We start from the raw sequence: 72089 nt of genomic DNA, 5'->3' as shown, positions 1-72089 counted from the left end.
CAACACCTAGGGAAGTTTCAAAGACGTTGTGATATTGGTTTTCTTGTTGGTTACTCATCAAAGTTCAAAGCATATAGAGTATTTAATCATGCCACCGGCTTGGTTGAAGAAACATATGATGTGGAATTTGATGAATCAAACGGCTCCCAAGGAGCACATGGGAATCTTGATGATGTAGGTGATGAACCATTGAGGGAGGCTATGAAGAATATTCCGGTTGGAGACATCAAGCCTAATGATGATGAAGATGATGTGCAAGTGATCAATCCACCCTCTTCATCAAGTGTGTCACAAGATGGTGAAAAAGATGGGAGAGTAGAAAATGAAGACACTCATGTCTCCCATGAGCAAATGGTGGTACAAGCACAAGATGTTGATGCTCCACAATCTCCCCCTCAAGTGGTTGATAGAAGAAATTCACCTCTACTTCAAGCTCATCCACAAGATCTCATCATAGGGAGTCCATCAAAGGGAGTAATGACTCGCTCATAAAAACTTGATCATTTATTGAACATCACTCTTTTGTCTCTTGTTTTGAGCCTACCAAGGTAAAAGAAGCTCTTCAAGATCCGGATTGGATCAATGCCATGCATGAAGAGTTGAACAACTTCACCCGCAATGAAGTTTAGACTCTTGAAGAGCGACCAAAAGGTGCAAGAGTCATTAGAACAAAGTGGGTGTTCCACAACAAGCAAGATGATCAAGGCATTGTTGTGAGGAACAAGGCAAGACTAGTTGCAAAGGGGTTCTCTCAAGTTGAAGGTTTGAATTTTGGAGAGACCTTTACACCGGTTGTAAGACTAGAAGCCATCTGTATCCTTCTTGCATATGCATCACATCATGACATGAAACTATATTAAATGGATATGAAAAGTGTATTTTTAAATGGTTTTATTAATGAACTAGTCTATGTTGATCAACCTCCTGGATTTGAAGACCCTAGATATCCTAATCATGTTTATAGGTTGTCCAAGGCGTTATATGGGCTTAAGCAAGCCCCATGAGCTTGGTATGAGCGCCTTCAAGACTTCCTCATTCAGAAGGGCTTCACCATTGGGAAGGTCAACACCACACTATTCACCAAGAAGCTTGATGGACATATCTTCATTTGCCAAGTGTATGTTGATGATATCATCTTTGGATCATCAAATGAAGATTCTTGCAAAGAGTTTGGTGAATTAATGTCGAAGGAGTTCGAGATGTCAATGATTGGAGAGCTTACATTCTTTCTTGGTTTTCAAGTCAAGCAAATGAAAGAAGGGATTTTTATTTCTCAAGAGAAATATACAAATGATCTTCTCAAGAGATTCAAGATGGATGAATGTAAGCCAATCAAGACACCAATGTCAACTAATGGACATCTCGACCTAGATGAGGGAGGTAACATGGTTGATCAAACTCTCTACCGCTCTATGATTGGTAGCTTGTTATATTTAACCGCATCTAGGTCCGACATCATGTTTAGTGTGTGTATGTGTGCTAGATTTCAAGCTAATCCTAAAGAAACTCATTTGATTGCCGTTAAAAGAATCCTTAGGTATCTTAAGCATACACCAAGCATTGGCCTTTGGTATCCCAAAGGAGCTATATTTGAATTAGTTGGCTATTCCGATTTGGATTATGCCGGTTGCAAAGTGGATAGAAAAAGCACATCCGGAGGGTGCCATTTGCTTGGTAGATCACTTGTGTCTTAGTCCTCCAAGAAACAAAATAGTGTGGCTTTGTCCACCGCCAAAGCAGAATACATTGCCGTGGGTGCTTGTTGTGCACAAATACTTTATATAAAACAAACTTTGCTAGACTATGGTGTAGTTCTAGAAAAAGTACCTCTTTTGTGCGACAATGAAAGTGCGGTAAAACTTGCAAATAATCCAGTTCAACACTCTCGCACAAAGCACATAGATATTCGCCATCACTTTCTTAGAGATCATGTTGCAAAGAATGATATTTTATTAGAAGGTGTAAGAACCGAGGATCAATTGGTGGATATCTTCACTAAACCGTTAGATGAGGCGACTTTTTGTCGATTGCGGAATGAGCTCAATGTGCTTGATTTTTGTAACTTCACTAAAAAATGAGTGTGTGTTGTCCCTTGCATTGCATTGTAATATACAACATGTTTACTTTTTGGTAATGCATATAAGGCTTGTCTAACATGGTTAAGATAACCACCGAAAAGCGAGTGAAGAAGCTTAACCTTGGATCAAACTTGACAAGCAACTAGATTTACTTTCAAGTATTGCATTGCATATGCATGAATGTTGCTTTGTCGTTTATCTTCAATTGCCCTCTTATTGCCTATTTTCTTAAAAAGAATTATAGCCTAAGGCAAAATATTTTGAAAATTTTCAGGGTTTAAGAGAGGTCACTCACATCAGTCCCAATTGGTGTTTATTTGGATCTTATTGAAGTTGGGACTTGATTGAGAACAGGCAGCATGTAGGACTTTGAAGATTTGTTGGAAAAAGAGTGACCGAACGCTGCATGAATGTTCCAACACACAAGTAATATCCTATAAGTGGTACTCATAAAGATAGCAAATGTTCAAGAAATGGTCTTTATTGATAAATCAAACAAGTGGTTCCATACTAGAAGATTCTTTCAAATGGTATTCACTTCCTACAAGTGGTATCTATACATAGTAGACGATGGTTCCACAAGTGATCCTCAATTTTAAGTGATCATCAAATGAAGAATGCATCCCTCACCTACAAGAGCTTAAGTGCATAAAATGGATGACCCATGCATAGAATGATAAGATACATGTAATACAAGTTACAAGTTCAAAATGGTATCTACATGTAGTGTCATTCCAATAATCAAGTAATGTCCATCAAAAATGCACGATTCAAGTCTCAACCATCTACCCCAAAGTGCATACCTTTGCATCAATAAGAAGCACACCTTTTATGAAAATTGATGACAAAGGGGGAGAAATTGTACAAAGATATGAAAGCTTGATTGAATGGAGGAGAGATTGTACAATGGGGGAGAGATAAGATATGAAAGCTTAGGAGGTTGGACATGGACATGGACAAAGAGGGAGCAACATTGGAGAAAAGAGATGGATCAAAATTCTTGGACAAGAGAAGCACATAAGTAGGGGAGCAAGCTCATGAACTTTGATTGATTGCATTTGATATGTGCATAATCATGTGCTTGCTTGCATTGCATAAGTTTTCAAATTCAATATGCATGCTTGTGTGGTGTATGCTAGTTATAGAACTTAGATGATGATTTGATAACTAGCATGCATAGGATGATAGCTAGACACTTGGTATGCTTTTCAAGTAATGCTAGTACCTTGCTTTTAATGTTGATCTCACAAGGTATCTAGTGTTTTATTATCAAGTGATATCTAGCTAACCATGGTGCTAAGGATGAACTTAAAGGTGCAACTCCGATTGGTACACGCTTTAAAGGTTTATTCTATACACCTTAGCATCATTTTGTAGTATTTACTCTCTCATAATTTCAATCTATGCATATGTGCAAGCTTCAAATTAAATACTTTAGCACATATATAGGGGGAGCTAATACTACCATTTCGGGTTTGTGGTACTTGTCCAAAATCATTTTCACATGGTAAAATTGCTTGGGCAAGCAACATGAATCCAAAAGAGCTTAATTTATATATCTTTGTAGAGTTGTCATCAATTACCAAAAAGGGGGAGATTGAAAGGTCCTTGTTTGGTTTTGGTAATTGAGTGACAACTTAGGTGGACTAATTGTGTTTATGTGAGATACATAGGTGATTAGTCCACAGGTACATGTGTGTGAGCAACATATGCCATGAAGGTGAAAATGGCTTGGAGATGTTGCAAAGCTCACACATGTGATGATGAAGGAGCTTAAATACACATGAGACATGACATTGAGTCATGTGATCAAGGTGGAGAAGATCAAGACAAGACTTGGCTTGATGGACCGGTTGCAAGCATGAAGGGCAAGTCGAAGGCTTTGGAGTGATGGACCGCGTGGCGGTGAAGCTTGAGCAAGACTTGGCGCCGATGGACGATGGCAACGGTGAAGAGCAAGTAAAGTCAAGATCGATGAACCAATATGATCATGTGATGATATGAAGTGGATCATATCATTGTTGATCGTGTTGGTGCATGTATTGCATCGACATTGGAAGAGATGGAATAGAATACGCAAGGCAAAGGTATAACCTAGGGCATTTCATTTCACCGGTCATAGGTGTGTAGAGAAGTTTATGACCGGGTTTAGGATAGATGGCCGTACTATCAAGAGGGGCAAACTTGTTTGCATATCGGTCATCTAGTGCCACTTGAGTGATCTAACTTTGCATTGTCGCTAGGATCGAGTGGCGTGGCAAGTTGAGTGGCTAACATCCTTTGGGAAATGATTGTGAAAATGCTAACACACATACACATGGTGGTGTTGGCACATTTACAAAGGAGGTGGTGTTTGCAGGGATGAGATGGGTTTGGGTCCCTCTCTCCCTCCCGCCGGCGGGATTCGGCGCTTTCGGGAAAGTGGAATGCCTATTTTCTATTGCGCCGGATGCAAATTCTTGTGGTTAGCACACTTGAGCAAGGGTGAAGAGAATGGAGGAGATGCCAGCATCGGTCAAGTGACTGGACACTGGATCCAAAAGCACCGGACGCTGCCTGCCTGCGTCCGGTCATGCTGATGTGGAGTGTAGCAGTAGCTGGAGAGTGACCGGACGCTGGTGCTGCATCCGATCGTGTTCGACCGGACGTGTCCGGTCATGCTCGGGAGCTTACTGGAAACGACCGGACGCTGAGGGTCCAGCGTCCGGTCAGTTGAAGCTGCTGTGTCCGGTCAGGTCAAGTGACCGTTGGAACCAGGACATGTGGCCGTCTGTGGGCGACCGAACGCTGAGGTCCAACATCCGGTCAACACGACCGGAGCGTTCGGTCGGCCCGACCGTTGCCCAGTGAAGGGGTAACGGCTAGTTTAGCCCTTGGGGCTATAAATAGAAGTGGCCTTCGGCCATGGCTGGTGTGGAGCACCTCAAGGGACTTAGTGTCCATGCTTGTGAGTGCTTGGGAGCCCTCCATCACACATATACTTGATAGTGATCATTCGATTGTGTGAGTGAGCGATTCTAGTGCGATTGCATCGTGAGGTTGCATCGAGTGGCACTAGGTGATCGAGTTGCAAGCCGGTGGTGCTTGTTACTCTTGGAGGTTGCCACCTCCTAGACGGCTTGGTGGTGGTCTCCGTCGAAGCGCGCAAGAAGCTTGTGCGGCGCTCCGGAGAAGTGCTTGTGAGGGGCATTGTGCTCGCCCCGCAGGAGCCACGAAGAGCAACTCTAGTAAAGCGTGTCATTGAGCTACCCTCACTCAAGGGGTAGGTTCTTGCGGCGCCCGACGTGCGGACTTAGCGGGTGATGCTAAGTAGCCGCCGAACCACCAAGTGAGTGGTCAACACAACGGGGACTAGCGTGTTGGCAAACACGTGAACCTCGGGAGAAAAATTATCGTGTCAACCTTATTCTTCCCGTTGGTTTGCATCCCCATTACACAAGCTTGCACTTACTTTTATACATATTAAGCTTGTGTAGTTGCTCTTGTAATTAGATAGCTTGTGTAGCTTGCTAATTACCTTCTTGCTTGTGTAGCATAGAAGTAGCTCCCTTGCGTGGCTAATTTGGTTTTAGTAACCTCGTTAGTCACATTGCTTAGTTTGTGTAGCTAAGTATTTGCGCTCTCTAATTAGGCATTGGTTGCCTTGTTATTGAGCATTTCTAGTGAGCATCGTTAGCTTTGTGCTTTTGCTTACTAGCATGTGTAGGAGCTCCCTTGTTGCTTAAAGTACTAGTGGCATAGGTTTGTGTAACCTTGCTCCTAGAATTGTTTAGGAGAGCTCTAACTAGCCCGGCACCTTTGTTGCATAATTGTTATCTTTGCAAGGTGCTAGTGAACATATATAGTGGGGTATAGTCTTGGCTAGACCGATAGTTTTAATTCCGCATTTGTATCGGTTAGCCGACGCGATTAGGTTTTAGAAAAGACTATTCACCCCCCCTCTAGTCGCCATCTCGACCCTTCAAGTGGTATCAGAGCCCGGTCTCTCATTTGTGGTCTTCACCGACCCGAGAGGATGGCGTCTAATGGGCTAGATGTTTGTGAGGCACACATTTTTGATGGCACAAACTTTGCACTTTGGAAAAATCACATGCTTGATCATTTTCGTGCAAAGGGACCTAAATTTTGGTGGGTTGTCACTAGTGGTCTCACCCATGTCTTGGATCATAGAACTCTAACCAAAGCTCAAAGAGTCCTCTATGAATTTGATGCACATGCTTGTTGTTTTCTATTGGATGCTTTACATTTTGATTTGATGAAGCAAGTAAACAACAAGGGGACCGCTCGTGAGATATGGGAGTCCATCAAGGAAACCTTCGGTGATTCCTCCACATGGGATGATGGCAAATTCAAGAAGGAGGATGAGCCCAAGAAGGAGGTGCATGAGGGTGTCGAGCATGATCACAATTTGGTGATTGTGAAAGATTGCTCCACCTCACGGTCAAGTGATGATGATGATGATCGATCAACTACAAGTTCACTTGACAAGGTTGATGATGATGCCACAAGTGTTGCAAGTGATGATGCTACCCCATGCACACTTGATGGCAATGATGGTTCATGCTCAAGCCATGATGAAGATGCTACTACATGCTCTCCAACCACACCACATTGTCTCATGTCATAAGGTGACACTAAGGTATCAAATGATAATGTGGTTGATCATGTTGATTCATATGATGAGCTTGTTAGTAGACTTGCTAGCATGACCATGTCTTTAGAAAATGAGAAAGCTAAAACATTAAAATTAGAAAATGAAAGCTCATTTCTAAAGAACTCTTGTGAAGAACATAAGAAATTACTTAATACTTATAAATCTTCACTTGATGAGCTTAAATTGAATCATGAGACACTACTTGCATCTCATGATGAATTATTAGAAAAACAAGCTTCTCTCATTAAAATATTTACAAAGAAACTTAAAAATAATGAGAGCTCATCACATGGATCAAATGATAAATTGCAAAATGTTGCTAACCCTTGTGATGTAGGCAAGAAGCATGTATCCACCTCTTGTGATGATTTATTAGATATGCCATGCTCTTCACATATAGATGCTTGCTCTACTTCCATGTCTTGTGAGACTAACATTTTAAAGGAGAACATTGAGCTCAAAAGTGAAGTGAAGAAATTGAGCAATAAGTTAGAGAGGTGCTACAACTCTCAAGTCACCTTTGAGCATATGTTGAAAACTCAAAGAAACCTTGGTGACAAGAGTGGAGTTGGCTTCAAGACTAGCAAAGTCAATCATCAAGAAAGCTGCAATGACACAAGTGGCATTAGCTTCAACAAGAGCAAGATCAAGGGCAAAAGATGGGGCAAGAGAATATATGAAAGAGAGATGAAGAAGCAAGAACAAGAGAAGCTCTCTCATTTCATGTGCTTCAAGTGCCATGAAGTGGGACATCTTGCAAATGGTTGCCCCAATGAAGAAAAGCTCAAGTTGAAGAAAGAAGAAGAGAGGCTAAGGCATATGAAGTGCTTCAAGTGCCGCACTTGGGGTCATCTTACCTCAACGTGCCCAACCAAGCAATTGGTGAAGCAACAAGTGAAGCCTCAACCAAAGCCACAAGTTGAGCAAAACAAGACACCCCAAATTCAAATCAAGATCAACCATGAAGATGGTAGTGATTTGATGATAAATAAGAAGAAAACAAGAAGGGGTGGGAAGGCAAGGCATCCAATGCAAATTCAAGATGCCAAGATGATGAGCAAGAATGACAATGAGAAGAAAGTCTATGCTCACATCAAGTGCTTCAAGTGTGAAAGTATGGGACACTTTGCCTCTAAGTGTCCTAACAAGCTTGAGAAGAAGGCTCAAGCAATGCATAAGAGGCAAGGCAATGAGAAGCACCACATGAGCAAGGAAGAGAAGGCTCAATCAAAAAGAAAGTGCTACTCATGCCGGGAAAGGGGACACATGGCACATTCATGTCCCCTAGGTAAAATTTCTAAGCCTATTTCAATTGATGATCATGATATGCTTAGAAAGGATGGTAATGGTACCTCTATGGTTGCTATTGCAAAACATCCCGCTACTCATACTAAGGCATTGCCTAAGTATGTTGCTCCTAACTTGAGCGGACCCAAACTTGTTTGGGTACCATCAAAAAGTGGATGAATGTGTGTAGGTACCATTGGCATTGGAGGCTTGATTCAATTGTCTTCATAGTGATCATCATATGTTGAATCAAGATATGAAGCTTAGTGCACATCCAATCCCAATGCCATGACAAATTAAATGAAGTCCAAATATGCTACAACATACAAGTGTAAATTTCAAGTTGTTGGTGATTCATTGGATATATTTGATGGCTTGCAAATAATTGAGATAAAGCTTGCTAATTGGATGATCATGAGCTAACTAAGGTATATCTCATGTTGATCATTTCATTTGGGTGCATATGAGTTGATTGAATTGGATAAATATGCAAAGTTGCTTGCTATAAGATGATTGAATGGATAATTGCTTAGTAATCAAGTTTGGATTGATTTGTGTTGGATAAATTCATAAGATGACATTTAGTAAGTGATTTGAATGGATATATGTCTTATGGAAGTATTCAAACAAGTTAGTATCAAGTTTGATTCATATTTGATGAAGCATAGCTCAATTGCTTGAAATCTGTCCTATATTCAAAATCTGAGCTAGCTGTGATCATAGCCATGTTTGAGTGAACAAACCTTATTGGATTGGCTTTAAAATTGGTGTACATACTCTAGATTTATGGTATGAGATGCTGTAGAAATTTCATGGAAATTGGATAAGAAATGCTTCGGTTTTGGAGTGGTTCTTGTCAGCTATAGTGCAGCAGTTTTCAGCATATAGCAGTGGTGGAAGAATTAAAATTTTGGCAGTCATATAAGATCAAATGAAGCTAAAATTTTTATGGCTGCTAGATAACTTAGTGAAGCACATCTCCACCAAATTTCGTGGTATTTGGATTTGTACTTTGGGCTATATGCTTATTTCTTTGAAGGGTACAAAATCTGTCAGAAAAGTGACAAATATTGGATTAATCAAGAGTCACTTTGATTGAAAGGTCCTCAAGTTGGAAACATGTTTACAGGTGTTTGAGGTACCTAAGTTTGGTTTTTGAGATGATCTAGAAGCATGACAAGATATGAGTACAAGGTCATTTGATTGAGGAGTGTACTTTGCACACTTTTGGTACTCAAATTAGAAGATCAAGATCAAACTCAAGATGAAAATGAAGTTTAAGTTCTAGTTGTGATTGGAGATCATTTGGTAGAAAGAAAAGGACTTAAACAAGTAGAAAGAAAAGGCCTTAAAAAAGGGAATCAAGGTTACTCATCATGTTAAGTCCATCACTTGGATCAACCAATCAAGTCATTTCAAGTGAGTATCAAGAATGGTTCTTGGAGAGAGGTCACTTCTCCCTAGTGTAGGGGCTTGCCGCCTATGTGTAGGTAAACTAAGTGTGGTACTTGGAAGGCTAACATGGAAGTGGTGATCCGAGGAACATTTGAGATGCTTAGTTGAAGCAATCAAAAGGATTGATCAAGAAAAGCAAGCAACACCCAAAAGAAAGCTAGTCATGATATTTCAAGTGGTATTCTCAAATTGATGCTCTTATGCAAGCAAAGATCAAAAGATAAAGCAAGTCAACCACAACAAGAAAGTGCACTTGATCATAAGTGGTATTCATCTCATATGGGTGAAGAATGTAATTCAAATTGGTATCTATTGGTCTTCACCAAGCTTTTAATTGGACTTCACATTGCTTTTGGAGTAATGAATTGGAATCTACGTGACTATCCTCTACTCCAACATAGCAAAGGTATCATTGTGATGTGCATGATCATTTCATCCCTTACTAGTATGCGGTTAGTGCATATAGTACATGCTTCATAGGATCATGCATTACAAATGAAATGTTTGAAATTCATAGCCTACCACTATTGTTTGAATGATTACTTGATCTAGTGGTTAGTACATGAATTTGTTCATGAGCTAGTGAACCCAAGTATTTGACTTAATTTGGATTGCTAACAAGTGACAAGTACAATATTGGCAAGATAACCCTTGCAAGAGGTGTGAAGAAGCTTGTCATTGGTTCAAACCGGACTTGAAAGCTTAGGCAAATCAATTTAGTTCAAGTCAATCATAGAAGCTCATGATAGTGATAAGAGTACAAGCACAAGACAACAATGCAAATGGATATCTAGTTTGTATGTTTCAACACACAAGAAATATCCTATAAGTGGTACTCATAAAGATAGCAAATGTTCAAGAAATGGTCTTTATTGATAAATCAAATAAGCGGTTCCATACTAGAAGATTCTTTCAAATGGTATTCACTTCCTACAAGTGGTATCTATACATAGTAGACGATGGTTCCACAAGTGATCCTCAATTTTAAGTGATCATCAAATGAAGAATGCATCCCTCACCTACAAGAGCTTAAGTGCATAAAATGGATGACCCATGCATAGAATGATAAGATACATGTAATACAAGTTACAAGTTCAAAATGGTATCTACATGTAGTGTCATTCCAATAATCAAGTAATGTCCATCAAAAATGCACGATTCAAGTCTCAACCATCTACCCCAAAGTGCATACCTTTGCATCAATAAGAAGCACACCTTTTATGAAAATTGATGACAAAGGGGGAGAAATTGTACAAAGATATGAAAGCTCGATTGAATGGAGGAGAGATTGTACAATGGGGGAGAGATAAGATATGAAAGCTTAGGAGGTTGGACATGGACATGGACAAAGAGGGAGCAACATTGGAGAAAAGAGATGGATCAAAATTCTTGGACAAGAGAAGCACACAAGTAGGGGAGCAAGCTCATGAACTTTGATTGATTGCATTTGATATGTGCATAATCATGTGCTTGCTTGCATTGCATAAGTTTTCAAATTCAATATGCATGCTTGTGTGGTGTATGCTAGTTATAGAACTTGGATGATGATTTGATAACTAGCATGCATAGGATGATAGCTAGACACTTGGTATGCTTTTCAAGTAATGCTAGTACCTTGCTTTTAATGTTGATCTCACAAGGTATCTAGTGTTTTATTATCAAGTGATATCTAGCTAACCATGGTGCTAAGGATGAACTTAAAGGTGCAACTCCGATTGGTACACGCTTCAAAGGTTTATTCTATACACCTTAGCATCATTTTGTAGTATTTACTCTCTCATAATTTCAATCTATGCATATGTGCAAGCTTCAAATTAAATACTTTAGCACATATATAGGGGGAGCTAATACTACCATTTCGGGTTTGTGGTACTTGTCCAAAATCATTTTCACATGGTAAAATTGCTTGGGCAAGCAACATGAATCCAAAAGAGCTTAATTTATATATCTTTGTAGAGTTGTCATCAATTACCAAAAAGGGGGAGATTGAAAGGTCCTTGTTTGGTTTTGGTAATTGAGTGACAACTTAGGTGGACTAATTGTGTTTATGTGAGATACACAGGTGATTAGTCCACAGGTACATGTGTGTGAGCAACATATGCCATGAAGGTGAAAATGGCTTGGAGATGTTGCAAAGCTCACACATGTGATGATGAAGGAGCTTAAATACACATGAGACATGACATTGAGTCATGTGATCAAGGTGGAGAAGATCAAGACAAGACTTGGCTTGATGGACCGGTTGCAAGCATGAAGGGCAAGTCGAAGGCTTTGGAGTGATGGACCGCGTGGCGGTGAAGCTTGAGCAAGACTTGGCGCCGATGGACGATGGCAACGGTGAAGAGCAAGTAAAGTCAAGATCGATGAACCAATATGATCATGTGATGATATGAAGTGGATCATATCATTGTTGATCGTGTTGGTGCATGTGTTGCATCGACATTGGAAGAGATGGAATAGAATGCGCAAGGCAAAGGTATAACCTAGGGCATTTCATTTCACCGGTCATAGGTGTGTAGAGAAGTTTATGACCGGGTTTAGGATAGATGGCCGTACTATCAAGAGGGGCAAACTTGTTTGCATATCGGTCATCTAGTGCCACTCGAGTGATCTAACTTTGCATTGTCGCTAGGATCGAGTGGCGTGGCAAGTTGAGTGGCTAACATCCTTTGGGAAATGATTGTGAAAATGCTAACACACATACACATGGTGGTGTTGGCACATTTACAAAGGAGGTGGTGTTTGCAGGGATGAGATGGGTTTGGGTCCCTCTCTCCCTCCCGCCGGCGGGATTCGGCGCTTTCGGGAAAGTGGAATGCCTATTTTCTATTGCGCCGGATGCAAATTCTTGTGGTTAGCACACTTGAGCAAGGGTGAAGAGAATGGAGGAGATGCCAGCATCGGTCAAGTGACTGGACACTGGATCCAAAAGCACCGGACGCTGCCTGCCTGCGTCCGGTCATGCTGATGTGGAGTGTAGCAGTAGCTGGAGAGTGACCGGACGCTGGTGCTGCATCCGATCGTGTTCGACCGGACGTGTCCGGTCATGCTCGGGAGCTTACTGGAAACGACCGGACGCTGAGGGTCCAGCGTCCGGTCAGTTGAAGCTACTGTGTCCGGTCAGGTCAAGTGACCGTTGGAACCAGGACACGTGGCCGTCTATGGGCGACCGAACGCTGAGGTCCAGCATCCGGTCAACACGACCGGAGCGTTCGGTCGGCCCGACCGTTGCCCAGTGAAGGGGTAACGGCTAGTTTAGCCCTTAGGGCTATAAATAGAAGTGGCCTTCGGCCATGGCTGGTGTGGAGCACCTCAAGGGACTTAGTGTCCATGCTTGTGAGTGCTTGGGAGCCCTCCATCACACATATACTTGATAGTGATCATTCGATTGTGTGAGTGAGCGATTCTAGTGCGATTGCATCGTGAGGTTGCATCGAGTGGCACTAGGTGATCGAGTTGCAAGCCGGTGGTGCTTGTTACTCTTGGAGGTTGCCACCTCCTAGACGGCTTGGTGGTGGTCTCCGTCGAAGCGCGCAAGAAGCTTGTGCGGCGCTCCGGAGAAGTGCTTGTGAGGGGCATTGTGCTCGCCCCGCAGGAGCCGCGAAGAGCAACTCTAGTAAAGCGTGTCATTGAGCTACCCTCACTCAAGGGGTAGGTTCTTGCGGCGCCCGACGTGCGGACTTAGCGGGTGATGCTAATTAGCCGCCGAACCACCAAGTGAGCGGTCAACACAACGGGGACTAGCGTGTTGGCAAACACGTGAACCTCGGGAGAAAAATTATCGTGTCAACCTTATTCTTCCCGTTGGTTTGCATCCCCATTACACAAGCTTGCACTTACTTTTATACATATTAAGCTTGTGTAGTTGCTCTTGTAATTAGATAGCTTGTGTAGCTTGCTAATTACCTTCTTGCTTGTGTAGCATAGAAGTAGCTCCCTTGCGTGGCTAATTTGGTTTTAGTAACCTCGTTAGTCACATTGCTTAGTTTGTGTAGCTAAGTATTTGCGCTCTCTAATTAGGCATTGGTTGCCTTGTTATTGAGCATTGCTAGTGAGCATCGTTAGCTTTGTGCTTTTGCTTACTAGCATGTGTAGGAGCTCCCTTGTTGCTTAAAGTACTAGTGGCATAGGTTTGTGTAACCTTGCTCCTAGAATTGTTTAGGAGAGCTCTAACTAGCCCGGCACCTTTGTTGCATAATTGTTATCTTTGCAAGGTGCTAGTGAACATATATAGTGGGGTATAGTCTTGGCTAGACCGATAGTTTTAATTCCACATTTGTATCGGTTAGCCGACGCGATTAGGTTTTAGAAAAGACTATTCACCCCCCCCTCTAGTCGCCATCTCAACCCTTCACCCTCGCCGCCGTGCCCGCGCCCAGCCGCTCTAGCGCGCCGCCTCCAGCCCAGGCGATCCGTCATGCCCTGCGCCAGCACCATCGTCGTGCCCTGCGCTAGCGCCGCCGCCGTGTCCTGCACCATCGCCGTGCTCGCCCGCGCTGTGCCCCAGCCGCCTCTCGCACAGCCATCCTAGTGCCGTCGCATCTGACCAGAGTCCACGCTTCCAAGCCCTAGCTCTACCACGTCCATGTCTTCGCAGCGCGCGCCCCTGCTCCAGAGCCTACTTTGCCAGCTTCACCATTGCAGCATCCAGATTGCGTTGATTGGCCGCCTCTAGAACCCTAACCCTAGGATTCCCAGTGGTTCTCCACATGTCGTTCCTCTGCTTTTTGGATCGCCGGTTCATCAGATAGCAAGCCCTCATTTCAATTCCATACCTATTGCTTGCTTCTTAGGGTTTCATATCTCTAGATATGTTGTAATTATTTATAAATCCAATCTATTCTAACATGCAGTGAGTCGGTGTTTCTAAGGTCTCATTAGCTGTTGTCAGTCAACTCGGGGCCAAGCTCGCGATTACGGATCGAGGCCAAGCCTCAGAAGCGACAGTTGGCAGTTGATCTTTGTCAGCGATAGTTATTCTTTTCAGATCCATCAGATGGCTGGTGTCAAGAATATCGGAGGAGGTCCCTGTGATGAGGATCTGAGGCCCCTATCTCGCCAACCTACAGATGCAAAAGGCAAGGCGACAAAGAAACTAGCGACAAAGAAGTGCAAGTACCCTGATGTAGATACAATGAGAACAGACGCAGTTGTAGAGGCCACAGAGCGCGTAAAGAGAGGAGGTACTAGGAGTGGTGTTGTTATTGCAGATCAGCTTTCTTCATCTATGAGGGCTGCACTTGAGAAGGTTGAGCGTCGTCATGGTGGTCCAGCTAGGACTGTCATGGTTGGAGGACGGCGTGTGGCTATTGATGAGAGTCAGCCTTAGGGGGGTCACAGCAGCAGCCACAGCCAGCAGAGCAAACTTAGGAGGGAGAGCAGACTAAGGAGACAGAGCAGACACCTCAGCCACAGCTTCGCTGCTCTGGTCGTACCTATGCTCCAGTCACACCGAGGTCAGAGACACAGCGGAGGGGTTCACGTCCACCGCCTAGACCACAGGGTCTGCCTCTAGTGACTCACTTGGATTTGAGAGCCGCCACGACCAAGCAGGTGGAGCAGCTTAGATTTGTTTACTTTGAGCAGTGGTTCCCACCGAGGAGGAATGACCAAGCTTTAGAGGGTTTCCACACACCACTGCAGGAAGATTTTTCTAATGCATATCTTAATAGTGGGGCAGTATTCAGATCTTAGAGGGTGTGCAACATTGAGTCCATTATAGCAGCAGCTGGAGAACATATTTGCCCTTACCTAGCTTACCTGTCAGGGCTGACAGATTTACTTGGATGGATAGACTTATATGTTCTATCTTGGGTCCGTGAGTTCTATGCTACACTTTGGATTGACTCGTTGCACAGATTCATTCACTTTGCTTTCAGAGGCAGAGATTACAAGTTGATAAGCTCTAGGGCCAGAGAGATACTTAGACTTTAGGAGTAGCCCATCCACCAACATGAGGTTTGCTATGGACTAATAGCGCCTCCTAGACGCCCTCATGGCGGTCTTGTGCCCCCTATAGATCTGGCCCGCCATTGCTTCATAGAGCCCTTCGGGGACGGGTCGAGCAGGACACCTAGTGATCTCACTCCTACTGCTAGAGTGCTTGATGCTATTATGAGGAGGACACTACTTCCGAGGATGGGGTATCGTGAGGGCTTGACTCGCATACAGCTATGGCTACTGAACTCTCTGATGCAGCAGACTGTGTTTGACATTTGGGATCTCCTTCTATCAGAGATGGAGGATACTATTGCAGAGGGGTTTAGGGGTCACAGGCAGCTGCCATATGCTCACTTGATTACATTCTTGATCCACAGGGCAGTTACTGTGAGGCCACCTAAGATGCTGATAGAGTATAGTGGTGCTACTATAGAGTTCTCTGCATACAACATGACTCAGATGATCCGCCATAGTACAGTGAGGACTCCTAGCCAGCTGCATCGTCGTCCAGAGGTGCCAAAGACTGCAACCTAGTAGGATGAGACCATCAGGGGTATAGTAGCTACTGAGGAGGAGCAGTTAGATGCTCAGCAGGAGGGGATGGTCGCGAGTGACCCCAGTGATAGCTCAGATGGTGACTACCAGCCTATCCCTCAGATGCCTCCACGACGACATAACCATGAGGCCGGTAGCTCTAGTTCATCTCCACCTGCACCACAGACATATCCTGCTCTACTTGCTATACTTGAGCAAATGAGGCAGGATCAGGCTCGCCAGGCTCAGGAGACCGCTGCTACATTTGCACAGTTTCAGACTCGGTAGGATGAGTTACAGCGATAGCAGTAGGCGATCTAGCAGCAGTAGTAGGCTATACAGCAGCAGTAGTAGGCCATGCATCAACAGCAGCTTCTCATGTAGCAGTAGCTACTTGGGTTTATGCAGCATGTTGTGATAGCTATTGGGGCTCCACCGCCATAGCCTTCACCCCTAGCTTGGTCAGCCTACCACCACTTCTATGACTCTAGCTTTGTAGCCCAGTGGGCTTTAGAGTCAGGGACCGCCAGCGCCATAGTTTCCTTCACCTACAGAGCAGGTGGCTCAGTGGTTTGCTTTGCCAGTGCCAGCCCTGTAGTTCACTCCTTTTCATACGGGCTTTACTCCACCTCAGAGTTCGTCAGTGCTCACCCCAGTTTCTAGGAGACTTGGTGCTTCATTCAGTGAGTTGACAGGGCAGCCTACTCCACCAGAGCTACATGTCCTAGGTCCTTCCACAGTTGCACCTATTACCAGGACTATAGAGATGCTCCCTTCTTCAGTTGCATCATCAAAGCCGCCTGCTACAGTCATACCTGCAGAGTCTCAGACCGCACCTGTCCCTAATCTGACCCAGACCGCTTTAGCATCGCTTCTAGCTACGGAGGGTCAGACTGCTTAGAGCTCAGGATCAGATGATGATGGCACACAGTTCTAGCTCGCTCCTCGCACCTCAGCGCCTGACTCGTCCGCTGCAGCCCCGCCGACCGATCCTTAGGTTTTGGTGTTTGACATCAAAGGGGGAGAGGGATCGAGTATGTTAGTCTTAGGGGGAGCGATACATTTAGGGGGAGTCTATCTATTAGCTTATAACTTATCTATTACATTTGGAGTTTTATGTGTGATACATCATGCATTCATGTTTACTATTATGCATTAAACTACTTAAGTGTGATCGTGATTGTGATATTTATGTGATATGTGACATGTGTGCTCTCTACTTTGAATTATTTATATGTCATATCACTTGTGTTATGCTCATTTGTTTTGTTTCCACGTTTAACTCCGATGCAAATGAGCTTTATTACTTGTACTCATGCTTATTTCATACCTTTGGAGTACATTATGTTGGCTTGGGTCATATAAGCTTGCCTAACTCTTGTGTTCTTATTAACAAAAGCTTATATGATCCAAGCATGTTAAAAACCTCAACTCTTTCACATACTCAAGGTGGTATTGTCATCAATCACCAAAAAGGGGGAGATTGAAAGCATCTAGGCCCCTAGTTGGGTTTTGGTGATTAATGACAATACGTGATTACTGTGACTAACGTGTGTTTTACAGAGGCAATTAAGTTAGGTCACTGTAATGGAGATCGATTGGGCTATCATGGTGGTCATGCCCCTACGATGGAAATCATTTCGGTTTTCAAAGGATGGACGACAAGGTTAAAGATTGACTAGTTCTAAGTGTCGTTTGGTGTTGAGGAGACACTTAGAGTAGTTTAGGACTTTGTTTTTCCTTTGGCCATACTATTAAGGGGGGTATGGACGGGTAGCTTGACCTAGGTGAGTCTAGTGGGTTAGGTGTGGTGCGCACTTGCTAAATCTAGCACTAGGTAGCTCCTAAAAAGCCCTTAGATCCATTGGAGCAAACTTCATTCACGTATGATCGAGAGTTGGAAGTGAATGGAGGGTCAAATGCTGATCGGACGCTGGTTCCAGAGTGATCGGACGCTGGCACAGAGTCCGTTCAGTTCATTTGATCAAGGTGAAATCATCTGGCATGACCGGACGCTGAGAGGTGAGTGACCGGACACTGGGTGCTAGCGTCCGGTCGACTCCAGTAAGGTTGCAGAGAAGGAAAATCATGACCGGACATGTCTGGTCAGTGCTGATCAGACGATGTCCTGCGTCCGGTCACAACTTAAACACTAGAGTTCGGAGAGAACTGACCGAAGCGTCCGGTCACCCCGCAGAGGCACAAAACGGTTCGTTTTTCAACTAAGGTTATAAATACTTCCTCCATTCGTGTGAGGGGGTACTTTTGCTCATTCCAACAGCTGAGAAACACCTTTGAGAGTGCCAAGAAGAGCAAGGTCCTAGTGAGGTGATTGAGATTTGAGAATCCCAAAGAGAACCCTCATTAGTGAAAGCAAGAGTAGCAAAGTGTGCATCCACCCTTCTCATTAGGCTTGTCGTGGTCAAGTGAGAGTTCGTGCTTGTTACTCTTGGTGATCGCCATCACCTAGACGGCTTGGTGGTGATTAGGAGTTTGGTGATCATCTGGCGGAGCTTGTGGATGATCCAACTCAAGTTGTGAGTGGTTGTAGGTGATTCACCGCGACGGAGTGTTGAAGAATTAACCCGTAGAGAGCACTTGATCCTTACGTGGATCAAGGGGGAGCCACACCCTTGCGCTGGTGCTCCAACAAGGACTAGTGGGGAGTGATGACTCTCCGATACCTCGGCAAAACATCGCCATGTTCCTCCTTCTCTCTTTACTTTAAGCATTTACTCTTATCATTTACATTCATAGAATTGCCATGCTAGAGTAGGATTGGAACATAGGTTGCTAAACTTTTGTGCGGTAGATCAATAGAAACACTTTTAGGCACAATGGGTTAATTGGGCTAACTATAGGACTTAATTATTACAAAGAATTTTAAAAGTAGCCCAATTCACCCCCCCCTCTTAGGCATCTTAATCCTTTCAACCCAAAACACTTGAAAACGTACCGTTGCAACATGCATGTATATGCAAACATCCAGATCTACTTTTGCAGTATCCATATGAAACAATTGCAATATACGTCTGAAACAGATAAAACATTTGGGACATACACTTAAAAACACCATTGCAACATGTGTAACATCCCGATCTACTTTTACAACATCGATATAAAACACTTGCAATATATCTCTGAAACATTTGAAACACTAGAAGTAGATGCTTGCAACATGCAGTTTCAGCGCAAACATCTCCTTGCCGCTTGGGAGGATGGATCCTCGTCAGCATGTGGAGTTCTATCCAGGCCGTCGTGGGCTGCACGCGAGCGAGTTCCGCCCTGGCCACGGCGAACTGGGTAGGCAGGCACGAGGATGTGCATGGGCGAGCTCCGCCTGAGCTGTCGTGAGCTGCACGTGGGCGAGCTCCACCCCTAGCCACAGTGAGCTAGGCAGGCGAAGGCAGAGGTCTTCCTGGCCGCCGACCAGGCGTCCGGCCCCATGGTGGAGGCGACAAACGGTCTCCCTCACCGCGAGTAGGCGGCGCAGCGTGGTCGGTGGAGCTCATGCATACGCGGCTAGCGACGGCTCTCGACGCTCGTGCATATGCAGACGGCGGCGGCGCTCGTGCGTACGCGACTGAAGGGCAGACGGTGCGGTGGAGTCGATGTGAATGGGAAAGATAAGATGTCCCTCTCTTTTCTTTTCTTTTTGAGAAACCGTGTATGCGGATGAGGGGAGTAGGGCTGTGGGCCGGTCCGCAGCCCAGCTAGCCGCGTCCGGACTGACCGACACGGAACAGACGCCCATGATAGAGCATTAGCGGAAAAAAAACCCAACAATTGTATCAACACCAATCACTGTATAGAACGAACTTCTCGTCAGGGTGTTTAGTAAGCCTTGTAGATTGGAACACCTCCCTTACCCAATTCAATTTATATCAAATTAACTCTCTTCATTTTTCAAAAAAAAACTCTCTTTCTCGACCAACTTCGCCCTATATTTTTATTTTGTCAACCCAACCAATTCAACTCACCAACTTTTTGAATCCTCAGGTTTGTTGTGAGAATCCATAGGTTTATAAATTTGCATAAAAGATATAGGTCCACATTAAAATTCATACCCCCTAGATCTAAAATCTTATGTTCACACTAGAATTTTATTAAAGTTAGCTAAAATTTATTGCAAACAATTCAATGCAACAATGAGCTATTTCAGGCTAATTAGCACTGCCAGATCAACATGAGCCCCACATTAAAGCCAAACACTTAAACTAAACCCCTGCGTTGACACCTTAAAACTTATTGGAAGTTAACATAAATTTTGTTGGATACTATTCAATATGATATGGATCTATTTTATGCCAATTAGCATGGTACAATCTGCATGTGGATCCTGCATCAAAAGTTGATGTTCACACCTTAGAATTTTAACAAAATTGATTGAAATTTGTAGGATATGAATCAAAATGGCATGAAGCTACTCTGTGCCAATTAGCATAGCAAGATCTACCTGTGGATCCCACGTTAAAAGTCGAAACCTAAAACTAAAAGTCTATGTTTACACATTAAAATTTTACGAAATTGAATAAAATTTATTTGATATGATTCAAAATGATATGAAGCTATTTTGTACCAATTAACATGGCAAGATCTACTTGTGGGCCTAAAAAAAGCGACTTAAAACTAAAATCTCGCGTCAAATGTTAAAATTTTAACAAAACGGACTAAAATTTGCTAAATATAATTTAATGCAATAGGAAGCTACGTAGTGCCAATTCTCATAGCTAGATGAACATGTGGGTCCCACATCAAGGTAATCTTTTTGTTAGGAACATCAAGGTAATCTATTAGCTTTAACATCTACTTCCTCCGTCCTGTCATATTCTATTATTCAAAATTTATCCTCGAATATAATGTATTCTAGAGGACAAAAAATCAGTTCTGCATTAAATACTTTTCATTTATCAACCAATCACCATTAATCATGTTGATTATAGCGTATGATTAGGAAATAGAATGAGGTTACGTGCGTCTTTTATGTTCTCTCTTAATATGTCTTAAAATTCTTAGAATGCATTATATCACAGGACATAGAGAGCAGTACATTCAATGACTCAACCCGTTTTAAACTAATAGATATGTATACTATACAATATATAGAAACCCCAAACCCATTCCAATCCATTCAAAGTGTACACATTTAAGAACTCAACCCATTAAGCCTATTTCAACTCAACCCATTAGTAGGCATAGGTGTTGGTATTAAAATGCAAATCTACTTATATTGCAAGTGCATAATTATGTCATAATATTTTTTTCCTTGGCAACATTTCAAGATTTATATCGAACTCAAAGAATAAATGAGACAGGTGAACTTAGATTAGATAATAAACAACATCTTTGCCTACAGTAGCTTCTTTACAGTGTTGTTGATCTGTTGTTGGGACTTTCACACATGGTCCAAGGAACGAGCGGTGGCAAGCGCCACTAGTAACACGTCAGTCGGTGTGGGTAAAGATTGCAACACGTTTTAATCTGTTAGAGCATCTCTAACAGATGGAGTCAAATTAATCCTCTTTCCCTAAAACCAGCAATAAAGGGGATTGAAGCAAGAAAAAAAACATTGTCCACCAGATCTTCTTTCCCTAAAGTTTTTTCTCAATCCCTCGAATTCCCACCTCAATCCTCAAATGAAGGGGAACAACCACTCGTTTTCTCAGACCCCTTTCTTTCTCCTCATCTCACTGATGTCGCGGGTCCACTGTCGTCGCCGCAAGCACGCTGGTCACCACGCCGCCACCGCGCTAGGCGAATGAGCGCACGGGCCAGCCGCACTACCGCCGCACTGGGTAGGCGAGCCCGCAGCGCCGCCGCTATGCCGGTCGAGCTTGGTTGGGGCGCTTTGCCGCCCTTGACCGATGAGCGGACGAGCGAGCAAGCTGGCCACGCCGCTCCTTGGCCGGCGTGCGAGCAAGCTAAGCGGTGGCTCCGTCATGCCCGTGAACCGAGACAGAGGATGGAGGGAGAGGAAAGAGAAAAGAGGAAGAGGAAAGGAGGGAGGTGCCACTGACATAGGGGTCCCACATATGTAACGGGGATGAGTTTTCTCAGCATGCTACATCAGGTCTCTCCTCTAAACTCCAAATCAGTTTTCTCAATCCCCTGTAGGAGATTTTCACCCTGCTTTCGGTCAGACAACCAGCCAACAGTATTTTTCTCTCACAACAAACCATTACCGGCCAGCTCAAACCAGACCAGAAACACACCCTAAGGGAAAGAGAAAAGGGAAGCTAAGCCTTACCGTACTTGAACAACTCTCGCTCAGTTTAAAATGTCCCCTCCTCATGCAGCAACCTCCAAGCTTTTACGCCCACAATACATGCCAATGCAAGCATATTATACTAGTAGTAGGTCCAAATAGGAATGAAAACTTTAAGCTACTATCTATCCAACACAAGCATATTCTTGTTGCCCCTATAACTCTCTCTCCTCTCCATTTTTTCTCTTACAATTCTTATGGTGAGGCTATTGTAGCTTCTGCAGCCACCTATCACCTGGCCCTTAGTTTAGTTCACCAAACTCCCAACTTTGGCACTATGCAAAAAAAAGATTCTCCATCACATCAAACTTGCGGTATATGTATAGAGTACTAAATGTAGATGAAATCAAAAACTAATTGCACAGTTTGGTTAAACTTTGCGAGACGAATCTTTTGAGCCTAATTAGTCAATGTTTGGACAATAATTCATAAATACAAACGAAATTGCTACAGTATTTGCCGTCACATCAAACCCTGTGCAAATGCCGATTCCGGCCGAAACTAACCGTGGCCCTACAGAATATTCACTTTTTTATCTGAGCCTAGTTGGTCTGACAAGGCATACATCAAAGCTATTGTATTAGGGGTGCTCTTACACCCTTTGATCTTGCCTACTCCCCAAAAAAGGCCTATGCCCACTCTCTCCCTTTAAAAAGCTCAACATCTCACTATCGATAAAGGTGTTGTTACCTCCATTAATATAATGGCTAGCTTACACAGCTTATTATGCTACCTGCGCAATCGCTTACTGCGTTCACTCGCCATCTTCCCACTAATGATTCTAGTCACCGCGACTAGGATTACAACTATGCATATAGGCCTAGAAACTAGATGAAAAAAATAAAGAGTAAGAACACACAACAAGAATGATCAAGCTACATGCTCTTTACTTTATCTAGTTGTTTGGCTGCAGTAGTTGTGAGTTAGAAATGAGTCAATCTTGCCTCAGGTTCCCAAAGATTCTCTGAAATCTGGTAGAGCTCTTGTATCATTTCAAATCTTTGAAATCAGGTAGAGCTCTTGTATCATTCCCTTTATAAGACTTAAGTTTTAATATATTTATCTTCTCTATTTATCTTTGAGCCAATTTACCTTCTGCAATACACTTTATCCTAATTGCTTCTGAAAGCGACGGAGAAGAAAGTTAATATTAAGGAAGGGATAGATGGGCCCACCAGCCAGCCGTTTGCTACAAACAGGTCTCCATTCCTCGTATTTTTGGCATGTTTCCTAGCGATGATTCTCTAGGTAGAAAATCATATCATGGCAGTCAATGGTTAATCCAGAGCGAATAAAACCAAGGGCCTCTTTGGTAGAGCACCACCTGATTCTGATTCTCTATGGCTGATTCTCTAAGAGAAGTGATTCTGTGGCTGAAAGTGATTCTCTTTGATTCGTTAGCAAAATCATGACAGAATCAGGAGAAACTACTTTTTTCAGCTCTCAGCCTCCTAGTTCATTTCAGAGAATCATTTCACGGAATCAACAGAGAATCACTTCTCTTTGAAAAATTGTTTGGCAGAGCTCCTGCTGGATTCAGCAGAGAATCAGCTCTGGGAGCTCTGCCAAACGGGGCCCAACAAGTTGTCAAGTACTGGCAGGTTTCTGCAACAAAATACTCTGATAGTAACTTGTAGCCACTCTTTCAAGTGAAAAATGCGGGCATGAATATGTTGACCATCACAAGGAATGGAATTATGTTCACATGGCTCCCTGCCTCACTCATTGCAACACAAGATGTTTCACTGTTAGAACACATGATAACACAACCAGAAACATCTAAATCTATTGATATCATTTCAAATCTATTGATAACACAACCGGAAAGCCTAATTGCGAAAATCAAGGAGGAAGCAAGAACCTGAGGCTCAAGGAGATTATCTCGAGAGAGTAGTCCTCTAGTGGAGCTCTTTGACTTTATAATTTTTCCCTCCTTATTGAGCTTCTATTTCATGTTTAAACTCACTCTTCCCTATGCCGGGTAGAACTCCTGCTGGTCGTTTCAAAAAGAAAAAAAAAAAAAAGGAAATTTGGCCAAGCATCGCAGTTGACAGCACTAGATATGTGCACATAAAAAAACAAAAATAAAACATGTTTGCATTGCTACAAGGTCAGTCCTACTAAATGTCCCAGGTGCATTCAGAATAGTTACTTGGAAATTATTCAGCCCTACTGCATAAAAATCAACATAAAAAGGCAGACAAATGACAGAAGTCAACACTTGTTCACAGATAACTTGCTTTCTAAATTCATTACATCCTTATCAGTAACAATAAAAACTTGTACAGTTCCAGAACAGTATAATTATCAGCAAAAAATATATTGCTGGCATGATTCAAAGGCAAAAAGTCCTCATCCACTACATCGCTAATCTTGAAATAGTGCGTTTTAGAAACACATGCCTGTCTGAGGATCATAATTCAGTCTTGATGCATCTTTGATATTGCCTGATGCAGCTGATAACTGAGAAAAACATTGTAGTGCTCATAAGTCATAAAAATCACAGATAGAAGAATGGTATACTCATTTCCATCTTTAAGGACAAAATATCACTCGCCAATCACAATAAAGAATGGCTCCTCCAACACGAAACTCAATTGATCAATCAAGCTAGAAACCACTTGGAATGTCAGCTTACATGGATTCATATCTAAGCAGCATGATCTGAAGACAAAATTATTTGCCAATCTTAAACGGTCTTCATATCTAAGGCTTCTAAGCAACATGGTATGAAGACAAAAATATGTGCCATTTATCTACTGATTGGCACAAAGACATGGAGATTCAGTTTAGTCCAGTATACCCTTCTAAAGAAACCAATGACAAATCTGAGCAATCCTAGTTGACACTAGGTGATGTTAATGCCCTTGTGTATAATGGAACATATGGTAGAAACGGGCGATGCACATTGCATCTTAAATCAAGTTCAATCTTGACCACTTCTCCAAGAGTACAGATAACATGCACATCCTTGTGTTTCATATCATAGACCATCAGTGTTTTCTGCTTCAAATCATAGAAGAAAACCAAATTGGCATTTGGATGAAATGCAGCTATGCAGTAGTCCCATCCCCCTCGTGGTCCAAATAGGTTCGGCTTGTCGATGCTTTGCTTGAGGATCCATGTCCACTCCTCGCTGTCCTGATCCTCAAGAACATAGATTGACAGGTCATGATCGTACACATAAAGCAGGCGCCCCTGAGAGTGGCTGATGGTAGAGGAACGGCCATAACTTGCATTGTGCCGCATGTCAATAGAAAAGAGGCCACCATAACTTACATTGTGCGGCACATGGGAGATCCTCCATGCCTGCACCTCTGTGTCCACCGAGATGACAGCAGCATTGGAGACGTTGCAGAAATGTAGGAAGCCACCGAAAAAGGTCATCTGTCCGGAGAAGCGGATGTCCCAATGAACCCACATGTCGTTGTTTTCCTTGAAAACCCATCTGCCAGTTTCGGATGAGTATATCTCCACTGCCACGACAAAGAACAAACCCTTGTGGAAGTAGCATTCCTGCACCAGCTGAAACACATGGAAATTTGTGGAGAATGCTGGATCAAAGCCTAGCGCTGCGGACCAGGTATCCGGTGGACCGTACAGCCCCTGGGTGTGCCTCGGTTGGGGCACTGCAACCCACTCCCCGGTGGCCGGATTGCACACGACGTAGAAGGCCGTTCCCTTGTTTCCTGGCACCGCAAGAGGAGCAGCCCGTTGCAAGAGTCCAGCAGATCCATGTCCCAGCAGGTGGGGGGCAGGAAGGAGAGAGCCGTATCGACCCCAGGCGGAGACGTGGGCAGGCCGACGAATCCACGGGGCCAGGGCGGGTGGCTGCCGCGGTGACGGGAGAAGAAGAGCCCCGACAGCGTCTGCGCGAACCTGCCGCGGTGGTCCGGATCGGAGATGAGGGTCCGCCAGGCCCGCGACACGCACTTGCAGCGGCAAAGCGACTTGGCCGGCAGCCGCGCGAGGATCTCGACGATGAGCTCGTCCGGGAGGACGGCCGCCCGGCGGCTCCCACCTTCCTCCATCCCTGCGATTGGGTTGAGGACCCGATTGGATTCACTGCGGTTATTTTTCGCTGGGGTTTTAGGGGATCGAAACTCACTTGATTGCTTGCTCAGCTCTCGTACGGCCCAGAAGAGGAATAACCCCCGCCGCTGCAGATCATCGCCGGCGTCGCCAAGACCCGCAGCAGGATGTGTGTTCACTCGTGCGCCGCTGCCCGCTGGCTGCAGTCCGACTGTGCGAGAATGCGAGCATAGGAGGCGGACGGGCCGTGGGTGCCTTGCGTTCAGTCTTTGTCTTTGCCTACTGCTCAGAAAACTTTCCGAAACAAAAATGCAGGTGCCATGGGAACTGCTTGATGATGCTGGACATAACGAGAGCAGCAGGGGCCAGGCAAGCCTGACTGATAGTATAAAATCAGAAATACTATATAACACACATGTGTTTTAGCATAAAAAAAACACATGGATTTTCTCTCTCTCCCTTTCTATTTTCAACGGTCTCCGAAGCGCACGCGCGTTCTGGGCACTGGAGACCGTCAGTCACGTTCCGTCAGACCTCGCTCCGATCAGTCACATGTGTTCTGTGCACACGTGTTCTGCGCACGCGCGTTCCGTCAGTCGCGTCGTAGTCCTCCCGGCCCCTCACTTCGATCAGACCTGGACGCGATTTGTCCTTTTGTCCTTGCATAGAAAAAAATTGTTTCTTGTGATATGTAGATCTGTGATCTTGTTATTTGTAATTGTCTAGAGGTAGAAGAAGGCTGAAGATAGAAGGAGGATGGAGGTTGTTGGATCTTAATTCTATGGTGTAAAAAAATTCATGTGTTGAAACTGCATAAAACACATGCAATCTGTTCATTTCGTCGTAAACGATCCTGGATTATTTACTGCTGGCTGGTTTGGTGTGAGAGAAAAATACTGTTCCAGCTTATAATCCACGATCGTATACGAGCAAGCGAACAGGCTGATGGTTGTTGGGTAGACAGACTCTACAAAATAGGATAACAAACCACCTCTATTCTCAGTTTCAGCACAATCTTTTTCTAATATACTGTCAGGTTCCTTCAACAAGACCCCTGTAGTAACCACTCTTCAAAAAATGTTGGCACTATATCGTCTCCACAATTGCCATGTTGTTTCCTACGACCGAAGATGTGTATTTGTCCACTGAGTTAGCACAATAAATCCAGTTATGCTATAGTTGACTCGAACGAGAAAAAATTTAATCCATGAACACCATTTCAAAAAATAAACGAATTTAAACATACATTGCAGTTAATCAACCAGACATGGTGATACACAACAAAATGGAAATTAAACTATATGTTTGCATTCCCACAAATGCAGTTCCACGATTGCTCTTGGTACTGCATGTTCCAAATGGAATCAGGCTAGTAAGCTAGTTACTAAAACTGAAATCAATCAGCATTGAATAAATTCTGCATATAAAAGGTGGAGAATACAAGAAACCATTCCTTCGTGATAGGCATGGCTACATAATAAATCTCATTAAAATATAAGTTTCAGCTGAATTCAACGGCAATCAGTGCTCCTGTCACAACACTTCAAATGGTGCTTCAAAACTCACTGTTCGGTGTTCGCTTATCTTAATCCTTCAGAACCCGAATTTCATGAAAATTCTACTTCAATCTTTAACAGTTAATGCACACATCCTTAAAATATTGCTTGATGCAGCCAGCTGACCAAAAAATGTTGATCCTACAGATTTCATCATGCCAGTCAATGGTTAATTAGCGAAAGCCATCAGTAAGTGGTTTCTTCAATGAGATTCCCTGAAGTAACCACACTTTCAAATGCCAACCATATCCATAATTGGCCATTGCTGTTTGTTAAAGCCAAAACGCTAGCATGCCTCACTGTTTGCAAAACAACCAGACACTGGTATCACCACCAGACCCATATAGATCCATCAATATCATTTCAAATAGCTAAGAAATTTGACCAAGATCTGCGGTTAGCAACAAAAAAATGCAGGTACATCATAATAAAACCACACATTGCATTGCCACAAATATAATAACAAGTTGCTCCAAGTGCACTCAGAATAGTTACTAAATTAGGAATTATACAGCACCAAACAAGTGGAATAACAAAGGCAGATAAACAAGAAAACATAAAGACTCTTAACAGGTAGTCTACTTTCCAATTCATTACATCCAGAATTACTAGTAACGTCTAAGACTTGTACCCATCCAACATAGTAAATAGAAGATAGGATATATTGCCAGCATGGTTCAAAGGCACGAAGGCCTCATCTGCCATGCTGCTGAAACCAATGCTTGAAATTTCAATCTTCTTGTCAAGAAGCTTCGGAAGCACATGTCTGCGAAGATGATGCATGCATCACTGATATTGACTGATGTAGCCAGCTAATTGACCAAAGCATTGATAGCAGCTCATATAAATTGTGGATGGCAGATTGACACAAACATATTTCCATCTCAACAGCACCGAAACCCTCTTGAATCACCAAACAAAGCTAATCGCAACAACAAGTAGTTCCTCCATCATGAAACTCCCTAAAATAATTTAGTTTACCAGCTCCTTCTGAAGAAATCAATGCCAAATTTGGACCTTGTATTGAATGTCGTGAGCATTTCTAGCTGAGACTAGATGATGGTAATGCCCCTGAGTACAACAGAACATATGGGAAAAATTTATGATGCACATCTTCTGTTGGTAGAAACTCAAAATAGGGCACTTCTAGAGTACAGATAACATGCACATCCCTGTGTTTCATATCATAGGACACCAGTCTTTTCTTTAACCAATCATAGAAGAAGATCAAATCGCTGTCTGGATGAAACGCAGCTGTGTAGTAGTCCCATACCCTTCCTGGCATTCTTGGTCCAAATAGATCTGGCTTGTTGATGCTTTGTTTAAAGATCCATATCCACTCCTCACTGTCATGATCCTCAAGAACATAGATTGACATGGCATCACTTGAGTCGAGATTGCTATCAACATAAAGTAAGCGGCCCTGAGAATGACAGACAGAACCAGAGCCACAACCATTTTCCCTCACTCGGGAGATCCTCCATGTCTGGCCCACTGTGTTCACCGACACGACTAAATTGCATATCATGCAGAAATGCAGGAAGCCTTTGAAATAGGTCATTTGGCCCATGTATTGGACATCTTCTATGTATGGGGCTTCTCTGAGAATCCATCTTCCCGTTTGGGACGAGTATATCTCCACTGCCCAGACGATGAATTCGTAATGATCCAACTCCTGCACCAGCTGAAACACATGGAAATGCGGGGAGATGGACGGATCGAAGCCTAGTGCTGCTGTGCTGCTGTCTATGGGTGGACTGACACCGTCAGAATAGCCAACCTGACCCGGGACGCGGCTTGGTTGGGGTAAGGTAACCCACTCCCCGGTGGCTGGATTGCACACGACGTAGAAGGGTGGTGGTGAATGTCGTTGCCAATATTCCTCGCTCCGCAAGAGGAGCAACCCGTTGCAAGAGTCCAGCAGCTCACAGGTGGGGGGCAGGAAGGAGAGAGCCGTATCAACCCCGGGAGGCGTAGGCAAAACCGAGGACATAGACAAGCCGATGAAGTCCCAGATCGGGCGCTGCCGTAGGGACGGGAGAAGAAGAGGCCCGACAGCATCTGCGCGAACCTGCGTCGGTTGGCCGGATCGGAGATGAAGGCGCGCCAGGCCCGCGAGACGCACTTGCAGAGGCAGAGCGACTTGGCCGGCAACCGCGCGAGGATCTCGACGATGAGCTCGTCCGGGACCGGGAGGACGGCCGCTGCCGCCCGGCGGCTCCCTTCCTCCATCTCGACGGAAGAGGTGCAGCAGAACCTGCGATTCATGCGGCGGCGCCTGGTTACCATCGGGACCCGAATGGATTCACTACGGTTATTTATCGCTGGGATTTGGGGGGCATTGAGAGTCGATTGCTTGCACACCTCTTGTGCGGACCCCAATCAACCGTCGCCGGAGAAGATGACGGATGGGAGGGGCGGGGAGCCGGCGACCTTTTTTTTTTTTCGCTTAAGCCTCCTCACCCCCATCCATGGGTCATGATCCAGTTTCCAAGTTTACCCAAGTTGGTTGGTTTACACATGATATGTTGCCGACATATTAAGCTTCAAACCATTAGTAACTAGGAAGAAATGCTTCGTTAAGCGGATACCAAATTCGGACCTGCACAAGCTAACAACAGTGTTCTCATGGTAGCAAATATTATGCCAGCCATTGTCTGATTCATGACTCATGAGTAATGACCAAAGTAGCTCTTAACAGGAATCATTTTGGCTGTTGCATCTATGAACAGCACTAAATTTTAGAGAAATTTGCAAATACTGTGAGTGTTTGTGAAGCCTATATGCAAGACTATATGCAAGTAACTTGCATTTCCATGCCCGCATATATGAATATGAAATGTGAGTGTTTGTGAAGCCTTTCTTTTTTAAGGCCACCACAAAGTGTACATAGATTGTCATCGTATTCTGAAACTCTGAGTTGGAAAATACGTTATCCCAATGTCAGATATGGTCAAGCCTTCACATCAAACGACCTTCATAGCATGCTCGAGGATACTTATGCTGTAGCTGGCGCCACTGCACAAAGAACTGGTCAGCTATCCGTAGCTTGTACAACAGTAAACCGCTCAATGATAGCTTCTTCACCCTTGCAATGCTTTCAATGTAGAAAATGGAGGACCATCCCAAACCAATCACCTACAGAAAGACAGCAATCCTAAACCAGTTAGATACTAGAAAATACGGCATCAACTTGAAACTTGGGGCGAAGAAATTAGCAATCGCAAGCATGATCAATGGCAATACTATCCATTTATTCTCCAAGATCAATCGCACAAGGCTCATACTGCATCAAGTAAGCAAGCATAGAAGCTAGGGTGTGAGGGCTACCTTCAGAAGGAATGCTGAGATGCATAGAGGAAAGCATGTCCCTGGACCATTACAAAATATCTGGAGGAGTATTACAAAGCTTTAGTATTTAAACTCATGCTGCAAATAGCTACCATAGTTTGAACTAGGTACACACCACTTGTGGTCTGATTCTTATTACTAGCCACATAGCATGCAATGTGGCTAGCAATGTTGTTGCGATGGATGTAATATAAGATTGGCCTACTTCACGACTACGGTATATCTGCAAGAAATGAGCATTCTCGGCAGTCTTCATTCCATCACCCTGAAACGGCACTAAATATAATCATATTCCATATTCTAAATAGTTTAGCAAGTTCCCAGCATATAATTGGTTCAATGCAACATAATAATTGACCTCCACCTGAATAAGTGACTGTTCATAGACCTGTGCCTTTTGAAGACTCATGTTGTCAGTAAGTGCAGCCACATAGTATCTAGGTGTGAACCTATCCTTCTGAAGCGTTGTTACAATATTCATCATTTCTGCAGTATGCCCTCCTAACCACCAAAACACAAAATAATACATGTTTCATCAAGCTACATATCTTACAACTTCGACACTTGATAACTCAAAGAAACGACCAAATGTTCTAGCAAGAGTGTGAACAAGAGTCCAGTAAAATAGTAATAATGCTAGTGATGTGCTATTTGATAGTAATCCAATGTGAATAGAATTTCCCAATGGGAAAAAGAAAAGCCAAGAGAAGCATAAATATACTTTTTACAAAGAGATACAAGTGTGCTTTGTAATTGTAAATTGTAAAATGATAAGATCCCGGCAGTTTTAATACCACTATTAAACAAGCCAATACATGCTAAATAGGGCGAGAATGAATATGTGACTAAGACAAGATATTGCGACATTAGCAAATTGCCAACCACTGAAGGAAGTCAACCAAAGTGCAAAAAAGAATATAAAAAAATGTGCCCTGTTTAGAATAGAAGCTGGAGCTGAAAAATGTCTAGCAGATGCCACAAAAAGGAGACTCCTAACTCAGTTCAGGGGTCATCAGAGTTGCGCAAGGAGCACGATGATTCCTAGTGTTGTAACTAAACACCATACATAAGCTATCTTATTAGTTAACAAACATCTTTAGTTCGATCTGTCTTATGAACTTTGCACATGGCAACATATATAGAAACTGAGTTTAAACATACACCATGTTTGTATGAATTGTGACAATGCCCCTCTAGGAAGCAGAACTGCTGCGGCACAAATGTTACGGTTGATTGGGAGCAGAACAACAATGTTTCTGGACGAAACAAGATTTTGTCCCACGATCTCTTTGTGACAGTCTATCATGATTAAGTCAGTGAAAAGGCAAATCCATATATGGAGACCAAGGGTTGTGCTTTCAGCTTTCATTACCATAGAAGAAAATAAACTCGCATATGAACTTGCAGTTACCAACAATTATTCAGTATAACCACATCTTGGTACTCACGCATGCTCTTAAACCTTAGTACTGTTTAATATACCAGGCAACCGTATCCAAGACTTGTCCATAAGGTATTTGACAGGAAAGACCGCAATACGTACTCACCGGAGCCAAGGACTATGAGACACCGCAATCCAGTGGCGCGTGGCTTCGACGCTGGTTGGCCACTGTGCCACAGCACATAGAAGAAGCGGACTGTGAGCACAGAGATAAGTACTGGAAAGGCGTAGAAGGCGGCCGCCACGGCATCGAGACCCATCTGCGTTGAAGTAGCAGAGCGTGAAACACGAAGTTTACACATCTATCTACAATATTACTTCTTGTTTGGCCTATGCCTTCTAACGGACATGAAAGTATTGAGTGTTTCAACTTCATCCACTTCGAAACAACTCTGTATTGTACGTACTCTAGCACAAAGTTCAAAAAGGCGACGCCTTGGCTCCGCCTAGGCGCGACTAGTCGCTAGTCGATAGGTGCCCGCCTGGCCTATGGGGGTAGGCGGACGCAGAGGGCGAGCGCGCGAAAAATTGCTGCAGCGGGCGAGCGCGCGAAGACTTCCCGCGCGGAGCCGAACGCCGCGGGCAAGTGCGCGCACAGCTGGCTTCGGCCGCGCAAAAACAGGCGGGAAGGATAGGAGGGAGAGGACGCACTTCCCGCCTGCCATTTGCTCCTCCCCGCCGGGCGCTCCCCTCCCCGCCGGACGCGCTCCTCCCGCCGTGCGCTCCCCTCCCGCCGGAGGACCTCCTCCCCACAGGTCCCGCCGGTCGTGCTCGTCCCCGCCTGGAAGCTCGTCCCCACTGGCGCACCCCTCCCGCCCCAGCGCCCAAGGTCAGTCCCCCTGCTCCTCTCCCCTGCCCGAAGCTCCCCTCCCCTGCATACTAAATCTGAATGACTGAAGTGATTCAAGTGAATACTGAATGAATGGATGGATACTGAATATATTCTGTGAATAATGAATGAATGGATGGATACTGAATCTGTCTTTTGCGATTGCCTGAATATATTCTGTGATTGCCTGAATGTATTATTGATTGACTGAATGTATTATCGATTTCGATTGACTGAATGTCTGAATGTATAGGTCACTGAAATCTGAATGTTTGCTCACTGAACTCTAAAACCTAAATGTATGCTCTAAACTCTTAAATGTAGGATGTCAACAGCAGAAGCTTTACCTGCACCTGAAACTGAAACTGAGGGAGCGAATCTCCTAAGAAGGAATTCGGATGATGTGGGATGGGAATATGGGGTTCTTGTTGATGCTAACAACAAGGACAAGGTGAAGTGCAAACTCTGTGATAAGGCGATGCAAGGAGGGATTTATCGGTTGAAGTAGCACGTGGCCCATGAAGGAAAGAATGCGACGAAATGTGAGGCCAGAACACCGGAGGCTCTGGAGGCTAAAGAGAAGTGCAAGAAAGCACTAAATGATGCAAAAAGGATGAGGGAGGAGAAGACTGTTTATGAGCTAGATCTTAGAGAGGAAGTGAATGTTTCTCAGGTTGGAGGTGGAGAGTCAGAGGAAGTCATTTGTATTGGAAGTTCTGAGCCTCACAAATTAGGACCCATTGACAAATGGACACATGCTATTGATCCTAAAGCAACCAAATCTGAATCTTTGACTCAACAGAAGCTGAACAAGGAACTTTGGAAAGAAAGAACACATGAGGTGCATAAATATATTGCAAGATGGGTCTATACACATGGTAATTTCCTATTCTGTATTTATATTTCAGAATTCAGTAGATGCTATTATGGCTGTACATAACACTAATTAACCTTCTTTTTTTGTAACATTGGCAGCAATACCATTCAATGCATGTGACAATGATGAGTTCAAGCAAATGTGTGAAGCAATTGGATAATTTGGGGCTGGACTTGAACCTCCAACTCAGTATGATCTGCGAGAGAGATTGCTAGAAGAAGAATATGCAAGAACCAAGAGTTTGCTGCAAGAACGTGAAACCGAGAAGATGAAGAATGGGTGCTCTATTATGATTGATGCTTGGTCAGATAGGAAGAGGAGAAGCATAATGAACCTGTGCACTAATTGTGCTGATGGAACCAGTTTTATCAGCTCAAAAGAGATGTCAGATGTGTCACACACAAGTGAAGTCATCTTTGAACTAGTGGACAAAGCAATTGAAGACATTGGTCCAGATAATGTGGTGCAAGTAGTGACAGACAATGCCTCTAACAACATGGGAGCAAAGAAGCTATTGCTTGAGAAGAGACCACAGATATTTTGGACCTCTTGTGCAACTCACACAATCAACTTGATGCTCCAAGGAATTGGCAACATGGCTCGGTTCAAGAAGGTGATTGACCAAGCAAAGGCATTCACCATATTTGTCTATGGGCACACAAGAACATTGGAGTGCTTGAGATACTTCACAGAGGGGAAAGAGATAATAAGGCCAGGAGTGACTAGGTTTGCTTCAACCTTTCTCACTTTGAACCGCATATAAGAGAAGAAGGACCAGTTAAGAAAGATGGTGGTTCATAGTAGGTGGGACTCATTGAAGAATGTGAAATCAAAGAAAGGAAAAGATGACATAGCAATTATATTGAATCCAACCTTTTGGAAGGATGTCAAGCTAACATTGACTGTTTTTGAGCCATTGGTAAAAGTTCTCCGTTTGGTTGATGGGGATGTGAAGCCATCCATGGGTTTCGTTTATGGAGAACTACTAAAGGCAAAGAGAGAGATCAAAGAGGCCTTCGGCAATAATGAGTCCCGGTTCAAGGAGGTAATTGTTGTTATTGACAAAAAGATGAAAGGAAGACTTGATTCTCCATTGTATTTGACAACTTATTTGCTGAATCCACACTATAGTTATAGTAACCCATCAATCTTTGATGAGCCCACAATAACAGAAGGATTTATCAGTTGTGTGGAGACTTTTTATTATCATGATAAGGATAAGCAAGATCAGGCTGCCAACATTGAACTGAAAAAGTTTCAGAATAGAGAAGGACCATTTAACAAGAAGCTTGCAAGGACTTTTGAAAACTTTGATTACAACCTAGGTAGAGGTACTTGTTATTACATGGTTGTTTGCTGTTTTCATCTAACAATAAATTTGTTGTAACTACTAACTAGTAGAGATGTTTTTTCATTTATTTCAGCATCATGGTGGCTGCTGTATGGAACTGAAACACCAGCTTTACAGAAGATGGCTACAAGGATCCTATCTTTGACATCAAGCTCTTCTAGTTGTGAAAGAAATTGGAGCGGGTTTGAAGGGGTTAGTACCTATCTGGTGTCAACATTTCAGCAGCATTACAATTAAATTGCAGACTTGAAAATGCTCTTATTTTTAATTTATAGGTACACACTAAGAAGAGAAATAGGCTTACTACAGCCCGCCTCAACAAATTCGTCTATATTCAATTCAACTCCAAGCTGATTAATAAGAAAGAAAAGATCAAGTCAAAGAAGATCAGTGATGTTCTCTTGTCTAATGATATAATTGAAGCTCAAGGTTTTCAGCATGAGAATGGAGATGATTGTGCATTAGTTGTCTATAGAGATGAGGAAGATGAGATGGAAGGTACAGGGATACCTTGGTCTGTTATTGGAGATGCAGTGGGAGCAGAAGAACAACTTGAGCTGCGTAGAAGTGCAAGAGTGAGACAGCTTTACGAAGGAGAAGAATTTGACTACGAAGAAGAACAGTTTGATGAATATGAGGATGATTATGTAGAACCCTATTGAAGAAGAAAGATGATATGGTAGTGGGGCCTTTTTACCATGTCATGGTTTATCTTTTATGATGCATTCATGTATGTCTTAAATTTATGAACTGTTGCTGTGTGACTGTGTTTTTCTTCTTTTGTGAGAACTATGTGCTCTCTGAACAAGACCTTTATTTATGAATTGTGTTCTGCACTTGTACTGTTGTCCTGTTCACTTGTTTGTGCTTTAAAATTTGTAATTACTAGCTGCTGATATGGTCTGTTCATGGATGGGAGATGACTGAAATCATTCAGATAAGTGTCAACTTGCTATTTTCTATTTTTTTTATGAACTGCTTGCTGTCTATTGAGTATTTACAAGCTGTCAATCCTTGCTGTAAGAACTAGGAACAAGCTGTCTATTGATATTGAGCCTAAGCCAGTAAGCCACTAAGGTATGTCTACTGCCCCTCTCTTTTATATACTGTATTCAGCTACTCTATGCTTCTATTTAACTAATTTATTCAACATTTTCTGCTATATATATATAATACATATATGTTGCGTGCTAAATTGGCAAAATGCCTAGAAAAACGACTTGAAATGCTTAGGCTGGTCTAGGCTAGCCTAGGCACTAGGCTATGGGTCAACACCTAGAAAGCGCCGAGCGCCTTCTTGAACTTTGCTCTGGCACATGATCAAATTATATCTCAGTGATCCAAAGAATAAACTCTGCGTTGCTACTGCACTGCTGTACATCAACTCTAGGCACCAGTACCAAATTCAACAAATTTCATTTTACTGACCTTAATATACTCCGTACTGTGCTGTTGTACATCAATGTTTGATGTTTCTATTTCACTATCTCAGTACATATAGTAGAACAAAACTACAATCACTGAATCGCTGTGTGCGGAACGAGACTGGAGATTGTAGACAGGAGACGCGGAGAGAGGATAGAGGAGGCTCACCGCGGCGGCTCGGCCGGCGCACGACGGTCGGAAGTCAGCGCAGACTCGTGGCCGCGCCGGCCTCAGTGGGTGCGAGCGCGACGATGCCCCTGGCTGCTGGCCTGCTGCGGACCTGCCCCGGCCGCGGGCCGCCCAGCCTCTGGCCGCTACCCTCTGTGCGCGGCGCGGCAGCAACCGCCCAAGCCAAACCGAGAAGAGAGCTGCCGGTCCGCCGCCGCCGCCGCCAGCGGATTGGAACGCAGGAATGGTAATCGGGAAGCGAGATCGCGAGAAGCGCCGCGTGCGGGGTGCGGGACGGCGACGTCCTTGGTCGGCTGACCGGAGGGTGCTGGAGGCGCCGGACGGCGGGCCAGGGGCGGCTAAACAAGAAGCTCGGTGCCTCGGTCGGCCTCCTCCGCTGCGGCTGCGCTTATGGGCTGGGCCAATTGCCTGAAGTACATGGGTCGGGTTTGACTCGATTACAGGGTATGCTGAAGAATTTCCACTTTTATATTTTTAATTTTGTTTTTCTTTTGAAAAATATTGCAACAATCGATGAGTATATTTATACTGCTGTAACCAAGCTAGCGCCCGGATGTCCGATCAGATACCGATCTGTTGGATGGTACCATGGCCGCACCCATGCAGGGGGCCCGCGTCGCCTGGGCGTCGCTCGACCGCACATGAGGACTGCTCGCGCCCCCTTCACTTCCTACGCGCATGCACGCAGGACCGTGCCTTCTCGGCGGCGCCCCAATAGCTGCAGCAGGCGGCTGCGGCGTGTGGGTCTCATTGCAATATTTGCAACACTAGATCTACTTTTACAACATCCAGATGAAACACTTGCAACATACGTCCGAACAGCTGAAACAGTTGCAACGTACGTCTGGAACACTTGTAAACACTAGAAAAAACTTGAAAACACGTGTGTAGCCATTGCAAACATATATAACATCGGGATAAAACACTTTCAACATACGTATGAAACACCCGAAACACTTGAACATACGCTTGCAACATGCTTGTATATGTAACTTTTAGATCTACTTTTGCAACATCCAGAAGAAACACTTGCAACATACGTTTGAAACTGATGAAACATTTGGAACATACACTTGAAACATACGTGCATAGCCATTGCAACATGTATAACATCTCGATCTACTTTTGCAACATCCCGATCTATTTTCTAACATCGATATAAAAACAATTACAATATACCTCTGAAACACTTGAAATATACATTTGCAATGTGCGCTTTCAGCGCAACAATTGCTTGCTGCATCGGCAAATGGAGGCTCGTCGACACGTGGAGGTCACTGTTGTAGAGCTCGTCGGCGGCGCACAGAGGGCGGGGTGGGGTCAGCAGTATATGCAACTTTCAGATCTACTTTTGCAACATCCAGATGAAACACTTGCAACATACATTTGAAACTGATGAAACATTTGGAAGATATACTTGAAACATACATGCATAGCCATGTGCAACATCTCGATCTACTTTTACAACATTCCGATCTACTTTTGCAGCATCAATATAAAATAATTGCAACATACCTCCAAAACACCTAAAACACTTGAAACATACGTTTGCAATATGCGCTTTCAGTGCAACATCTGCTTGCTGCTTCGCATATGGAGGTTCGTTGTCACGTGGAGGTCGCCGGTGTAGAGCTCGCCGGCGGCGCACAGAGGGCGGGGTGGGGCGGCATGGATGGCGATGGCACAAAGGGTGGGTGTGGGTGCGGTGGCAACATAGAGAACGGGTGGGGACGACAATGGTGGCACAGAGAGGATGGGGTGGGCGTGGGGCTGGGTTGCAGTGACGACATAGAGCGCGGATGGAGGTAGGGGCGGCAGCATGCAAAGGAGTGAAGCACACGCATTCTTGGGATGGGGCGTTCGTCCGTCTGGACGGCCGCATTTAAACATTACCGAATTCAATTAATATGGTGATATTAACTTATAGTAAGTAAACAGGTGGAATTAGCCGATTCAAACGATGGAATTTCTTATCGCTGGACAACATACCTTAAAAAGTATGATCCTCGTTTTGGAGATAAAAATTTATATGAAAATCGTACAGCTTGATATCTAAAACTTTATATATTTTTTTCACAACAGCCAAAGCCGAATTTCATTACTGATGTAACAAAATTACATGGTTCCACAGTTTAACGAGTATATGAAGCGCCGCCACCTGAACATCAAAGCGACCATGGAATTGATCACCCAGGGATCCATCCCATGATCAGACACTACTACCAAACCAAAAACGGTGACATTGAAGCTACCAAAAAAACCCCGTAGACACACCAAGCTTTCAATATAGCGCACCTGCCCAGAACAGCGTGCAGGCCGTACAAACACAACACCCTCACACTTCCCTATCCATCTTCGTTTTAACAAATTGTCCTTATTGAGTATAGCTTCCTGTAGAAAGCAGCCACACGAAGACTTTGACTTTTAACAGGATTTTGGCTTTCCAGATCTTCTTGAAATTATATCCAAATTCATTCTTACAGAGTTGAGTGTAGGTTGATTTCACAGTAAACACCCCTGATTTTTACCAGTCCCAGCTGGTTCTATCTTTCACCTGATTAACATTGAACCTGTGCACAATGTCTTGCAATCTTCTCAATTGACTTTGCAGCTCCTCATGCAGCCACCTCCTAAAGGTGAGGCGCCAGTTCTTTTGTCTCATGATAGCCACAGAACATTCCTGTTCCTCACTGATAGCATACAATTGGGGAAATTTGTCTGCTAACGACACCTGCCCACACCATCTATCATGCCGGAAGCTAGTAGCTCTCCCATTGCCTGTCACCATGGACCTACGACCTCTCAAGTAGATCTGTCTAGCTTTCAGCAAATCATTCCACAGAGGGGAATTTTTGTTGCTCCTCTTAACATGAGTTATGCTACCCTTTTTCAGGTATTTCTTATGAACAATATCTTGCCATTCTCAGCTTTCCACCACCACTTAAAGAGTAAGCTAATATTCATTTTCCTAAGGTCTTTGATCCCTAATAAACCCCCTTGCCTTTTGGTTTAGTGATCCTAGTCCATTTAACCAAATGATACTTTCTCTTCAAGGTGCCTCCCTGCCATAAGAATCTCTTCCTAGGAATATCCATCTTCAGGTACATAGACATAGCATAGATTGGTGGATTACTCAAACAGGAGTTAATCAACACCAGTCTACCACCCAGACTCAAAGAGCTGCCCTTCCAACCATCCAGCCTTTTATACGTCTTCTATATGGGCACCCAATAAGTGTTAATTATTTACTCACACTAGTACAAAAATAGTGTAAATCCTGGGAAGACCTCTTTTGCGGTATATGAGATTCGAACCCAAGACCTTATGCCTCGGGTGTAGCTTGCTTACCAACTCAAATGCACAGCACATGTGACAAAGTCCTGGACGCTCTCTTTTTGAATTCACCCGTGGGGATCTTTAGTCCCGGGTGGGAGACCTTTAGTCCGGGTCAGTGACACCAAACAGGACTAAAGGGTGGCTTTTAGTCCCAGTTGGTGTTACCAACCGGGATAAAAGGGTTTTTGGTGCCTGTAAAATTTAGACCCAGGACTAATGCTCACATTAGTCCCGAACCCCAATACAACTTAGACTAAAGGTGCGAACCGAAAGTCGTTTCTCTACTAGTGTCATTATCTCTAAAAGTCACAACCTTTTCGTATGACCTTGTATGAAGATAAAATCTATATAAATATTATAGTTAGAAATGGGATCTACAACTTTAGCTCGTAACTTTTTTGTTTGAAGTCATATTGGTGATGAAATAATCAATACAAGTTTCATATTTCTGTAGATCTGAGTGTTATATCAATTATTTCAGCACTAAGGTGACTTCGAACAGAAAAATTATGAACTTCAAAGTTATAGGTCTTATCGAGGTCTACAATTCGTTAAAAAGATGTCTCCATACTGTTAAGAAAAAAAGAAATCCAGATGTTTGGAACGGCGGTAGAGTCAATTCCGCCAATTTTTTCTTTTCTTTTGGTGATAAGTTAACATATCGAAGTATCAATTGGCAATGGGAGTATATATATAGATGTGTAACCTTTTGTTGGGATAGTTTTGTTTTCAAAAAACTAATTTATTCTCCTACAACTAAAAAGAACAAAGCGTGGATACTTTTTGGTGCGACATTCCAACGTGGATCCATTGTCTTGCCTCCGTGCGATCCGACGTGCGGCATGCGGCAATCGCGCCCCCATCTCCTGCGGCAATTGATCCCTCCACCATCGACCTTCTCCTGCGGCAATCGCGCCCCCATCTCGCTCCCCGTCGCGCCCGCTCGCAATCCCATCGAGCGCCCGCTCTCCAACCTCACCCCTAGTCCCTGCCCCCGACGCCTCCCACCATGCGCGCGACTCCCCCACTCCCCCGACGCCTCCTCTCCCACGCGCGCAACTCCTCCTCCTCAATCTCTCCCCCACTGACGAGGCACCAGCCCACCAGGCGAGGGCGCCGACCAAGGACGCCAGGCCGCCCACCGCCAGCACGGCAATACAGGCCTCGCGCCACCGACCACCAGGGTGTAGGGCCCGCGCACACTCTCTTGTGGTGACCGTACACCATCGCGGTAGCCCTATGCCAGGTGTCCAGGTTTTCGTCAGTCCCTTCGCCATGTCTTCGCCGGACCCTTCGCCGGCGACGAGCACCCAACAGGTCCGCCCACCCCTTCCCTGCTCTCCCTTCTGTGCAAAGCCGAGGACCCAAACCCTAACTTAAGCTATTTGGTGTACTCAGATCTGATCTAATGTCAACAGCGTGACGCGTCTCCTCTCCCTCACACTGACACCGACGGACCGCCCCTGCCCTGTCGTGCTAGGCGCTTAGGTCTCCGCCGCCGCCGCTTCGCGCCGCCGCCGTCGCACGCCAAGAGCTCCTGTCTTCGTCGGTCACTTCGCTAGATCATCAGGCCCTTCACCTACGATGAGAACCCAACAGGTATGCCCACCCTTTGCGGACCGGAGCATTTGGTATTCGAGTCTGATCTGATCTAATTGCAAGTGTATGCAAGTATTATGCCTACGAATGGAATATATGTGTGCACTTAAGACTGCTACAGGGAGAGTAGTTCTAGGAACTCTGATCTCTGTGACCATTATAGCTTGTGCTTGTAGGCTTGTAGCTGTAGTCCAGTTTGGTCATATGCAGTATGTATCTTTCTATGCTTGATGCTGCAGGCGGGCTGAACAAACAAGGCATTGTATAACCAAAAGAATATTAATGCCTGTCATTTGGCAGATGCAGCAACGGGTAGTTTATAGTTCAGATTTAATAGCATCACTGCTCTCTGCTTATTTGCCAGCCAAACCGATGGATGTCATGATTCAAGTGTTGTCTTGCATTCTCTTCTTTATTCCATGCCCATTGCACCTGCTTTTTATCTGTTTGTCACACCGTTGTCATGGTGCGTTGCTTTGCTAGGTCCTGTGCTCCGATGTGTGGTCGTGTGCTCAAGAGTTCTTCATCCAAAGATGCAGCAATCCTTGGAATATTTTGGGTGTCCATTAGTGGTGGTTTTACTATAATTGATTGGTATGATTCTGGCACCCGTCCCTTTTTGTCCCTTTGTTTTCTGCCGATCCTATGATCTAAGTCCTCTTATATGGTTGCTGGTGGATGAAATTATCCTCTATCCAGTTCTTGTCCACATGGACTGAAAGTTACTCTTATGAGTCTACAAATGCCTTCCACTATGAAATGCAGCAGGGGAAATCTAAATGATCTTTACTCTCTGGGGATAAGTATAGAGAATAATTGGACACAAGGATTGCTTGCTTAGTTTCAGGAAATAACAAAAATAAATGCTAATTTAGTTTCAGATACTAACACAAGCATTCAGTTTGGTGAGACAGAGTGATAAGCAGAGTTTCTTCTTTATGCTCAACGGGTAGTTTATAGTTCTAGATTTCTCAAGTTAATATGTATTTTTTTATCTCATTGACATGCATGGTTATGTGCAGGAATCAGCACATGCTGCCTATAGTAGGTAAATAGGAGCATCATACTGCTTAAGTGGATCCCCGAAGTCTTGTGCTTTTGATGGGTTCCACAACAGGCTTGGCGGCGGACCTCTTGATTTTGGTATTGCTGATTAGTTTTTAGTACTACTATAACAGTTGCCCGCATCTATCGTCAATAAAATCCATTTTTCCTACCGGTCCACATTTTTAGTACTAATGGTAAACTTACACGAAAGCCTGCTACTGATAATACTGCTAGGAAAAAAACAGACCGCTGCTAATTCTACTACTACTGACACTACCAATGGTAATACCACCAATACTACTACTGCTATTGGCAAGTATGGATGGCTCATTACACTAACATTAATACTGCTTTTTTTTATAGTAATTTTATTTCTCAATGCTTGATGTGCAACTAATACTTTTTGCATCTAATAATACTTCAGTTTCTAAATTTTACTTGTAAGATCACAGAAACTACTACTACAGCCGCTAATATTAATACAATGCTAAAAAGGATGAATAGTGATAGTATGACTAATACCCTTGGTGTCAACTTTTAACAATAATATACAATATTTTCAACATTTTAGCACTAACGGTAAACATACCCAAATGCCTACTTCTGCTAATACTGATACCCAAAAAAATACTGCTGCGGCCATTTTTAATAGTAATACCACTATTCAACATGTTCGCTTGTTGGTTCCAGCCAGGGGTTATCAGCCAGCCAACAGTGTTTTCCTCTCACAACAAGCTAGCACTAGCCGGGCTTATCAGCCCAGAAACCAACCAGCGAACATGCTCATTACTTCTACCAATGCTAATACTCATGCTACATTATTGCTTTTTCGAGCCGATTGACTTCCACATATTTTAGTTCAAATGTGCTACCCTGAATATTGATGCATAGAGCAAATCTCAGATGGTAGCCTGTAGTACATATTTCAGTTAAATCTGCTTATACTTACTATACCAGGAAATGGTGGGCATTATCACAACTAAATCTTATGGTTGTAAATTTGATACTTGATGATACATGATGTTGCCTGTTTAGTTGCATACCTATATATTTTTACTGAATTTTTTTCTGAAGGTTTTTTAAGACCACAAGACATGTCATTCAACTGCAAGTGCAGTGAGTTATATTAGAATGTACTCCCTCTGTCCCAAAATAGATGACAATTGTCTAGATTGTAGATTCATAACTAAAGTGTCATGTATTTTGAGTCGGAGCGAGTAACTTAGTTGTCTGATAGCTTGCATTTGCGTTAAAACTATACTTTGCAAGTATCATGAGGGCATGTTTCAAAAATCTGACATGTCATTGTTTCTGAATTACAGGCTACTCCCAGAGCTGGAGGATGACCATGCAGTTTCTTTGCACCCATACAACTTCCACGAAGCAGTGAGGTCTTGGGATCGTGCGACTGGGAGGTCATATAGTGTGGAGGGGATGATCAAGGAGCAGAGCTTGTTTACGAGGGGGTGGTCGAGCATGGGATGATGCTTTGATGGTGTTGAAAACTTTAGACATGTAGAGGTTCACTGGAACTAGATGGTGCTTGGGAGGTAGTAAACCTGACAGCCATCAACCTCAATGAAGAGTTGATGCTTTTCTTTGCCAAGCAAATTTAAAAACCTGTGTTATAAGGTGGACAAAATTTTATTTTGTGGTTTCCTGAGAAGATAGTTTTCCTTGTGATATGGTTTGAAGTTTACCCCAGAAAATTTCCCATGAAATGTATTATTTACTCTACTTGTGCGTTTATTTCCATGTGTATTAACATTTGCTTCTATTTTCATTGTAATCCATTTATCTTAACAATGTTTAAGGTGAGGGCACGATTACAGTTTTTAGTAGTTTTGCGATATTGTTCGAAGCTATGAGATGATTGATGGCTTGCAATGATCCTTTCATTAATTTAGTTTTCTATCTATGTTTAATTGTTTATTCAGTCTATTTTATAGGCACGCCGGTAGATAATGGATGATAAAATTCAAGCATCCATAATTTATCTCATTGACTTTGAGCATGAGTTTTGTTTTATTTTTTAATTAATATATTGTCCTTTTGTTTTTACCGTAGCGTTAGCACGGGCATGCACGAAAAACGAAGATGTCTTTACACTACAGAAATCTTTCAAGAAGAACATGCATAAATTATTCTTATATTAAATATTATATATATACAATCACCTAAATATTCTAATTAAACTACAAAATTTTGAATTAGGATACGAGGTAAGACATGCAAACAGATATTTCAAAACTACATGTAGAGTCTAAAGAATTTAATAAATAAATCATTCTAGAGGCTATGCAAATTCTCTCTAATATTTTATTTGGTGTAGTTAGGGCGCGTTCGCTGGTCTGGTAAAACCAGACCAGCTGGCTGATCCTCCTCAGCGAACACTGTTCATCAACCAGCCGCTATAGTGTTTCTCCCTCACAAAACCAGCCAGTTTAAGCCAAGTTTCAGACCAGCGAACGGGACATTAGTGTGATCATAGTACCTGCATATATTCATGGAAAATAAATTGTATTATTAGGACAGTATAAGGCTTCCTCCAAAGATCAGGCAACTCCTTCAACCCTAGAAATTATATCAATTGATTCCTGAAGAGAACGATGTAAGATAGAGATGCCAATATTCTTGAGGCAGATCACATAAAGGATGAGAGTCCCTCTTTGAGATTGCTCACAAGAGACTCAAACTTATATCTGATCATGGTAATGTTGAATTGCTTTGCATCAAAAGCATCAGCAATGATAAACGGGGACATAAGTTTTAGTATGCATAGTGGAGGAAAACTCAACCTTGGCCTTCTCAGCAGCGTTTCTGAGCCTTTGCAGTGCTAACTTGTCCTTACTCAGATAGTCAAGAGGTGCACCATAAAATTATGCACCACTAAGAAAAGTGTCACCATTGGTTGCCTTGACCTGAAAAATATATCGAAATTAAGAATTACAACACCTAATTCAATATCTTGGAACAGATACTCAAGTGGATACCTTATTCTACAATATATGTCTGTGCGGAATAGTCCTAAAACCACACATATTTATACGGTGAGTATAACATACTTTGTTTTAAGGTTTTGTGAGAGATTTTTTAAGGCACGCAGTATTATCCATGTGACATGCACTAATATTTACATAGATACTCGAACCTGTGTGTACATGATTATTTAGAGATGCAGTGAAACTTATTCATGGATTTATTGGCGCAAGAAAGAAATTGATATCGGAGAATTCTTTCTGCCGATATAAAATATTATCTTAGCCGTATCACGGAAAAGTCTATACAGTAGAGTTTGTGAGCCTGCAACGTCGCACTCTTCGTGACTGTGTTAATTTCATGAACTTTGCTTTTTGAATTAAATATCACTTTAACATCAGTATTTAATTTTATAGTAATTTTATCTTATCATGTGATCCGTGTGTTTTTAGTACAAAAGATTTAGTTATCCCGTAGCAACGTACGGACACGCTACCAAGTAAAAATAAAAAAATTCTGCAGATCCGCCATTGCCTCTGTCGTCTTGTCGCGCTGGCAGAGGTGCACAGTGTGCCAGTGGGGGGGTACGACCCTGGATACCCACGGTAGACCACATGGGCTGTGTCCCTAAGGACGGCCCAGCCCACAAGACAAAGCCTTACGGGGCACGATGCTGCTCGGCGCCTTTCGCAAGTCATGGGGAAGATATCCTGAAGATGCTATGAGATCTGTTAGGATACGTGTGATCCCATGATTCTTGTAATCTGTTATTACTTTCCAGTTATCTCTCAGATCTAACCGACTTGTAACCCTGCTTCCCGAACTATATAAGGCGGACAGGGACCCCCTCCAAAATCACGGCATATCATACGATAGCTATTACAAACCAACAGACCATAGGAGTAAGGTATTACGTCGTACAGACGGCCTGAACCTGTATAACTCGTGTGTCTCTGTTGCCTTCTTGTTCTTGATCACGCACTCCTCTACCGATCAATCTACCTTCGTGGGATACCCCTCGGAGGATTGCCGACGATATTCTGTCGATAGTTGGCGCGTTAGGTAGGGGTGTGCGTGCTGTTTCCTTGTCGAACAAGATGGTTTTTTCTGTAGGCTCTTCGTCCCTCCTGCAGCCCGGCCAGATCTTCACGGTTGGATCCATCTCGTGGGTCATCAATGCTGATGGAGTCAGAGAGCTCCTCGAGCCGGTGCAGATCCATTCTATGTCGACCACCGCCGCACCTGCAACTGCAGATCCGATCTTGGATCTACTTCCGAGGTCGCCTTCATCAACAACTCGCCGCTCGCTTCCTCGTTACTAGAGGAGGCACATCAGCAATGATGATCTAATCGAATCCATTGATCGGGTTGGTCTAAAGCTCGCTGATTGCCTCTCTGTCGTCGAGTCGGCTCTGTACACTTTCATTCAGCACCGACCACCCTCTTATTCAGATCTATCGGAAGCTGCTCGACAAATTCTGGGGGTTACGGCCCTATCTTTCGGGCTCACTGAAAGGTCCTAATATGGCTAGAGGGGGGGTGAATAGCCTATTTAAAAATCTATAAATCAACTAGAGCAATTTGATTAGTATGACAAATAGTGTAATGCAAACTTGCTCTAGCTCTACAAGGGTTGCAAGCCACCTATCCAACAATTCTAGTTGCAATGATTACTTAGGCACTCAAACTTGCTATGTAACTACTCACTAAGAGCTCTCAATCTTGCTACTCTAAAGAGCTCAACTAGATGAATGTAAATAAGTGAGTAGGGTGATTATACCGCCGTGTAGGGGATGAACCAATGACAAGATGAATATATAGCCAATCACCGAGAGAATGCCAAAGACAAGAGACAATCAATTTTCTCTCGAGGTTCACGTGCTTGCCAACATGCTAGTCCCCATTGTGTCGACCAACACTTGGTGGTTCAGCGGCTAAGAGGTGTTTCACAAACCTCGTCCACACGATTGGACACCGCAAGAACCTACCCACAAGTGAGGTAACTCATTGACACGAGCAATTTACTAGAGTTACCTTTCGGCACTCCGCCGGGGAAGGTACAACTCCCCTTACAATCACCGGAGATGGCCACGAACAATCACCAACTCGTGCCAATCCTCCACCGCTGCTCCAACCGTCTAGGTGGTGGCAACCACCAAGAGAAACAAGCGAAGTCCGCAGCGCAACACGAATACCAAGTGCCTCTAGATGCAATCACTCAAGCAATGCACTTGGATTCTCTCCCAATCTCACAAAGATGATGGATCAATGATGGAGATGAGTGGGAGTGCTTTGGCTAAGGTCACAAGGTTGCTATGTCAATGAAAATGTGCAAGAGTTAGAGCTTGAGCTGGCCATGGGGCTTTAAATAGAAGCCCCATCAAATAGAGCCGTTGTACCCCTTCACTGGGCAGAACACGGGCTGACCGGACGCTTCGGTTAGACTGACCATACTCTAGACCCAGCGTCCGGTCAACCGATGTAAGCCACGTGTCATTGTCCATTCAACAGGAACCACCCAATCGCAATGGCTAAGTAGCGGCCAGACACTCCGGCACAAGTGACCGGACGCTGGACCCCCAGCGTCCGGTCATTTATAGTAAGGTTCCAAACCAGGTTTTCTTCGATCGGACGTGTCCGGTCCATCTCGACTGGACACACCTCAGCGTCCGGTGCAAAACCCTGGATACTGTGCTGACCCGTTAGTTCAACCGGACCCAGACTTCCAGCGTCCAGTTAATTTAGATCCAGCGTCCGGTCACTTATAGTGACCTCCAACTTTTCTATCTAGGGCACCGGTGGCACCGTCAGACTGTCCGCACTCTATGGGCGGACACTCCGCCGGTGAAGTATCTTACCCTTGCTCAAATGTGCCAACCACCAAGTGTATCACCTTGTGCACATGTGTTAGCTTATTTTCACAAATATTTTCAAGGGTGTTAGCACTCCACTAGATCCTAAATGCATATGCAATGAGTTAGAGCATCTAGTGGCACTTTGATAACCGCATTTCGATACGAGTTTCACTCCTCTTAATAGTACGGCTATCTATCCTAAATGTGATCACACTCACTAAGTGTCTTGATCACTAAAACAAAATGGCTCCTACATTTTATACCTTTGCCTTGAGCCTTTTGTTTTTCTCTTTCTTCTTTTCCAAGTTCAAGCATTTGATCATCACCAATGTCATGATCTTCGTCATTGCTTCATCACTTGGAGTAGTGCTACCTATCTCATGATCATCTTGATAAACAAGGTTAGCACTTAGGGTTTCATCAATTAACCAAAACCAAACTAGAGCTTTCACTCGCCAACACCGCCGGTACATACCAAGACGCCCTGAGGGGCAAATTCACCGACCAGGTGGGGGATATCCATCCTCTCGCCGACCAAATCACCGACCAGCTTCCACCGACGATCAACATGCTGCATGCCAGCCGATGCCTGGGAACATCCCTCCGAACCATCCTAGAGGAAAATCCGGACTCCAAATCCCAGGGCTCCACAGAGACCCTCGCCGAAACCTTCACCGAGCAACCCCCTCTCCTGCCTTTCTGGGGTGGCGTGATCTTCAACGTCAGCATCGATAGGGCCCCTCGGAACGGCGAAACCGATGAGGAACGCGCCGCTCATGAAAACAGGAACGTCAACCGTGCACAGCGCTGTGAAAACAATTGCGCCCTTATGATGGCCGAGGCCACTTGTGACAACCAATTCGACTCGCAAGGAAGGCCGCTCCATCGCAACCTTGATGAAGAGTTTCTCCGCGTCGACGGCCACGATGTTTTCAAGACTCCAAGCGCCAATCTAGCGGTGGCCACCAACGAGCTTGCCTGCCTCCTACAGACACCTGAGCTCGCCAAAGTTGCCGCTATGCTGAAAGCGGCACACTGTCAAGTCAACGAGATCCGAGAGGATCAGAGACCTTTGTGCTCCACGAGCACGATTCGATGATCAGTTGTGCCGAGATCCAATCGCCGCCCTAGTCAAAGCCGCTTCACCGACCAGTCATTACCTCCCCAGGGAGGAGCCAGGGGCCACCGCGCCGAGCATCATCGCCAGCACGACTAGGAGGTCGAACAGGACACTCGAGTGCACCTCAGTAACCTCTGGGATGCACGACGACATATCGAGCAATGTCGCTTTGGTCGCCATGAAGAAGAAGTACGCTGCCGCCATGAGTATGAGCAAGAGTACGGTAATCCGGACTCAGCTCTAGAGCCGATCGCCGCTGGCAATGCTGCAGACAATGACGCCGACAACCCAGAAGGGCCCCCAGCTTTCACCAGGGCGCTTCGAACACTCTAGTGGCCCCGTAGTTTTAAAATCACTGGGGTCGAGCCCTATGAAGGAAGAATGAACCCAACTCAGTGGTTGCAGGCTTACGCCACTATTGTCCGCGCCGCCGGAGGAGACACCAACGTCATGGCAAATTATCTCCCCATCATGCTCACACTAGCCGCCATGGGCTGGTTCACGAGCCTTGCCCCAGACTCCATAGGATCTTGGGAAGAGCTGAAGAAAATCTTCATCGACAACTACATGGCTACATGTACGTGGCCAGGCACCAAGCATGATCTAAACCACATCAACTAAAAGCCGTCCGAGCTCCTCCGTAGCTACATCAAACGCTTTTCCGAGATGAGGAATTCTATTCCCAACATCACAGAAGTTGAGGTCATCATCGCCTTCGTCCGAGGACTTCATCACCGCAAGCTCCATTCCAAGTTCAACCGCAAGCCACCTACAGGCATCGGCGAGATGATCACGACTGCCAACCAGTATGCTGACACGAAGGAAGCTGAGGTGCGTTTCAACGAAGATACGGGCACAAATCGCCCGCCTCACCGCTATGACGACCGCCTCGACAACCGATGCCACAACGACCGTCGCTATGATGACCACAGTTTCCACCAGGACAGTGGCCGTGATCGGCCAGAAGGATCCAAGTCTGGTCAGAATCGCCGCCGCTGGCTAGACCACTTTGTCACTGCCGTCAATGAGCCACGCGCCAAGCGCAACTACGATGAGCAGTACAAGAAGATCCTCGACGGCTTGTGCCCCTTCCACAAGAATGCCAAACACAAGATGAAAGACTGCCTCGGTTTGGCCAAGGAGTTCTAGGACAAAAAGTTAGACGATGATGCCAACGGTGGGAATGGAGGCCGCCGACCACCTGGGGGCAATAACAATGCCTTCTAGGACCATGACAAGGTGGTCGCCACCATCTTCGGGGGCCTCGCCTCCACCAAGAACAGAAGAGAACAGAAGCTCGCCACCCGACAAGTGCTCACCGTCACTTCAGAGGAAACCACCGCCAACACTAGTTATCGCCCATGGTCCGAGGTCCCCATCACCTTCAGCGGGGCTGACCAGTGGGCGGACATAGCCTACACAGGGCATTTCCCCCTTGTCCTCGACGCAACCGTCCAAAAGGTGCTCTTTAGAAAAGTCCTCGTCGACGGTGGTAGTGCTTTGAACCTACTCTTCGCCGGGGCCCTAAGGGAGTTGGGCCTCGCGATAACAGATCTTGCACCCTTGGACTCCTCCTTCTAGGGTGTGGTACCTGGAAGGGCATCCAGACCACTTGGAGAGATCACCCTACTAGTACAGTTCGGCACGGCAAGCAACTACCGCGTTGAGCATATCAACTTCTACGTCGCCGACTTCGACACCGCCTACCATGCCATACTTGGTCGGCCAGCTCTAGCCAAGTTCATGGCCGTACCGCACTATGCATATCTGGTGATGAAGATGCCTTCGCCTACAGGAGTCCTGGCTCTGTGGGCCAACCTCTCCGTTGCCTACGCCTATAAGATAGAGAGTCTTGCTCTCACCGAAGCCACCGACCTCTCCATCCAGATGGCTAGCGTGGTTGCCGAAGCCAAGACAGCGCCCACCGATGACATGGAGATCCTAGAGCTGGAGCTTCCTCGCGCCTCTGCCAAGTCCAAGGAAGTCAAGGAGGTTGGCCTCGGCCTCGACGACATCTCCAAGACCGTGAAGATTGGGGCTCACCTTGACCCCAAATAGGAAAGCGCGCTCGTCTCCTTCCTACATGCCAATGCCGATGTGTTTGCTTGGAAACTTGTAGACATGCCGGGGGTACCACGGGAGAAGATCGAGCACTCCTTGGATGTCTCGCCGACTGCCAAACCGATCAAGCAGAAACTCCACCGATTCGCGCTAAACAAGAAGGAGGCTATTAGGGTAGAAATAAAACGGCTCTTAGCTACTAGATTTATAAAAGAAGTGTATCATCCAGATTGGTTAGCAAACCCTATTCTTGTTTGAAAAAAGAATAAAGAATGGAGAATGTGTGTTGATTATACTGATCTTAACAAACACTGCCCTAAAGACCCCTTTGGCCTGCCTCAGATAGACGAGGTTGTAAACTCCACCGCCGGCTATGAACTGCTCTCCTTCCTTGACTGTTACTCCGGCTATCATTAGATCTCCCTCAAGGAAGAAGACCAGATCAAGACGTCGTTCATTATGCCTTTCGATGCATACTGCTACACAACTATGTCCTTCGGACTCAAGAACGCCGGAGCTACCTATCAAAGGGCCATCCAGATGTGCCTCGACCAACAAATCGACCGCAATGTCGAAGCCTACATAGATGACATGGTCGTCAAGATCAAGACCACCGACAACCTTATCGCCGACCTCAAAGAAACTTTTGCCAACCTGAACAAGTACCGATGGAAGCTGAACCCTTCAAAGTGTTTCTTTGGAGTTCCATCCGGTATACTGTTGGGCTACATCGTCAGTGCTTGAGGTATCGAACCTAACCCTGACAAGGTCTCTGCCATCACCAATATGAAATGACCGACATGTGTCAAGGATATACAGAAGCTTATAGGCTGCATGGCTGCTTTAAGTCGCTTCATATCACGCCTCGGTGAAAAAGGGCTACCTTTCTTCAAGCTCCTCAAGGCCTCCGAGTGCTTTTCCTAGTCGGAGGAGGCAGACTCAGCTTTTGAGCAGCTCAAGGTGTTCTTAACAAAGCCTCTGATCATGACGGCACCATGTCCAGATGAAACTCTGCTAATATACATCGCCGCTACTTCTCACGTCGTCAGCACAGCTATTGTCGTCGAACGCGAGGAAGCCGGGCACGCTTATAAAGTGCAATGTCCAGTTTACTTCATCAGTGAGGTACTTAATGATCCCAAAACTCATTATCCTTAGGTACAAAAGCTGTTATATGCCATTCTTATTACGTCGCACAAACTACGACACTACTTTGAATACTACAAGATCACCGTGGTCACTGAGTTCCCTTTGGGGGACATTCTCTGCAACAAAGAGGCCAATGGCCGCATCATTAAGTGGGCTATTGAGCTCGGCACCTACTCCATCGAATTCAGAAGTAGACCTACCATTAAGTCAAGGCGGTTGCTGATTTCGTCGCTGAATGGACCAAGATCCAAGAGCCCATCGCCGCTACTTGCCCCAAGCACTGGGTGATGTACTTCGACGGCGCCCTTAACATCAATGGTGCTAGTGCGGGCATTCTATTCATTACGCTGACCAAGGATAAGCTATGTTATGTTCTCTGGATACACTTTCCAGCCTCCAACAACGTCGTGGAATACGAAGCGTGTCTCCATGGTCTCCGTATAGCCATCGAGCTCGGCGTCAAACGCCTCATGGTGTACGGGGACTCCACGCTGGTTATCAACCAGCTGAACAAAGACTGGTCATGTTCCAGTGAGAAGATGGATGCATACTACGCCAAAATTAGGAAGCTTGAAGGGAAGTTCTACGGTATCGAGTACCACCACGTGGTACGAGATCAAAATCAACCTGCCGACCAGCTCTCAAAGATAGGTTCTTCTCGCGCCGTGGTTCTATCGGGGGTCTTTGTTCAAGATCTCTTGGTGCCGTCCATTAAAGAAGAAAAGGAAGTCGAAGAGGTTCCTCCTTCCGAGCAGTTGGTACTTGCAGTACCTTCGCCGATCGCCGATTGGAGGGAGTAGTTCATCAAGTACCTCACTAGCGCCAAAGTACCCGTCGACAAGACCAAAACTGAACATCTAATTCACCGAAGCAGGCATTACGTGCTGGTAGACAGCAACTTGATGAGGAAAAGTGCCAAGGAAGGGATACTGCAGAAATGCATCACCCAAGATGAAGGGGTAAAACTACTCGAAATTCACTCCGGTTCCTGCGGCAATCACGTGGCCTCGAGAAACCTGGTCGACAAAGCTTTTCGAGCTGGTTTTTATTGGCCCACGGCCATCTCCGATGCCGAAGACCTCGTTCGGCGCTGCGAAGGATGCCAATTTTTTGCCAAGCAAATACACGTACCGGCTCAAGAACTACAGACCATCCTAGCTTCCTAGCCTTTCGCATGCTGGGGACTGGATATGATCGAGCCTTTCAAGCCAGCGCTAGGTGGTTTCCGATATGTATACGTCGCCATCGACAAGTTCTCCAAGTGGATCGAGTACAAACCGCTTGTCTTGGCTACCGTGAAGAAAGCAGTCGAACTCTTTGAAGAAATCATTCATAGATTCGGTATCCCGAACAGCATCATTACCTACCTCGAAACTACGTTTACTGGCCATCACTTTTGGGACTTCTGCGAAGACCGGTGCATCTCTATTAAATACGTCTCCATTGCCCATCCTAGAGCCAATGGCCAGGTCGAACGGGTGAACGGCATGATCCTTGATGCCCTCAAAAAGAGGCTATATCAAAAAGAAGAAAGGCATCCAAGCAGATGGCTCAAGGAACTACCAGCTATGGTCTGGGGACTGCGCACTCAAGCTAGTCACAGCACCGATGTGTCTCCATATTTTTTGGTTTACGGCTCGGAGGCCGTACTACGAGCGGATGTTGCCTTCCGAGCACCTAGGGTGGAAAACTATGATGAAGAGCAAGCCGCAGCTGTTCGGACAGAGGACGTCGACAGGGCCGAGGAGGAATGCTTGATCTCTTGCGTCCGCACAGCCAAATACCTAGAAGGCTTACGGAGATACTACAACCGCAACGTAAAAGGTCGTTCATTCACCATCAGCGACCTCGTTCTCCGCAGAAAACAAAAAACCAAAGGGTTGCACAAGCTCTCCTCCCATTGGGAAGGGCCTTACGTCGTCAAAGAGGTCACCCGACCAGGGTCTTATCACCTATGTGACTTAGACGGGATCGATGTTCCCAACTCATGGCATATCGAACACCTTATACGTTTCTATCCTTGAAACGCTCCAGATATATACTCTCCACTTTATGATAAATAAAGTTTTGGTCTCCATAATTTGCCTCCATTTTTTCTCCATTACTTCTCAATCTCCACATACGGTCGCCGAGCATTACGATACTCAATAACGAGCTCCAATACAAAATCACCGAATGATTTCTCCAAATCGCCGATCACGATTTCATCGAATGAGTTCCTCCAAACCTCCAAAGTTATCGCCGAACGCTCTCTCCAAATCGCCGAAACATTTTCGCCGAAAATCGCCAAATACGCTTTCTCCAAGTCGCCAAACACATTTCCTCCAAATCGCCAACATATTATGCCACATGCTTTCTCCGAACCGCCGAACTTTCTCCTCCAAATCTCCAAAGATTTTCGCCAAACAAGTTTCTCCAAATCGCCGAACACTTTACTCTAAACCTCCAAGATATTTCGCCGATCAACGAGCAGCCTATTTTCTTTTCTGTTTTCTTCGGAGAAGACCCAGTCTCTGATCTCTCCCTACACGTGCCACGGGCTCCACGCTCTGCGTTATGGGTGGTCGGCTGTGGTTCCTTGGTCACGCCTGTTTCTCCTACACGTGCACGGGCTCCGCGCTCGATGTTATGGACTATGGGCTATCCAACGCTGAGAACTCAGCACAGAACTAATTGCTTGGTCGCCGCTTATACTACCTTTATCTCCAAGTTCGTACAACAACCGCTGAGCAGCACATATTCCGCACTATTTTCTATGGAGAAGACCCAGTCACCGATCTCTCCCTACACGTGCCACGGGCTCCGCGCTCTGCATCACGAGTGGTCGGCTGTGGTTCTTGGGTCACGCATGTTACTCCTACACGTGCACGGGCTCTGCGCTCGACGTTATGAACTATGGGCTGGCCAAAGCCATAGGGATCAGTAGCAAACCAACTGTTTAGACGCTACTTGAACTACGCATAATCGCGTCAGGATTAAAACTGCGAAGATTTTTTTTGCCGAAATACAAGCAAACTGCATATACTGCATATACATGCACCTTGTAACATTTATTCGATAAATAATTGTTTCTTGCGCTTTCGCAAGTTCTAACTACACTATCAAGATTTTACAGATGATAATCTATGAGCAGATTACTGAGCTCCTCCATTATCATCCGTCTCACCAAACAGATCTATATCGTCGGCTAGCGTCTTCGCTGCGTCCTCCGCCTCATCCTCCAGCTGCTGGGTCTCCGCATCGCTCAGTCCTTCCACCAGGGACAATGATTGGCTCCCCCATGTGCTACCGAGCACTCAGGGACTCTAGGATGGGGTCCGCTAGCATCTCCCCCGCTCCGAGGCCAGCTTCTGGTTGCTACTCAGTCTGAGCGGGCGGGGCTGGATCTGTCGTTCGCCTTGCACTGTGTCAATTTAGTTATTCAATCACCATAGAAGTAAAGAAAATACAGCAAAGTAACTTCAACACAAGGACACTTACGGTTTGGTCTGACAGTTCAATTTCTTGAACCGACGATGCCTGCCCGAGCCTCTAGGCGCAGCCACGGGGTCGACTCCTGTGCTCTATGGGGGAATTCTTGGCTCTTCCTCGGTCGACCTCGGTTCTGCCTGCTGCTCTAGGGCCCTTTCCGCCTGCTGCTCCAGGTCCGCTTCTGCTTGTTGCTCGGGGACTTCTGTTGCTCGCCCCGTAGGGACTTCCATCATCTGCTACATAGTAATTCCCTCCGCCCGCTGCTCGGGGACTTTCCTCGTCGGTAGTTCATGGACTTCTTCGCCTACCCCTGGTTATTCCCCTGCATGTGTGCTATGTGGAGGCTCTTTCATGCTCGGGGGAGGATCCATCAGAATTTCATCGTAGTCAGACCAATCGAACACCGCGGTCCTTCGTGCTCGATTGCTCTGATCATCGCCAAGCGAGATGCCGCCTGGTTTGCGGGGAGCAGTAGCTGTTGTTTTCCTCTTCTTCTAGGCTGGCTCGTCTACTGCCGGCCTCTTCCCCCAGATTTTCTCTGATACTGGGGGAGGACTCTCCGTCCGTCCAACATCCATACCTCCGGATTCTAAGGAGACGCCAACGGAGCTTTCTTCAGGTTGAGCTGGTGGTCGTGCATCCACTGCCGGCGGCCAATCGTTTCTCGGCATGCCCGAGAAATACACCGCCCTGTCCTGCGAATGGATCTTCACATGAGTGGATCAGTATATCGCTCGGCAATGTCAAAATAAAAAACTTCTCGAAAACACACAGTTGGGATATTCACCTGAGGAGGTAGATTCTTGTAGTTAAAGGGTTTTGTGTACCCTGACAATCTGAATGAGGCAAGCGGAGCGAATAGCTCGACAGTCCTCTCTTTAATGACATTCCTGGACAATATTTTTGGCCTCTCTCGGGTACCGTCGGTCTCCCCTTTGAATTCGAAGCCTGGGTGCGCCCTCTCTTTACAGGGCTGAACGCGGCGCACTATGAAACTTGCCGCTACCAATCCGCCATTGGTCCTCACACCTCTTATTAAGCTGAGGAGTTCTTTCACTTGCTCCATATCGTCGTTGCTCGGCATCTTCGACCAACTCCTCTGGCTTTTTGGGATGTGGTCGGCGTTACAGTGAACCGCTGGGTGGCTTTGTTTCATGTAAAACCACCTGGTGTTCCACCCCTTCAATGATGTGTTCAGCGGCATGGTAAGGTATTCGCTAGCCATTCCATCCCGCAGCTGAAGGTACACCCCGCCGACCACCTTGGAACCAGCATCGCCTCTCTTCTTCAGCCAGAATAGGTGACGAAAGAGATTGAAGTGGGGTAGGATTCCGAGGTATGCCTCACAGAAATGGATGAAGATTGAGATGCGCAAAATGGTATTAGGGTGGAGGTTACACAGAGTAACCACCCAGAGCGCCAACAGATCCCTCAGAAAATGGATGAACAGGAAATCCTAACCCGTGCCAGAAATAGTCCTCGAATACCACTGCTTCATCAGTATGGGTGTTGGGAAGGACTCACCGAGGGCCGGCCGCCATCCGGCGGTAGCATGGTCAGGGAGAACACCGGCTTCCACCAATCTGTTTAGCTCCGCCTCTCCTGTTCGCGACGGCACCAACTCCTCATCGTGTCGGGCCACGGCGCCCGTCTTCTTGGGACTAGTCTTCTTTGATTTCGTAGGTCCCTTCTTTGGCGCCATCTCCTAGATCTGGTTAGGGTTTGGCGGCAGAGGCAAATGTGGTTGCGGATTCAGCGATGCGAGAGATGAGGAGGAAGATGAAGTGGAAAAGGTGGGAACAGGGTATGTGGCGGCACTGTTATAAAGCACTTTCCCCACCTTTCCGCATTCAAGGGGTTTTTGGGGAACCGTTTCCGTGATCTACGTCGCTCCGATTTCTCCGATATGGCATATGGGCCGTTACCTGGGCTTCTGCGCAACCGCAGCCCATGTTGCCCATTTATCGCTGCCATCAGTTGCTACTCGCCGAATAATCGCCGACTTCTCTGCCATTTATTGAGGCTCAGTAACCGTTATTGTACAGTCGTTACTCTGATTTTTTCTCCAAGGCTGGATTTCTCCTATATCGTCTCTTGCAGCTCGGGGACTGGCTACCTGCTCGGCTGGTTTTCTATTATTTTTTCTACTTCGGACCCTGCTACCATATGACTATGTCATCTACTATCAGGCTCGGGGACTAAGTGGGCACACTTCACCTTACGGTGACTGTGCTTGTTTTTTCTGGAAGACTCCATGAATCTTGAAGCTAAAGAAGATTATCTTTTTTTTTCATGGTCGGACTCTAAGTGGGCACACTTGGTCCATTGCAAAGAAATTTTCAATTATGGACTTGAGCTCCTTACACCCTTATGGCAAGCCGTACTTGGAATATGTTGCTCAGTTGCGGTTCACGCTGTTCGGCGATGGTGTACGCAGCTCGACAACTGCTCACAACTGCTCGGTGACTCATCACGGTGGTCGGACCATGAGTTGGACTGCTCGGCTTTGGTTCGCAACTGCTCGGACAAGCTCAAGATGGTGTTGCATAACGGGTACAAGGCGCTCGGGGACTAGTTGTGGGAGGTACGACCCCGAATACCCATGGTAGACCACATGGGCTGCGTCCCCAGGGGTGGCCCAGCCCACAAGACGAAGCCTTACGGGGCACGATTCTGCTCGACGCCTTCCACAAGACATGGGGAAGATATCCTGAAGATGCTACGAGATCTGTTAGGATACGTGTGATCCCATGATTCTTGTAATCTGTTATTACTTTTCAGTTATCTCTCAAATCTAACCGACTTGTAACCCTGCCTCACGGACTATATAAGGCGGGTAGGGACCCCCTCCAAAATCACGACATATCATACGATAGCTAATACAAACCAACAGACCACAGGAGTAAGGTATTACGTCGTACAGACGGCCTGAACCTGTATAACTCATGTGTCTCTGTTGTCTTCTTGTTCTTGATCACGCGCTCTTCTGCCGATCAATCTACCTTTGTGGGATACCCCTCGGAGGACTGCCGATGATATTCTGTCGACAGTGGCAGATCCATCCGGTTGTGCTCAACGGTGATAGGGATATAGTGAGAAGTTAAAAATGTACTCCCATCGCAAAAAAAAATTGTACTCCCACCGTTCAAAAATAGCACTATATCTTGTTGTTAATGGTTAATTTTTTAAAACTTAACTAAATATATAAAAATGTATTAATATTGATAATGCTTAATAAAATAAATATAATTAGATCATTCTGAAATATGTTTTTATAAAAATATATTATAATAAAAACATTGGTAATGTTTTTTTTATAAATCTAGTCAAACTTACAAATGAGATGTGTAATTATTTTAGGAAGAGGGAGTAAAAAAACCGGTAAACTTAGGAGAAGGCAAAGCTCAGAAACATGTGCGGTGAGACGGTGAGTCTCAGGGCTTGTTCCTCCTCTCTCTCTCTCTTGGTCTGCCACGTTAAACCATGCATGATGTCTGACATCGACTTAGCTACCCGTTAAGGATGCCCTAATAGCAAATTATTAGTGGTGGTCCATGTCCAAGTTAACCGCCAACGAAACCCTACTCTTCCATGGATTGTCATCTCCTACATTACTTAACTAGATTAAGATGTTCTGATGTCACATGGTACCCATGGATGTACTCTCAGGCCTTGTTTGGATGTTATCGAATTCACTTGAATCTACGTGTGTTGAAGTGGGTTGTGGTAGAATTTAGTTGAAGTCCATTTCAATCCACCCCAACACACGCGGATTGACTACGTCTAACAAGCCCTCAATGTATGTATTGGATTTTTGAGACCACGGTGTACAGAATTTAGAGGTGTATAGGCTTAAACACACCAAAGCATGACTCTTAAGTCCAGGTCTTCCTTGTTTACTCCAATTTTGGAGCCATCGAACGTTCAGGCCTTGTTTAGTTCGCGAAATTTGGATTTTGGGTCTACTGTAGCACATTCGTTTTTATTTGGTAAATAGTGTCCAAACATTGACTAATTAGGCTTAAAACATTCGTCTCGCAATTTCCCACCAAACTGTGCAATTAGTTTTTCTTTTCGTCTACATTTAATGCTCCATACATGGGCCGCAAGCATTCGATGTGACAGGTACTGTAGCAACTTTTTGGAAATTGGGTAGCAACTAAACAAGGGCTCAGTCCATAAAGTTCATGCCGTTCACACCTACGGAGTACGTGGTTGTCACGGAAGATCGCGCAGAAGCATCCATTTTGTTGTCCATCACAAGCCTTTTGTGACCCCTGATGAAACGACACCGTACCAGAATTGACAGGACAACATGCATGCATCCAACGCGTGGGGCCCAGCCTGCCCTGCAAGTGAAGCAAAGTGTTGTGGTCCTCTCTTCTCTCTCTGGACAAAAAAAAGAAAAAGAAAAAAAAAGGTGGCGGACAAGGGGGAATGGGATCCTCTACTCCTACATAAACACAAACTATGACATCTTTGCTACTTTCTAGCATACACATCTTACGGGATGTTTGATTCCTCCTCTTCTGGCTACTTTCTAGCATACACATCTTAGGGGATGTTTGATTCCTCCTCTTAACTTTAGTAGCTGTCCCATCAGATGTTTGGACATACACATGGAGTATTAAATCTACACTAATTATAAAACTAATTGCACAGTTTATGACTAATTTGTGAGACGAATCTTTTAAGTCTAATTAGTCCATGATTTGACAATGTGGTGCTACAGTAAACATGTGCTAATAATGGCTTAATTAAGCTTAATAAATTCGTCTCGTGGATTACTAACGGATTCTGTAATTTATTTTTTATTAGTATTCAAACACTCCATGCGACACCCTCATATGACACCTCCTAAGAGGCCGTTCGGCTGGCTGGCTGGTTCTGTCACTCACGAAATCACTGTTCACGTCCTACCAGAATAGTATTTTTCTCTCACAACAATCAGCCGGAATATGATTTTTCAGTCCTGCCGAACAGGCCTGAAATTTTAGTCACCGGATCCAAACACCCATTGGTCTCGTCGTACGGCCATTAATTAATAGCCATACCGTCAGCAACTCTGAACGGCTGATTTTCTTGGTTTGGGTCTTGTTTAGATTGAAACTTTTTTCAACCTGATGAATAGTACCATTTTCGTCTTATTTGACAAATATTGTCCAATCGTGGACCAATTAGGCTCAAAAGATTCATCTCGTGATTTCCAACTAAACTGTGTAATTAGTTATTTTTTTTACCTACATTTAATACTCCATGCAAGTGGCTAAAAATTGATGTGATGAAGAGAGAGTGAAAAAACTTGGAACTTTGATGGGATCTAAACAAGGCCTTGGTGAGAAATATTGGCACCCACCCGTGCAGCTAGGTGTGTTCTCCCACACCAATACTGCACTGTCGGCCTGTACATGGTCCGGGTTTGACGCAGTCTGTTCGTTTGGCTGTAGCGTGTTATAAACGATCGTAAATTTCTAGCCGAAACAGTATTTTTCTCTCACACAAATCAGCCAGTAGTACTTCTTCACAAACCAACAACGATACGAACCAGCCAACCGAATCGGGGTCTTTCGGTAAAATCCAGACCAAACCGCAGGAGATGATATGCCAACGGTCTGTACCCACGGTTTCAACCCGTACCCGGTCACAGGAACTCCGCCCCAATCTCCGCTCCCACGGCAGCACCGCCGTCAACGCCGATCTTGCCGCCGGCAATGGCATGGCTTACGCGCTGCTCGCCAATGATGCCTCCGCCTTCGCCTGCCGTGCGCGGCAATGGTGTTCCCTGCACCACCGCTCGCCACGCCCACCTCGAGGCCGTCCGCGTGCAGTCCGCGGCGGTGCTAACGCAGGACCATCTGATGTGGCCGGCCGTCAAGTAGGATGGTGCTCGGGCTCGGGACGGGGTCCACGGCCGCCTCCGCCGTCATCGAGATTGGTGTGCTACTGGCCGCGGGCAAGCTCGAGAAGATCGTCGGCGTGCCCAGATCCAAGCGCACCTTCGAGCAGGTGCAGCTGCTTGGCATCTCGCTGCCCATGCTCAATGACCACCTGCGCATCGACCTCACCATTGACGGTGCCGGCGAGGCCCGATCTTGTCTCAACTGCATCACGAAAGGTCGCTGAGTCTCTGACTAGCACTGGTTCCATGGGCAACTAGAGATAGAGGACCGACGGAGATGCGTCAGGAAGACGACGACGAGCTGACGGGTTGAGCGCAAACCAACCCGGACGTGCTTTCTAACGCGGTTTGCGATGGGCTGGTTCGTGGATTGGTCCGGGTTATAACCGGACCATGTACAGGGCTACTGCACTGTAGATCAAGTGGAAAATACAAAGATTTCACTGAAAGGAAAATATAGCCGATGGTATTCTTGACTACTCGTCTAATACTAAGATTTCACACAATGCAAGCAGATCAAATGAAAAGGGGTTACAAAATTAAAACTACAATTTTGATTCTTCTCCATGATTTTCAATTCATGCATCTTCACGTATTCACGAATACATCGTCAAATTAAAGCCGATATACGTGGATCGAGACCGAGCACGCACTCGATAATCAATGCCTGATGAAGAGGTTGTACTCGACGGTGGCGTCGCCGGTCTTGAGGTCGAGGGTGTGCGTCCGTGCCTGCGCGTACCCGCGCGCCATCCGGAACACGCCGGTGCCGCCCACGACGGCCATCTCCCGGACGGCGTTGAACACCGCGTTGCGGCCCATGATGGCGACGGTGCTGCCGTTGTACTTGCCGGCCTGGAACACGAAGTTCATGTTCATCATGAGCGACACCTCGTCCTTGCCGGCGCCGATGTAGGTGCCCTGCGCGCGGCCCAGGGGCTTGGAGGACTTGAGGTCGGGGCCCTCGGTGAGCGGGTCGTCGATCACCACCACGGCGCCGAAGCCCGTCTTGGAGGTGTTGGTCACCGCCGCGCGCGCCACCTGCACCGCTGTCGGGCTCGGCCCGCTCACCACGTCGTGCCAGTACAGCTTGATGTGCGTGCTCTTCTCGCCGCCGCTGCTGGACGCCGCCGACGCGGCAGGTGCGGTGGTGGCTACCAGGATTGGCAGTAGGAGGAGGAGCACGGCGGCGGCCATGGCGTCCGGTTGAGGCTGAGACGTGTTCTTGGTGCTGTGCTCTGTTGTGGTGTGTGCTGATGGCGTCTGCGGAAGCGACTATTTATGCGCGCGCGAGATGGAGTGGCAGGTGCTAGAGAAGCTTTGGGAAGTTGACAGTTTGTTGTTAAGTACGGATTACAAGAGAAGCGAACAGGAGCAGTTTGTTGTTAAGTGGGCGGGGAGAATTATGTGCTTGGCGTGTTAGGGTGGTTGCTTTCGCTGAAATATTTGGTGAGATGCCATAATGCTGCTGGAGGGTCCGGGAAGATGGGATGCAATGCCGCTGTGGAAGGTACACTACGGGTCTTGCCATTCAGACGAGGCGTGCATAAATGTTATATTAGTCATGAGTGTAGTCAATTGTTTAATGAAGTGTTGATCGAACTAATCGACCAACCCCCTCCATAGTTATTGATACTCATATAAATATACTACTACATAATCCAACTTCACATACGGACAAAAGTGCTTAACTGAGGCGGGCCGGCGGCCGGCGGCCGGCGGAAGCGGCGAGGGAGGGAGAGATGACCACGTGGGAAACAACGAACGGAGGAAGAAATTTATCCTTTTCGCTGACAGGTGGGGTCCATCTCTTTTGGGGATTGGATTTTCTCATTCACTTAACACTTAAAGAGAAGACCTTCAAAACCTCCAAAATATATTTTGTATGTCCTCCGATAACTAGTTTTTGAGTTGGGGTTTTCTCCTACCGCCAGAGATAACTGATCAAGAGCAAACGAATCAAACCTGCTGGCTGCTGTAGTGGGTTGGACTGACCAAGATACGACCGACCACAGCGAATATGTCTTCCTTCCAACACGCATGTTCGATGCTTGCCGGCCAATCAATCCAACACCATCTACCCGGCGTGCTTGCGTTGTTCCCACGTCATTTGGGAGCTAAGCATGGAGTAATAGTTACGCCCTCATGCATATATTAACAATCCCTTCGAAACAACCGAGCTCGAATTAAGCGCAAGCATGCTGAGTATAGGAATACATACACGTGTAAAACATAGGATTGAAAAACAGAGAAATTTAGTGAGTATGGTTGTTTGGATGGCCAACGAAAAAAACACAGGGTTTCTAGATATAAGTGATGTCAATGGTAGATCACTTTTGGTATTAATCAATCATCTGGAAGGATCAAGCAACCTGGGCCCCACCCACCTATCATATCTCATTTGGGAGGCTGACCCATCCTATGTATGATCACTTGCAAGGATGACAGAATTGTTTGCCTCGATCCTACACGTAGGAGCAAAAAAAATGAGGTTGAACTGAATGAAAAGTTTTCTATGTTTTCCCTATAGAATCAGTCATATAGGAATTTTCCTCTATTTTTCCTATGGAGCATTCTTATGAACCAAACGCTACTACAACACTTCAATCCTAAGGAATCTGAATCCTGTGTTTTCCCTATGTTTCACCTCCATTCCAAAGGGCCCCTTAGAGTGTTAGTTGTTCATCTTGCTTGGTGCCTCGATCTGTTGGTGTTGTACTGTCCAGTTTGGCTATTCAGTTTTGGAACTTATACGTGGTTGTAATGACAAGTCAAATACTGTTAGGGAGCTCTAGATGCTGAAAATGTGAGATGTACTTTCTAATATACAAAGGACTGGCTTGAAGTACTTAGCTTCTACCATTGTCTTTATCGAAGAGCCAGACTCACAAATTTGTGAGTTTAATTCAAATAGGGTATGCTCTTCCCAGCCGGTCACTAGGCACATTTGCCGACCGGCTCGCGGTAATGCTCTAAATCGTACGTCCACCTGGACGCTCCATTTGCTGGGCCACGACGCCAGCCCTCTAAGGCGCAACGCGAGGCCGCCTTCGTGGTGCACCGCTCGGCCACTGACCTGTGGCAGAATCATCTGAAATAACATATTTACGGAGGCGCTCGTCTTCCACTAGACACTAAGCACTCCGAAAGTAAGCTACAGCAGACGGTATCCATCGGGCACACCCCAATAGAGAACCCAAAAGATCCATATTTTTCTCCAAGGATCCAATAATGAGAACGAGTTATAATACTTAATATATTTCATACATCCAGAGTTCTTAGAAATTCATTATTACATTGTCAAATGTCAGAGTGCGGAATATTTAATAGCGGAATTAAAATAAACATCTAGCGATAAAGAACAAGGATCCGTCTGTGCCCACCAGAGGAATCCTCCACACAAAGGTACTCCTCAAGCATTATCTGCAACATGGGTAAATAAATCCTGAGTACACAATATACTCGCAAGACTTATCCGACTAGTGGAAATAATTTCCCGACTCCAAGGGATATGCAAAGCTTTATGGTTTGCTAGTTTCCTTTTTGCAGAAAGCAATACTAATAGTAAGTCCTTATTTATGTTATTATTAATAGCCGTATTAATTTATTATCTAGCCATTCTAGGTAAGCACATGTTCTACTTTCAAGCAAGAGTTGAGCAATCAGTTCCACTTCATCACCTTTTAGCTTTCAGTTCTTACTACGATGCTAGAGTTAAGACAAGCCGTACCGACTCAGCGACGATTCACGAATCAATGTCCCCAGTTGGGTACCATGAAAACACACGCCCCGTTTGTACCTCAGGCACAAGCAGGACCAACCCATCACCCTCCTATCAAGGGGTCCAGGTCCCCGTCCAAATTTGGACTCCAAGCCCCCGCTTCTAAGTCCCAGACTTAGTGCGGTGCAAGGACCTCCACCATCCCCGCCTCGAATCAGTCGGTCCGGAAAGAGCCGGGACCCACGACAAGAGAGCAACAAGTCTTCCCTACGCCCATACCCAAGTATGTGCTCGGGATAATAGATCTGTGACTTGCCTAGCGTCCATTGCAACGACCGGTCCTTAACCGACATAGACATGGATAAAGTGTAACCAAGCTATGCCCTAATGGTCGTAGGACACAACCCCTTACACCCAACAGTACCCAGACCATATCCCTGCCTGGTCACCATTTTCTTTATATTTGTGCATGTAGTTTCCATAAAATGCCTGTAACGCAAATGCACATCATATATATATTCAGTGATCAAGAAATATGGCTTATGCTCCGGGGCTTGCCTTGGGCAGTCGGTGGGTCAACAAAGTCAGCATCAAAAGGCTCCGGGGCTCCCTCCTACACGAGGATCTCCTCCTCGTACTCCTCAATGACCTCTTCGTAATCCTATTCATCCATGGGCACGAACTCTACCAACTCGTGATCTACATGCATGAAATGATGATGCAACACTTAGTAATACGGCAACTGTAGCTTTTAAAATAAAATACATCTATCACGTTTCTGTGCTAGTCCTACCGACTAAGGTGCTAAGTCACCTACTGTTAACACTAACAAGTATGAAGCATGTCATATATTATCTTAGCAACTAAAAGTATTCTTACTCTTAATACCGATTTACTATATATATGATAAAACAAGGGTACTAGCTACTCTATTTATTAACCTACTCTAGGGCTACAAAAATTATAGTGAGTACATAATAATCTAATGATCCTACTATAAAAATTTTATTGCTAAAGCTATCATCAATTTGTCACAAAAATTCCTACAAATATTAATCTACAAAATACTAAGCTCTCTAATTTGAATTTATGAACATATCCTTATCACAGCTAACTATAAACTAACTACACTAACAGATAGATGGTATTTTTGTGAACCTAATAAATTTTGTTTCACTATTTTTAGACATCTATAGAATTTACTATTATTTTTCAAAGTTCAGCTCAAAACTAAATTGAATAAACATTTGTTAATTCACTGGAAATTGAAAAAACTAAACTTCACCGCGTGGCCCACTTCGTGGCTCGGCCCAGGCTCCCGCAACGCGCGCAAAAGCGAGCCACCAGTGCGGCCCACGCACGCGGCGCGCGGACACGGCCCACGCAACGCGGCCCACGGCGGAGCCCGCGTGGAAGCTGGTTCTTTTGCTAAAGAGTCCCCGTTATCTTTCCATCGGACGTTCGGGCGCTAGCAAGTCCCCTCTGTAAATGGTTAGACGGCCTCCACGCAAATGGCCACCTCTGAAAATCGCTATTGACAATGGCAGGCATTCTAAGGGTCTGCCTCTAAAAAATTGATTAATAGATGAAAACATCTTAAGAGACCTGCTTTTAGAAATAGTTGCATGCAAAAATAATTCATAAATTTTTCATGTGAATTTATATAAAGACAAACTTTATATTAAACTTATAGATCTCGATACAATCTTCAACTCTGTAGCTGAGAAGTTTATTGTTTGATACTTTTTGAAGTCTAAAAATATTGTTTTAAGTTCTTAGATTTTGAAATTTAGAATTTAAACTTTTCAAACAACCTCGGATGTTGACATAGTATATACCAAAGTTGTATTTTTCAATACAATCTCCAAATTTATAGTGGAATTTTTTTTATTTGAAGTTATTTAGAGCAACTCCAAGAGAGTAGCCATTTATGTTGTGAAATGATATTTTAGGTATTTTTGGAAGAATCGCGGCTCCAACAGCTATTCTAACATGTTTTCCAAAAATAACAAGTCATCCATCTCGTACTTCTCGTTGGGTAAAAATAGCAAGCTGTGAAGGCTAGCCATCTGCATGGTGGTGTGCAAGAAAATGGCGGGAGTATAGGAAATGGAGAAGCGAACCAATCTACATGTCAGCTTTAAAAAATAGATAATGAGAATTTTAGAAAGGCTGTTGCATTACTCTACTCTTTTGAAGGATGTTCTATTTTAGATAAGGGAAATTTTGCTGCAGGACATCGCTAAAAAGCCTAATATGCTGATGGACACCGCCAAGAGCGAAATTTATCCAGTACCATTACAAAATCGCGTCCATTTGTTTAAACACACCGCACCGAATATTTTATTTATTTATCAGATTTACGGAGAGAGAGAAGGTGGGGAAAATGACTCTTCTGCCCTCGTCTTCAACCTTGGGCTGGTCGCTGATTTTTTTTGCCGTAACACACAGTCTCATGTTCAGCGACAGCGCCTCCATCTCGCCGGCGAGTTCATCGCGTTCCTAGAATTCCGTCTCCACCAGAAGGTTCATCTCAATCCTCTCTACGTCGTGAATCTGTTCATTTGTCAAATCCACCTGTTCGCCTCCGTTCGATGGCTAGGACCTGCCCGCGACGACTTCGGCGTGGCTTGGGCGACGCTCTGCTCACTCGTGGCTTTGTCGTCACTGGACTCCGGCACCAGCACCTCAACCGGTTCTGCCGCTAGGCCCAGCCCGCTGCCTTCGGCATCCTTCTCCGCTTCCTTCCCCCATAGCAGTTTCCTTCTCCGCGAATCACGTTTCGTTCCCCATCTCCAAACGCTGCCGCTGCACCGTCTATTTCCAAAATTCCGGCGAGGACTCCATGGACGGCATCGACATCCTCTCTGCTCTGGCCTTTCCTCATCCCCCGTTAAGCCACCTGTCTCTCCCTTCCACACCATCCCTGTTGCCATCCCGAAGCCACGGCCTGGAGCCGCGAGCACTCCCAGCGGCCGTGCGCCACCCTCAGGAGGCCGGCCGGCTGCTACTCCCTCCTCCGGCCGAGGCCCTCCAGTCCTCGCCTGCAGCACTCGCTGCCGCCGGCCAAACCCCGCCGCCATCCTGCCAAGGAGCCCGCGTGGCCCCACAAGCCGTGCGCAACCTAGCGCCGCCACTCCGCCTTGCCTCGCTGCCTACCGGCTGGCTAGAGAGCCCCAGCCGGGCCCCCTCCTACCTACGCGTGTAACCAACAGAGGCTCCTCCATGGCTTCCATGGCCATGGAGTGAGGAGGAAGGACCTATTCACGACTCATGTGAGGATCAGCGCTGACGACGATGAGAAGGCAGCAGTGTGTTTTGGCAAAAATTAGTGAATAGCTGGAGGTTGAAGACGAGGGCAGAAGAGTCATTTTCCTCACCTTCTCTCTCCGCAAATCTGATAAATGAATAAAATATTTGGTGTGGTGTGTTTCAGCAAATGGACGTGATTTTGTAATGGTACTGGGCAAATTTCGCTCTTGGCGGTGTTCATCAGCATATTAGGCTTTTTAGCGATGTCCTACATGAGCATATCTAAATGGCTAAATCATGAATTTTAGATTCTTATTTTACACAATCTCTTGGAGTTGCTCTTAGAGTCCCAAATTTATGTTTTAAATTATTAGATTTAAAAAAAAATCTAGAATTTCCAAACAATCTTGAATGCTCTGTTCAAAACAATTTTGAATGTTCATATGGTCAATACCAAACAACATATCTTTCTAGCATTTGGCTCATGTATAGTTTTTTTTTTAAATGGCTCATGTTTGAGTGGCGCATTTCGTTATGCAAGAAGCTTGCCTTTCCGAAATCTAGGTGTTGCGCAGGAACTTTTTGAGATTTGGATAGATCCGTCGTATGATGAAAAATTAAAAAATTACAGCCCAGTCCATTCATGCAGCAGGAAACCAAAAGTTGGCATCAAATTCAAAAGGACTGGAAACGCTATGATCGTTGATCGTGCAAGAAAAGGCAGAGAGGTAGGCTACCACTACCCAATGTATTTTCCTAGGCATGCTAGCTGCATCGCCACTTGCCTGACTTCAAATAAGCCACTTTGGCACGTCCAAGCAGGACAATATTTTCCTCGTTTGACTTATTATTAGTACGTACTAGTATAGTTGACAGCATCAGCACTTTTTCGTACCTGATTAGTGAAAACGATGCATATCACACTCATCAGCACGTCGTCACAGATGTGTAACAAAGACCTGCCTGAACAGACCGAGAATTTCCTGGAAGAAGCAAGGGGGAGGCCGCTAACTAAGCAGATTTTAGAGCTGTGTGGCTGTGTCTGACTGTTTTATGAATCAGGGCCCGTGTGTGTGTGTGTGTCTGACTATATATATATATATATATATATATATATATATATATATATATATATATATATATATATATATATATATATATATATGGCATATTCGCTTGACTGATAAGCCATGACTGAAAGTACAGTTGACTGATTTGTTATGAGAAAAAATACCGTTCGTTGACTGAAAAAGTACGGCTTATAAGTCAAGCGAACATGACGATATTGGCTAGATTGTGCCAACTGCAACACCATATATTGCATATACTAGTTGTTAGTAGAAATAAAGTAGAATGTTAAAAGAGCAATCAAATAATAGGTCGAAATTAAAGAACTATAAAATATTGGTAAAAAGAAACGTGCATCTTACTATTACTAATTATTGAATCTTTTACAGTATCCATGCGGAAAAAAGAGAGAAAATCTAGAAAGTTCCAAAAACCATTCGACCAATGATTTTGTACAAGATGAGTTTAAAGTTCAATTTTTTGTGGATTTATATATGGAGGTCATTAGAAAAATACATTAAGAAAATTTCATCTTTCTTTCATAGCTTAGTAGCATCTATTAAAAAATTAACCCTAGAGGTACAAAACATAAATAGTGATGATTTTTTTTAAAAATATTATCTAATATAGAATATCATGTCCTCTATTTGAACATAAAACTTAGGTGACAAGAGAAAAATGAATATCATTAGTAGTTACTCCCTCAATCTCCAAAAATGGATTCCTAAAATCACACAAAGTCAAATTATCTTAACTTTAACCATCTTTATAGTAAAGGGTAAATATTTATGACATCAAGTATTAAAAAAATATTTTATGATGTATCTAGAGATACTAATATGATGTCATAAATATTGTTGATCTTTTCTATACATTTGGTTAAATTTAAAATAGTTTGACTTATGATAACTATAGAAATTGATTTGATTTGGGACGGAGAGAGGTAGAATTGAAATAGTTTAGGAAGAAATTTGGACCAAACTTTTGTTTAGGCTTCATATGAACAAATTAAATTGTTCAAATAGTAAAATAGATCTTTTTATCCTAGTCTGTCTATTTCTTAAAGCGGATGCACACACGCACAAAGTAGTGAGCCAGCCTGCTAGAACGAGAGCCCAAGGAGCCCGTGCCCCGTGGTCCAGGAGGAATGTTCCATCTTTACCACCTACTCTTTGTTGGATGGGCCGATTTTTATTCAAGTACACACGATCAATCCAGTTTATAGCCCAGTTAGACATCGTTTGGATGCCATGGTTTAAAGTTTAGTT

The 72089-nt window shown here is 44.8% G+C and overlaps 2 protein-coding genes and 3 pseudogenes across 3 annotated transcripts; 1 reads left to right on the top strand and 4 right to left on the bottom strand.

Moving 5' to 3' along the window:
- Window positions 1-24508: 24508 nt before the first annotated feature.
- Window positions 24509-26605, bottom strand: LOC136509095 (F-box protein At5g49610-like; annotated as a pseudogene).
- A 1523-nt stretch (window positions 26606-28128) lies between these two features.
- On the bottom strand, window positions 28129-30311 carry LOC136508713 (F-box protein At5g49610-like; annotated as a pseudogene).
- A 336-nt stretch (window positions 30312-30647) lies between these two features.
- LOC136508714 (uncharacterized) lies at window positions 30648-37667 on the bottom strand. 2 transcript variants are annotated; one of them, XM_066503463.1, is made up of 7 exons: window positions 37244-37667; window positions 36161-36207; window positions 32700-32853; window positions 31517-31653; window positions 31268-31417; window positions 31132-31191; window positions 30648-30939 (listed from the first exon to the last, which is right to left on the bottom strand). In XM_066503463.1, exons 3-7 carry the CDS (start codon window positions 32851-32853, stop codon window positions 30763-30765), a joined length of 678 nt encoding a protein of 225 aa, XP_066359560.1. In that variant the 5' UTR covers window positions 36161-36207; window positions 37244-37667; the 3' UTR covers window positions 30648-30762. The 2 variants fall into 2 exon arrangements, with proteins under 2 accessions (XP_066359560.1, XP_066359561.1); XM_066503464.1 differs by lacking the exon at window positions 36161-36207 and having other exon boundaries at window positions 37244-37665.
- LOC136508712 (uncharacterized) lies at window positions 33650-37003 on the top strand (annotated as a pseudogene).
- A 25556-nt stretch (window positions 37668-63223) lies between the features above and the next one.
- On the bottom strand, window positions 63224-64057 carry LOC136508993 (dirigent protein 22-like). Its single transcript, XM_066503779.1, has one exon. The coding sequence runs from the start codon at window positions 63975-63977 to the stop codon at window positions 63441-63443; it is 537 nt and encodes a 178-aa protein (XP_066359876.1). The 5' UTR covers window positions 63978-64057; the 3' UTR covers window positions 63224-63440.
- Between the last annotated feature and the right edge of the window lie 8032 nt (window positions 64058-72089).

Source organism: Miscanthus floridulus, chromosome 15 (assembly GCF_019320115.1).
Source record: "Miscanthus floridulus cultivar M001 chromosome 15, ASM1932011v1, whole genome shotgun sequence".
Lineage (NCBI taxonomy): Eukaryota > Viridiplantae > Streptophyta > Magnoliopsida > Poales > Poaceae > Miscanthus > Miscanthus floridulus.
Note: the sequence above shows the minus strand (reverse complement) of the source record. Positions and strands in the feature narration are given on the sequence as shown.

Excerpts from the sequence above, each read along its gene's own strand:
- LOC136508714 (XM_066503463.1), bottom strand. The coding sequence starts at position 32,853 with ATGGGTCTCGATGCCGTGGCGGCCGCCTTCTACGCCTTTCCAGTACTT. Across the intron at positions 31,654-32,699 it reads TCTCATAGTCCTTGGCTCCG|GAGGGCATACTGCAGAAATG; the intron begins GTGAGTACGTAT and ends TTTGGTGGTTAG. Across the intron at positions 31,192-31,267 it reads TAAGAATCAGACCACAAGTG|ATATTTTGTAATGGTCCAGG; the intron begins GTGTGTACCTAG and ends ATACTCCTCCAG.
- LOC136508993 (XM_066503779.1), bottom strand. The coding sequence starts at position 63,977 with ATGGCCGCCGCCGTGCTCCTCCTCCTACTGCCAATCCTGGTAGCCACC.